The following is a 71766-nucleotide window of genomic DNA, read 5'->3' on the forward strand; positions in this document are numbered from 1 at the left end:
CAAGATCTTATTTGTAGTAAATACTCACACATTGTTTCCATTTTCTTGCTGTAAATACTTAATAAATGGCTTTCCTCCAGTTATAGCTTCAAGCATCCTACCAGTCAAGTAACAAATGGAAGTAAACGAAATGCGTATATAAATGGCGTCACTGCTAGACCTTAATAAACCGAGTAAAACTTGAAAGGGTATGATTCTTGTGAAAAGGCCAAATCCGACAAAATATGGAACTAGAGTTCGTAGACAGAAGAAAAGAACAGTCTCTTTGGAGATATACAACAAAATGCAGTTCTTAAATCCTTTTGCTCTACTCACTCTCTCATACTCTACCCTATTAAGACTCAGGTTTCTTCGCTTGTAAATAATTACTTGAATACTGAAGCTGCGCAAATGAAACTTTGCAGTCATTTTTCGATCCATCATCTTGGATGCTTATTTTCACAGAAAAGTGCCAAACTGAATGGTACGTGGATGAAAATCAGTAGCAAGACTCTGACATTATCTTATTTAAAACATTAATAACAAAAAAAAACCGTTATCCTATAAAATAAATAAAAAAATTTCACGGACACCTCGCTCACTCGAAACGTCATTAATTTTGCTTGGTATTAGCCAAATTGTCAACGTTTGAGCCATCTTCCTACTAGGTGCTGGCCTCTCAAATGGACCCTTGAATACTGCCTAGAAAACCACTAATAAACACTTTATAGTGCTTTGATTTTCTAATTTCTCTTACCACAGAAATTCTATTCTTTTGTTGATTATCGCTTGCACAGTTACACCAGCCTTCAAAATGACAGCATCCTGATCTCGGAGAACAAATATCTGTCGGAAAGTAGCATAAAAACCCGGCAAATAACAGTTAGCCTACCTTTGGTTTGAAAAAACCGGAGATCAGAAAAGCAATACACTGTGGAACCCCGTTAATGGACCCCGTTGAGCCATAATAAAATCTGGTCGTAATAACTAGATGGTCGATTTAACGGGGTGATCGTAAGGCGGGGTTCCACTGTGACATCATTTAGGACTTCCAGTTGTGTATCATGAGAAAGTGTCTGCGCTGAAAATTACTTTCTTGAGGAGGGACAGGCATTTGTTATTTATTTATCATGTTATAAAATGAAGTTACGAAACAATACATATTTACAACAACGGATCGAACATACAACTTTTAAATATACATGACAGTTCAATCTCGTTCCCAAGGCTCTCTCCTCTACTCGTCCACCGAAGCGAGGGAATGGTGAGGAGGGACAGGTGAAGGAGAACCCTGGGAGGGAACGTTGAAGAACTTACGTCCACTACAGCGTTATCTGTCGTTAATTTTTCCCCATCCGATGCGCTAACTTGTAATGTGAACTTTGACCCTTCTTTATCAGCTAATGAGGAGGTAACTCTCACGTGACCGGTATTTGGTTCCACGTGAAAAAGCTCTATGCCAACCCCACTGACAACTTGATAGGAAATGTTAGAGTTGAAATCAGAATCTACATCAGATGCCTGAAGAAACAGATGAATGAGTTATTTTATTACGAATAAAGGAAAGGGTCCGGGAGAAAGAAGAAAGTTAAAATTTTATTTTCTATAATTAATAATAAAAAAGCCAAAGAAGGGAGCAGTTGCTTGGTAAAACTTCGCGGTTTGGAAGTTTTGTTCATGGAATCAAAGGTGAATGTATGAGTTATTTGTCTTTCAGTGGTGGGAGGTTGAAACTATCATCAATGACTTTACTACGAGTATGAGACCGAGGATGTTCTGAAAATCAGCGTTAAAACTGTGAAAGGTTACCTTGACAGTCGCCACAAGCGAATAGTACGTCGTTTCTTTGTAAACACCTGGAATTAAAATTTCAGAGATAACACGAATAAATAAATAAACATAGCAGGCAATAATGCATCATGGTCACCCACGAGATAATCTGCCTCCTTAATCTGTTTCCACCAGCCGGTTTCAAGCAATAATTGAGCTGTTGTCTGATTTAATATATACTTTGCCACGGTTTCAAACCCTGGTCAGAGCAATAATCACAGACAACGCTGAGGAGATAGTGCAGCCAGGGTAATGGTAGAAAGACTTTCTTGCCTTCTCGGATAAACCGTAGGCCACGTGACTCAGAGCCCTTGCTCTTGCAAAAAATCTTTGGGATGTAAAAGAACTCACACACGCGCTGTTCGCAAAGATTAGGGGAGGTAGAAGCTAGCGGCTTGGTCTATCATTCCTGTGTGTGTGTATGTATATTTGTCTGTATTGCTTGAGCAGATCCACATCAGCTCGCCCTTTTATAACTTGCTTTATCAAACAAACGATGATGATGTTGATGATGATAATCATAAGGATGATGCCACACTATCAATTGTTATCACTGGTTTTACCGATGGATGTTTCATGCTGGTTTCTTCACTAGGAGGTGATTTGTGTTAACATCACTGTCACTACCACTGTAAAATACTGATTTTATTCTTGTTGTTTTCGTATATTAGGAATCTCCTACCTCCTATGTAGGATAAAGGTAATATCACTGGAGAGTGCTCGTTTTTATCGGTAATGCTCACAATAACAAAACCAATATCAGCACGGGGATGTTGTCCTCCATCCTGCGCCTTGATAACGAGCTAAAACACAGCAAAAAAAGAAGAAAAAAAAAACTGTTACTGGCATGGAATGTTCATAAAACAGACATCAAAGGAAAAATAGAGCCTGCATATAAATCCAATCCCTGGCTACGACTTTTTGAACCAAATCAACAAACAAAAGTATAGTTTGCTCGTGCTGGTTTGAACATAACTGAGTCGAACCTGACTGCCGGTTCATCTGCGGGTTATTTTTTTTTACCATAAGAATTGTCTTCCTGTACAATTGCAAAGAATTCTTGATGACACATTTTCTTTCTTAGATCACGCACGTCAATTTAAATTCATGTCTTGATTATTACAAAGTCGAGGCAACACTTTCCTTTGCTTTGAGTGGAAAAATACTGCTTACCATATACTCCTTTACTCCGGTGTCTCTGTCAAACTCTCCACTTGTGGTTATAACGCCTGTAGTATTATCGATGGAAAATTTGTTGGTCTCGCCCTCTACAATGTGATAAGTTATTTGCGCATTTGAGGTTGCATCGGAATCTGTAGCATTACACTGAGCGACAAACGAACCAAGTGAAGCATCCTGAAATAATAAAAGGGAGGAAACCTTAATGAAGTGTTATTTACTCCTTAGGCGCGCCAACAGTGATCAAAGAAAACATTCCCGGCAAATTTAATTTCGTAAAATCGTGAAGGACAAATAGTACCACGTGAAAGTGTGAAAAAAGAAGCTACATACTCAAAAAGGTTTATTTGAATAGTCAACCTAAGAGATCTCTACAACAAATTGAGAAGTTACGTTCAGTTTTCTCCGCTCTCTCAAGTTTGGTGGTCTTTGTTCCTGCCCGAGGTGAGGGTGGAGAGAAGCGGGCGAATTTTCCGGACAAAAGAAAACCGTGGACGAAAATTCTGCTGGTCGTCATCGTGTGATCTCATAAAAAGAGATCTAATCAGCTAAACAAATTGAAAAAACGACGAGAAGTCCAAAGACTACTGCAAAGCTGCTGATAACGTGTGTTTTTCAGCCAAGATAATGTTTAAAAAAGCTATAAATACACATTGTCATCAGGCTTGCAATAGTCTTTGGACTGTTCATTTCCCGGTAACGGAGTTCACCAAAGAGGCAACTCTACGTAAGATTGCTCTATAATTCACTCTGGTGGTAGTGGAATTAAGATGGCTCTGATTCAAAAAGTCGAAAAGTTGTATCATCCTTGGTAGACACAACGATAAATCAATTAACATACTATTCATATGGATGGATTCGATCAAGAACTTAATCAAACGTTTTAAACAGTGGAAAAAATTTATTGCAGCTTAAGAGGTTTTAGTTTATATATCTTACATTTAGCCAATTTTACATACGCCAAAAATACAAAACCAACAACGATTATCAATGTTAGTCAAATAAAAGATCTCACCTCTACAAGAGAAACACGCAAACTCCTCGGCTGAAACATCGGAGAGTTATCATTAACATCGATCACATGAACAGTGATGTTAGTGAAGGTTTGACTAGGAGGCTCCCCTAGATCTGAAGCTGATATGTTGAGTACATACTGGACAGCGGTCTCAAAATCAAGCTGTCTGGACAGTGCTAATATTCCTGACTGGTTATTGAGAACAAAGAAACCTAGTGGACAAATACAGCAGTAAAAACTGAAATGAAGAATGAAAAGGCATCGACTTCATTCTTGAGGACATTTTACTACGGCCGAGTACATAGTGACACACTGTTTCTACTTGGACAAGACCCTTCGTCAGGTCAGGTTCTGTTTAGTTGATTCAAATTGAAGTGGTCTTCATTACTTATAGAAGTCGACTTACATTATATCGCATTGTTTAGGCTTCAACGTTCATAAGTAATTTATAAGAATAGTGCAAAGGAAGGAAATGGTTAAATAATGAGGATCTATAATTTTACAAAACATGGCTGAAAAATTACTTTTCATTTTCTCGGGCTAAAAAATCATAAAAAGAATATGTAAAGAACGAACAGATCTAATGAACATTTTTGAGGCCGATTTAGAAGCTCGTTCTTAGTAAAACAATTGAACTCTAACGGCTTAAAAGTGTTCTGTCGGAGCTTAGACCGACAATATAAAGAGAGATCTTAAGAATCTATAAGTTGGAAATCTTTTAAAATAGCTCTAGCAAGTGATTACAAAACGTCTCCCTCTTAACAAAGTGGACATCTAGGGTTGTCCTCTAGGCTGTCAAACAGCACGTATTTTTGCGTAGGTAATCAAGAACACTAGCCCGGTCAGAAGTTGCACGGGGTGCTTAGAAAAAACCTATTACGCAGGCTACCTATTTCCTACCGTTCTTCAATCATTTTCTTTGACTCTTTATTTTGATAATTTCGGAGGTTTCAAGTGAGGAGACTGTACGGCGTTGGGTGGAATTCCACGATGGAACCCCATGGGACTGTCTTGGGAACACTGCGCTGATATGGCTGTGCGCATGCGTGAGGTACAGGCCAGGCTTGGTGTTCGTGTGCCCATGGCTTTAAGTTTGTCACAAAGTTTTGCAGGTACTGGCTTAAAACATTCCCATAGCGCAACAGGACTTAAATCTGACCCAGTCTTACAAACAACTTCAAAATAGCAATGTCGAGCAAACCACTTTAAGGTGGACACGGAGTGCTAGCGGGTGCCAACAATTTCCAAAATCTTACAAGTAAAGAGGGAGTTGTATTTTCTTTTACCTTGTTCATTTCCGCTTATTATCTCGTACAAAACTGTTCCATTCAGCCCAGCATCACGGTCAGTTGCTGTTAACGTAAGAATATCGGTCCCCGCTGAGGTATCTTCTCTCACGTTCACAGAAGCTTGGCCTTGGAACTCGGGCGTGTTATCGTTTGTGTCCAACACGCTGACGACAATCTAAGAAATTAACAAAAAAGCGAAGCGAATGACCAAAAGAGTAAAACGGAGAAAATCAGCCAATTCTTATCTTTAAAAAGTAGGCAAAATTACTTTTTGATTTCTTATGTAGGGATCGAAGCACTATTGAACGTCTCGAAATTTATAAACGTTTTTTTTTAAAGCGTTTTTTTTTTCTTTTTAAATGTTCTGACGCTATTAAAACGCTCAATAGATAATAAAAAAATAAGGATAATGATAATAATAAAAATAGTAATAATAATAATAATAATAATAATAATGATAATGACTGAATAGAGATGATGATGATGATGATCAGGATTATAAATGCCTCGGCGGAAACTGTAGCCTCGGCGAAAGCTCAGGCTTTCTTTAGGAAGCGGCTGCAACAAGAAGCCTGTGGTACGGATCTTCTGCAAACTGAAGCGCGAGCTAGCGCTCCATCGGCGCTCCGACTCTAGCAGTAGCCACAGCCCTGAGCAGAAAAGCGTGTCATAAAGCTCTCATTAAAGAGATGTTAATGATCTCGTTAAATGAGGAAATGTTAGTTTCCCGGCCCCAGGTAAGGATCACGCTTGAAAATATGCAGACCCTTTCCTTTGAAACATTTTGTTCAATTAAGTTGAAAAACGCGCGACCACATGGAGATCATTTTAGGAGAAGTTGAAAATGAAGTTGATGAAACATACCCTTGCAAATCCTCTGTTAATTCCATTACTAAGAAGCTCGATAATCACAATATGCTGAGCGCGCTGTTCTCTATCCAATGCCCGAGATCCAACTCTGAGTTCCTTTGATGTCTGGTTTATGCTGAACTTATTTATCTCATCACCTTGAACAATCTCGAACACTGGATCTGACACGTTAAAGTATTGCTCCACAGACTGCAATATAATAAGATAATAGTCGAGTAACTGATTGGGTCGAGGAATGAAATACACATTTTCAAAGTTCAGTTTGGTGCTCAAGAAGAAACCATACCTCTAAGTCATAGATTACAGTGTTTGCTTTGTTCTCCTGGACCGAGACTTCAAATGTTCGGTTAGGCATCGCGCCTGCATGGATTACGACCAGCGCAAATGCAGGAGAATGAGTCGTTGTTTTGGCCTACGAGACGCAAAATAAAAACAAGTTAATTCTCAACGGTGACGGATTAAGATCTTTAAGTAAGTGAGTGGGAAGCATTTATCTAGTCCCTAAATATTTTTTCCTGGCCTTAAAGATAAGAATTGAAAGTTTAACCATATTACAAGCTTTAAAAAACAAATGATGCACTCTAAAAATTGACAAACCAAGCAAGCTATGCCATGGAAAACTCGGATTTTTTCATGACAGAGATTTAGAGTGACTTTCAGACAGTAAACGTCAGCTTCAGGTTTATAGTTCCTAAAATTACGGAACGAAGGGATAAAAACTGTCAGAAAAATCGGCAAGAAATTATTTGTGTAGATATAATGAACATAAAGTCGGTTCGGTAAGGTGCTACAAATTGACGTTTGCTGTTTGTCACAAACATGATTCTAAATGTTTTCCTTTAGATGAATTAATTAATTGATTAATTAATTAATCGATTAATTTATGAAAGCTTATTATTCCAATTATTCTTACTTACAGTTACAATCAGGCGATAAGAGGTTCGCGTGAGGTTTTTATTCACTGTAATTATTCCTGTCAAATTATTGATTAAGAACGACTGTTCGGGATCACTTGCTGCAAGATAACACAGGAAAAAAGTTTCTTCAAATAAATAACCAGCGATTGTAACATAAACTGGAAAGAAGATCGTGATTTCATAAAGACCTAGGCGCTGTTCCCATCGGCGCATGGATGGTAGCTCCAATGCTAGGGGCAGGGCATAGGGGGTCTTATTACCTGGGGCCAGTTTCTCAAATGTCCCTATAATTAACAGGGCTGGGAAGTTGGTATTGTTTAGATTCAAAATCGAGGTTTCAGTAGTTTTACAATTAACATGACAAACTATCAGTTAAAAAAAATGTACTAGTTTAGCTAGGACCCGCACTTTTATTCTTCAGATTTTATTGCAAACTTGCGAACAACACAAAAACCATACGGACCAACCTGGGTAGATTTCGTAAGAGACAGGCGCCTTCTCTGTGTCTAGATCCTCAGCATGCACTTTGACTACTTCAAGCCCCTTGGGAAATAATAGATATCAAGAAAATTAAGTATAATGCCATTATATTTCCCCTGTTTCAGGAGATTCACCACCAAGTCAAGGATAACAAGTGTTTCGATACAGTTTTTGGGAGACCATACCGATGTTTTTCAATCACTTCAAAAGTGATATTATCCTTGTCCGATGGCTACAAAAATTTCACCAGTGATTGACTATGAATTAAAGTTTGTCAAAATGCAGTTTTTAGTAAAATCAATATCACCATGACAACAATAAACAAAAAATTTGAAACCGATACAAATGAATTTTATTGCATAATTTGAATGTAAAACATTGACAACATTTACATTGAAATGCACTAGCTATGGATGTATGTATGCTGGGCATTGATTTGGAAAAATTAGCATAACGTCAAAACAGTGAATATTGTAACGCGGATTTTTGGCCGGTTCGTAGGCTAGGTTTGTCTTGAAATTTCAAGGTGTTATAGTAAATCAATCTTAAAGAAAGTTTCAGATATTATTATGTTCATCATGAAGATTATGTGATGAAGTTTAAAAAGAATTCTGTCGACCGTTTTAGAGATACAGAATTTTTTTACTTCTCACGGAGGGTATTTGCTAAACACCACACTGTAAGTTCCTGGTGTCGGATTTTCAGTAGCAGGTCCCGATCGCGCAAAATCCTGATTTCATCGATTTCAAAGTTTTTTGTTTTTTGGTTATCATAGTCATACCGATTTTACTAAAACCTGCTCAGCATTTTGAAAAACTTCAATTCATAGTCAATCACTCGTGAAAAGTTTGAAGCGATCGGATAAGGACAAAATCACTTTCAAGGCGATTGAAAAACATCGGTATGGTTCCCGAAAAACGATATCCGTTCGAAACACCTTATTAAGGACACTAAGGAGGCCATAGGAAGTGTCCGTATGAAGCGGTTTGAATTTCTAGCAAATGTTAGCGTTAGGGATAAGGAAAACTGTCCGTAATAAGGGGTGAGCGGGTGTCAGTAAGGCGAGATTCGACTGTATGATCTAATTTGTCACAGACAATCATGGTACTGAGTTTTAGCCTTAAAATTCTGTTCATTTCTATCAGAAACCCACAATAAAACTTTAAAAATCATGCTTTTTTATGTCTACCTCTTTTTCTAAGTTTTCTAACCATGTTCCGTGGACTGAATTGAAATCAAGAAGTGCATAAACTTAACTTTTTTTAACAACTAAACTTTAAAGTTGCATTGATTCTGAAGCCCCTACCTCAGGCGTGTTGACGTCCGCTAAAACTTCATATAAATACTTTGAAAATCTTGCTGGCAAGTCATCTCCATCAGTAACCGTAATGGTTACTATCGTCCAGTTTTGATTGCCGTCTCCATATGTATCCTACAAATGTAATAGCAAGACCTATTGTCCAGGAGATAACAATTCTGAAGGAATAATACTTTAGTTTCAGTAATACATTAATTAATTAGCTAATTATAAACTTTATCTTTTTTAAGATTGGTCTAAAGTTCAATTTCATATTCTTCACAGTTATTCACACTATTATCATTTGTTTGAATCAAATGTCACACTTAGCTTGCGAGCACTGCAAAGTAAGAAAATAACTATACGTCATTGGCCAGAGTGTCACTGACACCTTTCTCGTCGATTAGCGATTGGTCATTAGTTACTTGCGGAAGTGCTGGTAAATTTAAGGGAAGGCCATTTTTTTGGGGGGGACCAAATTTGAGGAAGGCTAACATTTTTAATGATTTAGTTTATTAGTTTTAGTCACTCCCTGATCTTGCGAAAAGTGTGCGCGCCGGTCAGTTTTTTTTTTTTTTTTACAGTATTCTGTATTTTTGCATTTATTTTCCCATACAGATAAATTACTTGATTACAATTACAAAAAAGATACAAAAACGTAGAAATTAATGCTGAGGAGGCCTAAAGGAAACTATAAAGTTTATGTTGATTAGGCCTCCTCAATTTCAATTTTTCAAAAATGAAATAAAAATTACGGTTACGGACGCAGTTATTATCAAAAGAAAACTACAAATGTTGAATATTAAACACTTTTTCCAACATTTTATTCAAAATGTAATAATTATTATTACAAATAAATGCCTAAGTGCTTTTTTAAAGGAGAAAGGAAAGGAGTTGACGATGTGGGTGTTTAAGGTGTTATAATATTTAAAAGGTCCTTGATAAAAGATGAAAGGGGGGAAATTGTTTGATTCGAGTACGACAGAAAGGTAATCGAATTATCCATAAGAGTTTCGCGTATTATACGAATGGCCATGTTTAGTATATTAGAATGTTTCAGTTCAACTTACCGTTGCTGTTACGTTCAGATAGTAAATTTTATTTGAGCTTTCAAAATCTAGCTGCTTTTTTAAAGATATCTGTCCGTTTGTAGGGTCGATTTCAAACGCCTCGCCCTGTAAGATAGAAACGTAATGTAAGACTTTCAGAATAAACATCAGGAGAACGACGCACTGATTAAATAGCATGCAACAAACTCTGCGATGAGTAGAGACGTTGCGAAAATAAGACGCCCAGTCTCCGCCCGTTTTTGGCATCAGTTTTTCACGATCCCTGCACATTACTTTCTGGAACCTGGAACAGGCTGTAATTAGAGAGATCAATGTAAAAGGACTGTGCGGATGTTCAGAAAAAGAAATTTTCAAAAAAAGAACTGATTGCTATTAGAGGCAACTCTGTTCATATTACCAAGTTGCCTGCGAGTGGAAGCCGGGGAAACATTTCAAATGACTTGCTCCCCAAAAACAATTCACATCGCGCTGTAGAACTGATGCTCTCTAAGAGCTACAACCCATCCCGGTTTAATTAGCAACCTGCCTGAAACTGAAACTTTAACAGTAAACTGCAGCCTATTTTTTAATATTTTCCAGGAAATCCATGATAGTCGGCAGTTAAGCTAGTATTTCCCTCTCCCTGCTTCCTACCGAATACCACAGGCTGCTCCCTACTTTAGGATTTATTTGTCTCTTAACTTACCGTATTTCCTCCAGCAATCCCATAAGACACGACACCAAAGTGATTATCCGTGTCTCTGTCACTGGCTGACACGGTTAACACTACTTCTCCAAGTTTTGTAATCTGAAATTTAGCAAAAGAAATAATACCTTTCAGCGTGTTTCACCTACGCTTTTGCCCGCCTCTCAGATGACAGGGGTATCGCGAAAACAAGCCAAGCGAAATAAGACGCGCATGATCTGGGCAGCGGGAGTTGGCGGGAGTTAAAGAAGGAGACCGCCTCCTCTCTCTCCATCCTCCCTTCAATTTTCTTGCCGTAGGAATATTTAGGAGTAAGGATAGAAGTCACTGAGTATGGACATACAAATCAACAACAACAGCAGCAAAGTAGCAGAAACACTAGAGGCAGGGCAGACACAGATTATATGTATTTACATAATATTATCTACATCGTTCTATTCATACACATATAAGATAACTGATGGTTGGAAGAGAAAAAAGTAAAAAAAAAAAAGCCAGTAGTTTCCGATCAAGAAATCGGAGCTTAACAATAACGTCTGCACAGTAGCTGAATTAACACCCGCATACAAATAGTTACAAATAGATGAGAGAAAAAGTAGAACCCATGAAATATTTAAACTTCGTAAGGAATTCCAGAGTAGCTTCGGTTGTGATCTGGGTAGGTGTGACCTAGTTGTCCTTAGATAAGCTGCAACTATTGTAAGATTAAGCGCAAATTAGAGTTTCGTCGCTCATTTTGCGATTCAAACACTCGCACAAAAAAATCGACTTAATATAGAAGGAAGCAACATTCCTAAAATGATTAAATCTGAAAAAAATAGTAACCTCGCGTCTGCTTACCTCGGAAACATTGACGTCATAAGGTGAGTTTTCAAACTGAGGATAATTGTCATTAACGTCTAAAACAGTGACAAAAATTTGCTTTGTACCCTGTGGAAAACACGACAATAGTCCAAATTATAAGTGTCGTCTTTGTTATTTGCATTCAAAACTGAAATTGAAAACAAATTTTTATTGGGCAAGTAACACGCTGATATCCTTTACGGCAAAGATAAACAATAAATGACCTTCAGTTAAACATCTCTATTAAGAAAAGATTTAGATGATATTTACAAATTTGGTGGGGTCTGCTTTTATGGGCCAACAATCTGAGTTTTCGTAAGCACTGTATTACTGTGTTCATTCCTAATGAACTGAAACCCATGCATGAAATAAAATACTTTAGAATCTGCTTTGGTGGTGAGGCACGTTAAACCGTTAGCCTTGTCTCCTTCACTCTCCTTTCATCACAGGCATCCCAAGCTCACGTTACGAGTGTGGAACAGACCTTGTCAAGGTTTTGGAAGCCATCTTGACGAGCAGGAAACCGCGCGAGAAATTACAGTGTTTATATAAGAATCTAATGTCGAATAATTCCTGTAAAACGGCTGTTCTAAAATAAATATATACACCTTATTCGATGGTTTAGCATATAACACGTGCAGATATTTTGCGAGTTGCGTGTTATTTTTCCGAGCCCCGCAGGGGCGAGGAAAAATACCAGCAATGAGCAAAATGTCCCCTCGTATTATATGCTAAACCATGGAATAAGAGGTTTATTATTCCACTACAAAAAAAATTATCTGGCAATTAGCTTCTATTTTTTGGTAAGAGTATTCAGAGACATCCTGATTCTGTCTGTGAGAATGACGTTAACAATTAGCAAAATGTTCGCGCGTATTATATGCCAAACCATTGAATGAGAGGTTAATTATTTTACTGCAAAAGAAAATGGTATTTTGGCTTCTATTTTCTAATGAGAGTATCCAAAACATCCTGATTCTGTCAGCCACAGTTGCTCCTTTTGCATCCGCCGGTATTCGCCCTGTTGTAAACCGGTTAAACCAGGACACTACGGTGTATTACAGCCTCGTATTTTACTTGTTCTCTTGACCTTATATGGTAAAATGACATAATAGTGGAATAATAATAACCTGTAAACTAATGCTTCACTGATAATTAACGATTCTACTGAAAAAATTTGAGGGCGTTACATGCAGCTGCATGAGATAGAACTACTTTTTAAAATTTTCTATACATTTGCCTGAAAAAATTTTTCTTCCAGTCGACTAACATTTCCCGAGAAAAATTGAAGCCAAATATATGGAAAATCTAACGCAAGCGTCCTGAGAAATTTAAGCACAGTTACAGCCCCAAAAATTTGTTCGTAGAATCCTCTCTCGATCCATAAGGACGGGTAGGAGGGAACTCTGAGAAGAGTGGAAGAAGTTAACCCGGTGGGGTGGTGCTGGGTGGATTACAGTAGCTTAGTAAGCCCTCAAATGGACCAATAGCGGCTGCCAATGGCGCCTTTTCATGCTGTTGTCGGAGCCTACTGCTAACAAATAATGATTTAGATATATAATGAAAAGAGGACCCGTCTGTTGTCCGTTTCTGAGCCGCGACATATTTCATTCATTCATTTCATGTATAAAGTGCAGGAGTAAGACGTTTTATTTAGTAATAGTTTTTACTGTGAAGTGTGAGAGAAAATAACTATCCCAACTTATAAATTCGCCTATTCACCTCCCATGTTGTGGTCTAAAATGACCAAAAATGACGACAAGAAATCCCCGCTTTTAAAAATAACTTGGCAACAACGCTTTTACCTGAACGGGGTCCCCGCTTTTACGAGCTCTTGCGTTAAATTTCAAAAGGCCTCCAGATTCCTGCCAGAGAAAAATACATTTTTTTTCAAGAAAAAAAGAACTAAGAAAAAAGTATAAGGCAGTTCACTCTTGGAGAACCGATTAGATACAGCTAGTTAGTAATCTAGAATTTCACGGATTTTGGGTATGTATACTGTGTATACTTTGGTGAATAATTGGGCAATAGTTCCATAGCTTGAGTAAGTGAAAAAGTTCTGCAGCAGTAGCTGAGGCTGGTATAAGACAATAAATTATTTAACGAAGGTGAATGGGGTTTCCGTTGCAGTTATGCAAAGAGAGCAAACGTAGTTATGAAACAGGATTGAAAGCGTGTTGACAACAATATAAGACTTTTGTTAAAAATCTACTGCAATGCGAAATAATGATAGTGCCTAGGCTTTTAAGGAGTTTAAGAAACATTCGCTTCTGTGAGATTTAGTCGCAACATCGCTAATACCCAAAAAAAAGTTTTATGTTTTTTTATATGTTATGGATGTACCTCTCTATCCAGAGCTTTTGCGACTGTAATAACACCAGTTGTGTTGTTTATATGAAACCAGTTCACATCGTTTTGGTTTGGAGATGCTCCCGGCTCGAGAAAATAATGCACACCGACGTGAGGTCCTGAAACTTGTACCGTTGTCACAATAGTACCTTAAAAAAACGAATGAAAGATAACTGAGATAGATTCTAGATGAATCACAAACCTAAAGGAGGACTTTAGGTTTATAAGTTGAAACAAAAAACACATATTAATTGTAAAAGAAAACGATTTCTGTTTAGCCAGTGACCCATGGCCAGGAGACTCGGAAAAAAAGAGTTTCCGCTTCACCCAAAAGAAACCGAACCTGAAACCAACTAGTGCAAAATGGTGACAATATTACTTGCTTTATATTTATGTTAATTTAAAGACCCAGTACCTAGCCAGTAAGATCGGTAAAAGGTCGGATGCACATAGTTACAGCATGCACAAGGCATGATTACAATCTCCCTTTTGTAAAACTGCTACCGCTCAGCGTTCCTTCTGTCCTTTTTTAATCGTTCAATAGATATTTGGAACTCCCTTTGCTTAAACTCTAGAAACGGTGAATTGTAATGAATGATTTTAGCTTAGTTTTTTTTATGAATTAAGCTAATTATTATTCCTTTGGGAGATATATAGAGGATATTACACGGTGGCGAGGAGATATGAATTTTATGTTCGAGTGGCAAGAACAATATCTCACGAGTGAGCAAAGCGAACGAGTGAGATATTGTTCTTGCCACGAGAACATAAAATTCATATCTTCGAGCCAACGTGTAATGTTCTTTTTATTATATGGAGAAACCAATTCAACAAAAGCAAAAGGCGGGAATCGTGACGTCATTGAACGATACGACACTCACAAAGGTGACATACGGAAAATACGCCACTCGGGTCCCGGATGAAGTGGCGTATGGAATCTACGAGTGGTTTAGTTCCCAGTAAAACACTCTCCTTCATATAATAAAATGAAGTATTGTTGTTGTTACCCAATTACCCTGGCTCATTTCCATGCAAACGCAATTGAGGCAAACGGTGAGATGCCCATGTGGTATAGGAGATAATATTAGGGATCTTTATATTAAGATCCGACGACGGCGACGGCAACGAGAACGGTAAAAAGGGTAATAGGTTTCAAACCAACAACTCCGTACGTGCAGCACACTTTTTTTCTACATTTCTTTGCCGTAACAGAAGGACTACGACGTGAAAATGCCTAACTTTACGTTTCATGGAGAAAGTAAACAAGCCACGACAAAATTTTCTTTCTCTTTCTGAACTTGGATATGGTTCTTAGGAATTCAACTACAGGAGAGTTCGCCTACAATTGACAAAGTAAGCTCGTTGGAATAAACGCGATGAAGGTTCGAAGAACGCGAATTCACTTTTTAAACGACGTTTTCGCTGCTGTCTTCGTCCTCGGATCTTTAGGTCCATAATAATGTGTGAGTGATTTATCAAGAAAATCCACCACTTTTGTTAGGTTCCCTGTGTGCGTGTGTTTCATAATCTCGATACACAAGTATCACCTGTCATACTTTTGGACCCACTGCCTTAAAAAAAACACGATAATTATAACAGTGGCAATTTAAAACTACTTTAGGTACTGTGTACTGCGCCCCAAAACGGTAATATACCCGGCCCTCATTTCTTTATATTGAAGTCTCCTGCAAGAAACCCAAGGTTTCTGCAGTGGTTTCAGTGCTCGAACTTAACGGTCGTCCACTCGTCCAAAACGAGTAAAAATTGCCCAAAACGAGTAGGTTTTTTTGCCACTAGTCCTGTGGACGAGTAAAGTTACAGTACCCCGATAAATAATTGCTTTTGTATCTTGCTGAAAGGGGCTAAAAGTGTCAAAGCAGATAAAGAATTTCTGAAAGCGAATGCTTCGAAAACGTCGAGCAAAAATCGCTAGGCGTTTCTGGCCTGGCAGGTAAGAGTCTGGGTTCTACGCTGAGATTAAATGGATTGTGGGATTCAATATGGCGGCTTCCCGCGTTTGCCAAATGATCGATGTTGATTGAATCTCTATTTTCTTTCAAAACACAACTTCTTGAAATGTCCAAACGAAAAAAAGTTCAATGCTCACTGAGTTCTTTCTTCGGAGGAAAGCAAAATCAAGAAAGCAACACAACACCAGCACCGCCTGCTGCAACTCCGATAAAGAAAACACGTTGATGGTGGTTGAGATTTGTCTGGCAATGGCAGTGTCCTCATCTTGCTGTGAAAGGGGATTCTCTTGTATGGGGCGACTCAAATCAGAGTATCGAAACTCACTTGATGTTGAAACTGTTGACATGCTCATGAACATCTGCCTCAATGGTTCAAGTCCCGAGGACTTTACAGCTGAAAGGGCAATTTTGCATTGGAACCAGGCATCACAAAGAATGCGAAGGCCTTGCTTAAAGGATTGATGACCTAACTTAAGCCTAAGACAGCAATGAAGTTGATAAAACTGCTGCTATTCTATTTATGTTGCAACTATGGCCTGTAACTGGGAAGAATTATAATTGTAATACACTTATCATTGTTGCTATGTATCACTAAAAAGATACATGTAAATTGTTGTGTTTATTTGATCATAGTGTGGCATTTACATGTTTTTACCTACACACACAAATTAAATACGTGCAAAAAAAAATGTAAAGGGTGACCAGTAACTTTGCTCCTGGGACCAGTAAATTCTTAGCCTACTGGTCCAGTGGAAGACCAGAGCTAAAAGTTAAGTTCGAGCACTGGGTTTTTCAAGCCTTAGTTTACATAACTTTAACATTAGCTTGATTAGTCACCAAAGAGTACTGGGGCCCACTCTTCTACTGGGGTACGAGCTGGGTGTACCCATCTGCGCAGGCGATAACTTGAAAAAAAAAATAGTGTGTTGGCACTGGTGAAGAACGGCTAACGCTCGGAACGTAACTTATCGTAGCAAACTGACGTAATCGACTCACTGATGAAACAGTTTATTTTGTGTGCAAACGCAGGTCTTAGCAATAGTAATTCTTACCAGGGGGGCTAGTTTCGTTCAGCGTCGGGGTTAACGGTATAAACTCGTCATTAAAGGAAACTCCTGTGAAGAAAGAACACGAGACAGTTACGTTTGTGATTTATAAAAAATACAGCCAAAAAGTCTCGATCCTTTTTATTATTTTCTCATTACTTTTTTCACTTATATCAAGCTGTCTTTCAGCTACTTTATGTACGATTTTATGGATATATTCGAACTCAGCTTCTGTGGAAAAGTGCCACCAAAACTAATTTAAGTCCACATATCTGTCGGTTTTCATAGGCCGCAGGTAATTTCAGTTTAACAATACTGCTCTTCGTTAATAAGCAATTAATGAGTGAGGCTGAGTAGGATATGAAGAATTAAGCAGATGGAGGAGGGTGTTATCTACAGAGGCCGAAGGCCAAGGTAGATAACACCCCCCGAGATGGCTTAATTCTTCATATCCTACGAAAGCCGGATTCATTAATTGCTTTATTATTCATTCAAAATCATTCCTAGTTTAAAAACATAGCTAAAACAAGCTTACCTGCATCGATGTTAAGTTTATCTTCGATAGTGTACGTTTAGGTTTTTCCAGCTCAGCAAATATTCTCCAAATAGCAGATGCCGAGTTGTCTTCTTGCTGTTTTTGCTGTGTTTTTAGGCATTAGATCGCCTAGTTCCAGCTGTAGTTCTTGCTCTTGAAACGAGTGAAGTGTCCGCCATTTTAGTTTTTACAACGAAAACAACTCAACCTCGTCCCCAGGTCTTCTCGGTTAACGGTGCAATAACCTGTAGAAGGCTGCATTTTTGACGTCATTTCCTCGTTAAACACAAAATTCTTCCAAATTTGGTCATCAGTAAATGGTTATGGTGAATTATGCGGGTGCTTTTAACCAATCAGAATTGGGGAAATATTTTGAATGAATAATAATCCAGGATCAGATAATGCGACGCAGACAAAACGGAGTCTGTCATGATGAAAGCGGATTCTTGGTGCCTGCGAACCGTTACTGTTCCGATCCAGGCCTCAGGGTTCCGATTTCGACATAGCACTAGAAAAGATGAGGGTAATCTTTCGAAGCAGTAAGTGTGTATCTCATTGCTGCTAAGTGTTATGACGACCATGTCTTAAAATTCGTGATAAAAAAAAACCATTGAACAGGTTTAACCTTGTTGAAAGTTATTAAACAGTATTTTACTGTTGTTTAGAAGACTATACCGGCCCAAAGTCGGTACTAAGACATACAATTTGAAAGAAAATTTAGATTTACAACTGAAATTCGCTTGGAGCACATACAATGCGAATAAGTCCAAATTGGTATTATAACTGGACTCTGTTTGTAATTTACAAAATGAATCCACCGTACGCTGCAAATGCAGGTGTAGTATTTACAGTCTTTCTTTCTTCTTCCTTTGAAAAACTCCGTTTATGCAATTCATCAGAAGAACTCAGTCTCAGGATTAATTCCATTGATTTCTCTAAGCTCAAGAACAGTGTTTTAAAAGGACGAATAGAATTGAACTTCCAAGTCCTAACATCTTATAAGCTCAACTGATATATGAGTAATAGCGGTTAAGCTCTTCCATCAATTATTTAGTGTGCGGAAGTTAATGGTGGGAATTTAGTACAGCTCATTCGTCATAAGGTATGCAGCAACTTGACCAACCAATGCGAGAAAATATAAATTGAATAATCCTCTAACAATTGTTCTTTAGTTTCTGACATTTTGTACATTATCATTCATCTTATTAAGTGATATTTAATCAATCGGTAGGGGAAAAAACCTAGCAACAGTGCTAGATCTTCCGGCCTTTAATGCCTCTCTTTAATATCTCTAGGTGAAGAGAGCATATTCAAGACCTTCATTCAAGTACTTCGGTTTAACCACGCTGAATGGAAATAAAAAACATCACAATATATTATGGAAATATAATTGAACAACAATAAAAAGTACTATCGATTTTCACTTCTCAAAAAAACCTTGGTTACTGTTAATGTTTCTCCAGAGTACACAAACTCAGTATGTACTCGTGAAATACGCAACTCAATTAACACAATACAGTGAAACCAGTTTTAGTTAAGGATCGATATACGGTTTGCCGTCACAGTGAATCGATGAGGATAATTTCGTAATATAGCATAAACAGAGAATTTGAGTAAAACTGTTGCAATACTGACATATTGCTTACTGAAACATTTATACAACTCTGGAAAGTCAGTGCAGGCGTACTCAATGTACAAAAGTTTTTAAAACACGAGTCGTAAAGATAAATGCATGAGCTTTTTGTTTTATGCTGAGTTGGTTTATTAACTTACCTTTGACAAAGCTTGCCATACAGGCTAATGAAAGCAAAAGTAGATTCCACTTCATGGCACTGACCCATGCAATGGCATCAAAGATGGCGCTTGAAGCGAGAATAATCCTGATAAGTAAATTAATCGATCGTCGTTTTACAAGCCAAGACGAACGTCTTAATCTTCATCGACCGCAGCAGGAGAAAAACATCTTTTTCTACGGATGAATTTTACATGATGGTTGAATTATTTAAACTTGATGATCACTGCTGAATGCTAATTTTGACTTGTTGCCGAGTGAGTGCTGTAATCTAGAAGCAGACGTAACGGCGGCTATACATAGTCTATATACGTGATCATCGACCCAAAATGAAATGAATAGCCGACAGGTTTAGGCTTGTGTTTTCGCACACTACATCGAAGATTATGCAAATCGTTGGTGGTTCTGCATGATCGCGAGAGCAAAACTCGTTTGCGTTGCAAATATATCGTTAATGGCTCTCCAGGGCGACACTAGCCAAATTGACATCAGAACCACACAAAAGCCTGGTTTGACTTCCGTTTGTTTGCTCAGTCACATTCTATAGCAAATTCTATATTGCTAGGTCAATTCACCATGACCTTAAGGATCGATTTTTTACTGTCTTTTGACTGGGAAAGACCATAACGAGGCAGAGTTAAAAACAATAATTAGAAAATTAGGGGCCAAATATAAGTTTAAACTTTAGTCCTTTAGTATCTTCTGGATGTCTGTGGCTACGTTTTTTTTTTTTGCTTCGGCGGGCAACCACGAGAGCCGAACGGGGCAGGTAACGTAAAGCCAACATGAGGGGGGGCGTTGGGATTTTTGGCCAACTTTTAGGTCCTTTTTTCGGTTTTTACACTGAAAAACTTCGCTTTTTCGGTTTTGTCGTCCGTTGCAGTTTCCGGTTTTCCGTTTTTTTCGCAAAAATAAAGGAGGCAAGATTCCTCTGTGGGTCTCTGTGCAGTCAGATGTTAGGCTATTTTATGTTTCTCAATTTTATAGTCAACCCAAGTCAAACTGCAATGTTGTCTGTGTCGGTAGACTGTCGACCGACAGTACACCGAGACGAACGACAGATTTTGGGGGAAACTGTTCTTCAATTTTACCGTTTGGTCTCTATGTTCCACAAATCACTAATAAGTTTGAGATCTAGACTAAGGTTTTGAAAATTGAGCTGTAAACTCTTCAGTTATGATGGCTTTGTATTCGGTTTTCGGTTTTGATCGAAATCTATCGCGGTTTTTCGGTTTTTTATGGACGCCAACGCCAAACATGTACTGGATCACTATCATGAAACAACCTGCGCTCAAGTCTCGAGCCATTAATACTATTTTTAAAGGGGATACAGATTCCTTTTGACTGCCACTGGTGGCCCAATGTGGTATGTACATAAATAAGGCAAACCGGAGTCCGACTCTGCATTCTATAACGATTAATCAGCTTTCCTATTCATTTAACTGAAACCTTCCATTTTCAGTTAGTTTCGTCCACTGGCTAGGGTTGTTTTCGCGCTGACATGGTTATTTTGAGATAGTTTGTGATGTTCTTGTTTTGTTTGCTTGTTTGTTTTGTACATCCACCCATCTCCGCTGATCTTTAAGTCTTGCACCGGCTAGTAATGTTGTTTTTTTTGCTATAGAATTCAATTGAAAAAAGCAAAGTCCAGAGAGTCAGTACATATCTATCTAATTTTTTATTTCCTTATTTTCTATTTCTTCATTTAAAAATAAACAACTTTGCTGTAACAAAATGCTGTTTATGAAGGAGAGGATGAAGAGGAAAAAAGTGTGGAGAGACACCACATGAGTTGAGGCCGATTACGACAATAGCTACGACAACAGGAGTTTATACGCTAGTCTTTGGAATCAAGGGTAATACTTCTAAACTTGAAATCTTGAAAAAATTTAAACAGTATTGATTAAAAATAAAGTTGGTCATTGAGTTTAACCCATGTTAACCCGATCCGGTGGTAAGAGAATTGTTTTAATTTGTGGAATGTCTTTCAGAAAGAAAAAACGCAAAAGCCATTTTATTACTACGAGAGATAGGAAACGTAGGATACTACATTCCTGTAGTGTACTGTTCAGGTAATGGCAGAATTTGTCCGTCCACATGAAAATTACTGAGCCTTCGGGGAACTGCTTCTTTCGGTATATAGTAGAATATTATTTAGTTGTCCATAACGTCACTCTCATTACCGCTTTGCAAGTACAGTAAAACAAAAACTACCGTTTAATTCTTTCCAGCGACTCCGCTTTTGTTTCTCTACTGAGGTAATTTTTTTTATTAGCACTGATACAAACCTGACATATTTATCTCCATTGCAGTCAAATTAATTTTGCCCCATTACCGGGGTCCGGTGCTTGACATGAGTCACCACTGACTATTCGTACGTCTCTTAATAAATTAATAAAGCATTCAACTACATCTACGTGATCTCAGTATCTTACAGGAAAGTCATTAATTTTGACTATATAATAAAAACTTCAACTTTTCCGCGTTTCAAGTGAAGTGACTTATATTCCAAGACTTTTAAAAGATACAAGATAGAATCAAACTAGTGTGCTCAATTTAATTATTATAAGTAAATTTAAGAAAATACGAGAAAAAAAATTAATACTCTTTTGAATATATATAATCGTTGTTGCCGGCATTTTATTTGCATGTCGGTGTTAGGCCAAGTGGAAAGGTCGTGAGAAGACCAAGAATCGAACAGCTAGAAATAGACCAACATAAGCGAGTTGCTAAGCAATGACAAGGAAATCATTTCTAGGTTTTCTAGGGGTAAAATGTTTGAAGGAGGACATAAGACACAGTCAACGAGAATAAAATGAGTCAGGGCGAGAAGCGAACAATTTCATTAATTTTATTAAACTTAATCGTCACTACACTAGCGAAGAGAAATTCTAGACATTCAGGTCACAGTAGATTGAACATGGCACATGTCTTAGTGTACTCTACTCAGCCTGGTCCAGTTTATTGAAAGGTTGCACTGCGCGGCCCCCCTTCGTCTCTCTTTAGGGATGAATTATATAAGCTCTGATAAAAATTGCCTCCCGTACCGCCTTGCCTTGGACAAAGGTCACCAATTTTATTTTACACTATTTGATTTTTTGGACTCATTAAATTGTAAGATGATTTTTATTGACGACTACAATCAAAAGTATTCACTCTACGTGTATGAAATTTGCCATGACGTGAAAAACCAATTTTGGCTCGTGAATCGAAACTCACTATGATCGATGAATGTTGCAAAAATAGTTTCAAAAAAAGAGCTCTTTGATGCCACATGACAGCCACCAAAAAGGGAGTGTATTATGCAAAAGATGAAAGAACCAGTTTTGTTTTCAACTTTGTCACCTTGCGATAGCAGCTACCAACAACAGCTTTACTGAAATGGAGGAAAAACAGAGAGTCGTAGAGATGAATTATATTGATCACGCTCTCTTAAGGGAATTTCTTTATTGGCTTTTATTTCTTAGACTCAGAAGCCGCAAGGGGAGCAAGGAGAAGCAAGGGAATCTGACACTCATACACGACCTTCTATGTCCTCTTTTAAAAGTTCTAGACTAGAAATACAAAACAATTCTTTCTCTCGGCTCGGAGTAAGGAATAAGCGGATACCAAGCTATATAACGGATCTTCCAAACAAAGCTTTCAAAAAGAGTTCTCCGCAAATTGCTATTTGATATCTTAGAAAAGGAGGATGACTATATTCAAATCCACATGATTATTAAAAAAGTAGGTACATAGATACACTTGCTCAAGGTTTTCATGTCTGCTTTTCTTTTTCTGTGTTATCATTTAAGAGTCAGGGACTCCTTGTCTTAATGTATTGTACGTCACTGTAAGCGCTGAGTTAATTAGATCACTTATTAACTTCTATGTTTTATTTATGTTTAGTTGCAATCTGCAAGGCTTTCTAATAGTTTAAGGTTTTTGTTTTTATCCAACTTTTGTATTTTTGTACAAAGAATAAAGTTGTTGCTGTTGTTCTTGTTGTTCTTTTTTGTTGTGGGAAATTATGTTCTCCACTCCTTTTTCAGTCTTGTTGATGTACGTGATAACCAAAAATATACGGAATACCAATCTACATTCATTTTTTTCCTGCATATCCACTTTAGTCAAGAGATATATGGGCAAGGAAATGTAAAAGGAATCACAGATTAAAACTGATATGTTTTTTCAGGGCGTACACTGATAAGATGCAGAGAGGGAGTGTACAGGTTCCTACTCAGTTATATCTAGATTGTCTGCGATATAACTTTTAGATTTCTAGTACCCCCGCCATGGATTGATTGCATGCTACAATCTAGTGAAGAGTGAATTAAGACAATAATCATATTTAAAATAGCCGCCTATTTGTAAAATAGTTATTTTTCAAGGTTCTCATTGGCTTCTCCATCCGCTGCCAAGTTGGATTATTGTTTTGACTAAGGTGCTGAGATCACGATTAACCGTGGGTTAGGATAAACACTGAGCTTTTAGCTGCCTTCCGACGGGAAAAAAAAAAGATGGTAATAATGCATTGTCCCTTGGAGATCCTATTGACGCAAGAAAGCGACACGTATAAATCAAAGCACAAAAGCTTTCTAAAAACATCTTCAGCCATTTCTCAAGGCCTTTAGGGCTTGTCTGACACGCCGAACTACATATTTTTAGGGCCAAGGACATGGTTTTGCATCAATACTTTGATTCCGCCCTCGGAATTATTTTTCAAATTTCAATTTTTCAAATTGTAAATTGTTGCTCAGGAGAAAAGGAAAACGAAACTTCGTTCTATGTCTCGTCTTATTTGGAAAAATTTTGAAATCAGGATCGAGCGTAGTCTATCATTAGTCTAATTCGGAAGCGATGTCTTATTTCACTCCGTGCACGGAAAGGCATTGACTTAATGTTTGACTCGAAGCAAATACTATACATTAAAAAGCGGGCTGGATTTCTCCACAGAAACTAAAAAAGTCTACTAATAATCGAGAGAATGTTTTTTACTGGTTTGGCATGTTTGTACTGACCATTAAGAGTTTCCTTGCATTTTTGTGGAATGAAATAGGGGCTTCGGCAACATGATGGTTATGTATCAGGGTTTCACGACACATTGAAACAGCTGAAAAATTTGCTTCAGATATCACTTTTATTGCAATAGCAGTTACAGCATTTCATCGTCACCTATACTATTTTCAAATTGACCAGAAAGGTTCAACGACAGTAGAATTGCTCTGACGAAGTACTCAAGATCGAAAAAGGACAGACAATTCAGTTTACTCACAACAAAGTAAAATTATTCTCACTTACTGATAAAGAGAATTTGATCTGATAATAAAAATGTGTAGCTTAGGAACTGAAAACGTTGAATTAGACCCAGCCGTGTGTAAAATACTAGCAATATGCGCAACAGAATCACTGTTGCCGCTTTAATGTTCAAATTGTCTACCGTCCCTAAAAGTATAAAATAAACAATCTTAGTTAACTAAACTAACTACTGTTGGACTTGTTAATTTAGTGTTCTTTGACAGAGTTTCTTCCAGCCAAGTTATTGGTTGATATGTGCACGAATTCAGTGTACCCTCTTCTCCATTGAATAAATCGTCTAAGCCGCCTTGTAGATACCGAGTAACGATTCTGTTTGCCATAGTGCAAGATATATCGTGACGCTCACTATATTTTACTCTGTCCTCGTCATTCTCGCCAAATTAGGAGTTTAACTGCTTATTTGTTATTCTCCTCTACCATTTGCCTTGATACTTTTTGTGCCAACTCAATTGCATCTGCACCTTGCTTCTCGGCTTCTTTTCCGAACACTTTTTCGGCGGAATTCCTTTCAGAGCCTGGGGATTTCCTAGCTGAGCTGGAGCTTCCCCTCTTGTTGAGAAGAAAAGAACCCCATTTGCGGCGGGATTTGTCGATCGAAGTACTTTTTCTAAAGGTACTTAAGCTCAGTCCTTGTGTTGTGTCGGCACAGCAGCTCCTGGTCTTGGCGCAGCGCAAAAGTCGAGAAAATTCTCCACGAAACTCCGTGTTCACAATCGAATAGATAATAGGATTCACTGATGAATTCATGTTTAACAATAGTATAATTATGCGATGAAGGATCGGCATATATTTTAAACGGCTGAAGGTTTCCTCTGGATTTTTTAAGAATAGTGACAATAAAGTAATAAAGCTGACTGGTGCCATACAGACTGCAAAAAAAATCACCACTGGAGCCAAGAGTCTCAGCGCCCGTCGATTCTGCCCAATCCTGGAGATGACCTCTGCACTGCCTTTAGCTCTTAAACTAGCCCGCTTGTAACTGTCATGTCGACGAATGTTGTCTCTTAGTTTGGTTCTGATACGATAGTAGGTCAAGGAGATAAAAACAAGAGGGCATACGTAAAACGCCAATATGACTGTACCTTCGTACATCTTTCTGGACAACTGATTTGGCCAGCTTTCTTGGCAAATCCATATCCGTATTTTTGGAAAGCGTACCAGCTCCATAACAAAAAACTTGGGCATTACAAGGATAATAAAAGACAAAAGCCATATTAAAAACAGCACACGTTTGGCTGTTTGTAAGTTCATTTGTTGCTTCATACAGTATACTAGCATTCTATAACGATGAAACGCGATGGCGGTGATGCTGCCGATACCAACGCCATAAAATATGTCAGTGAATGGAAGGAAAGTTTTGCAAACGAACTCGCCAAATGGCCACGAAAGAGAAAACTCTTTACTCAGGTGGTGTGGGTAGACAATCAACAAGATGCCCAAATCAGCTATTGCGAGATTCAATATGAAGCGGTTGCCTACAATCTGCAAACTTCGTTTCCGCGAAGTGATGATGCAAACGAAGGCGTTTCCGACGCTGCCAACGAGAACGACGAGAATTTGCAATGAAAGAATAACAATTGTCATGGCACCAAAGCGATCTACTTGCAGAGTTGGATTTCGCGACGAATTGGTGAAGTTCTTGAGAAGAAAAGGCCCAGTGGAATTTGTTTCTACAACCGTTCCGTTCATGATCGAGCTGTCTTTGATATGAGGTATATTTACCGAATACTTATCTTTGGTCACAGCAGCATTGCTGGGTTCTTCCTCCCCCCAACGACTTTCATTAAGTACCAAACTCGACCCGATGGTGCATAAGCTTTCAACGAAATCATCTTCATGACAAGAAAATTTATTGCAAGACTTACAGGAAATATGATTTACATTCAGTGCGCTCAGTATCCTGTTTTTGTAATGCTTATATTTCTTCATTTAGAGAGATAAAGATATACCAAAAACATTTCAACCCTGGATCAATCGATAACTAAATCAAGACTTAATAAATAAAACAACTTCATTCAGACTATTGAAAACCGAAACGGTTGCTTTCTTTCCTCGTGTTCCTGTTCATTATTTCTTCTTTGAAAAAGCGAAAACCATCTGTCAAAAACTGCTATTTTGGGCATCAAGACCCAGAGCAGGTGGAATGAAGATAATCGAGTTTTTAGATTAATGTTGCCTGCACAGCAAGTCGAAAATAAAATTTTTGCATTTCATTTCAAGGCATTTCCCGAGCTTATGAATAATGAAGACAGGAAATAAAAGATTTAAAGGGGGGCCATAAAAACGCTGAAGAATTTAACGTGAAAAATGTGGTTTGATAAAAAATTCATTTATGTTTACTTATAGCTTCCTGTCTGTAGTATTCATTTTACAAATTCGGACAAATTTGCTAAAAAGAGCATTTCTTATTATTAAAAAAAAGCAATTGCATTTAAAAACCTAACTTTTTTAAGACGGAAGTAATTGTATACGTTAAATGGTACCAAAATGTCAACAACAACGTCCATATATTCACAGTAATGAGCGCACCTTTAAGTTTTAATAATTAGTCAAAAGATCAACTTTCTCGTTTAGCTTTGGGCAAAACAGGAGATAAATCGATTCTTATTCACACGAATTGCAACTAAATTTAAATTTAAGCAAAAATCTCATTGAATCTATCTCTATCGTTTTTAAAAATTTGATCAACTCAGTAAAGCTTTAGAGAAACAGGTCTCAGTATCAAATGCTGCACTAGGTTGTCCTATTTCCACTTGTCAGTAAGAAATAAAGGATTTATTAATCGTCCAATGAGGTCCCTTTCTATATATTCAAATCTTTTATTTAGCTGAATATAGCTATAGGAACTTATGGTTTGCAGGGACAAGATAGAAAAACGTCTATTATAAACATATGCGCCAAGACTATAACACCCACTTTTGATGATTTAATACGGAAAATAGTAAAACACTACATAAATAAATTCAGAAACAGAAACAGTCGAGCAATTTTAATAAACTTATACATATTCAGCTCTAAAAAAGTAAATATTAATATATCCATGAATTTAAAGAAATTGATCGCCAAAATTACTTTCCATGTGTATTCGAACGCTTTTACCGCAGCTTGAGGCACAACTTACCGAGCCGGTTATTATAATTATTTTATTTTTTTGTCCCAATGCTTGAAATACATCGCCCATAGTAAGTGAAATATTACATATAACTGGACCATTTTATTTACACTCGGGATATGTTTCGATTTTCTGTAAGCCGTCGGAAGATAATTTCTCTATAATTTAAAATCGGTATCTCGTTTTCACACAATACATTGTGTTGATTATAAGACAAAAAGTCACAATCGCATTACCTTGATTTCAAAGGCCGGCGCTATAAATTACAAGCGATAAATGCAAATATTAATCCCGTACTAGCCTGAATTTTTTTTTCAGGCTTTCTCTTTCGCAACTGCATAAGTTCCGTATATAACTGCGATGATCCTCCTTCAAATAATTCTTCACTCCGCATATATTTTCATATATTGATTATTTCATCATCATCCTTTCCAATTTAACGACCTGTTCCCAGTTGGCTTTTTAGCTTAAATAATTGGTAGAGCGCTGCAAACTGTTTTGCATTTGAAATTATGAATATATGAAAATCATATATGTGAACTGCGGAGTGAAGAATTATTTGAAGGAAGATCATCGCACTTATTTTCCCAACTTATGCAGTTGCGAAAAGGATAGCCTGAAAAAAAAATTCGGGTTTGTACGGGATTCGAACCCTTGACCTCTGTGATACCGGTGCAATATTTGACTTGGCTAGTCTGATAACGATCGAGCTCCACTTCAATGCTTTACCCTGTTTTACTGCGATTGAAAACCCGCTACTTTTGAATCATTCGTCGAGGGGGAACTTTCATGTGAATGGCAGGATGTTTTACTGGAAAACTCAAATTAGGAAACCAATGTGGGTGTTGCTAAAACTATATTTAATAAGCTGTCCGCTTTTTAAAAGAAGAAAAGTCTAAAAAGAGCTCTATAGATTTTAATTGAGTCCAAGACGGCTTATCGATGCCAAGAGTGATCATTCCAGATCATCAACACGGTTGTGGGCGTTTTTATCTGTTTTCCTTTTATAATTATCTCTTCGCACAAAGCTCTGGCGACATCTGTATGAAAAAAATATATGCCTGCCCCCGCTCCTGAACGGCATATTCAGGATACTAAAATCTGAAATTACACCCCAAAAAGCGAGGAGAATTTCCACTCTTTTCACACAGGAGTCTAATCCCTTTGGATCATTTGTTTCTGTCTTTCTTCCGGACTGAAACTGAATATTGGATCAAACATTCTTTCAATTGGTAATATCGACTGAAATGTTTGATTCTTTGTTTTCAGAGAGAAAAGTCTGTTTTGCTGGTAAGCCAGCAAAAGTCTGCTAGAGAGTTTGGAGAGGAGAAAGGGCGTGACATTTTCAGTGATTGAGGTAAGTTCTCTTGATGTGAATTTTCGATCCCTGATGATCAAGATGTATTTTAGCCTTCTGCAAGGCGAAATCAAGAGTGGATCGAAAGAAAAGCAGTTTGTAAAAAGGAAACTCTTGATCGGAGCTAAAAGACTGAAAATCAAAAACGTTTAACAACGGTGCCACTTTCCTTCAAATGATCTTCCACTGAACCTTGAAAAATAGAAAAAATCTATGAAAAAAAAAACAACTACTATAAAAGAAATATCACATACACTTATTTCTAATTTCATACACTTATTTCTTATTTCTATATTGTTTTTTTTTTTCAATAGAAAGAAACGATTTAAAATACTTATGAATTTCCTATTTTCTTGTCTAGTTAATGAACAGTCACAGGAACTCTATACAAAGTCTTCAACAAAATATTCCGTTCTTGTGAAGGAAATAGCAAATAATAATGTCTATGCGGAATCTCTTTAATATGAAACGTAAATTGTAAAACACCTTGTTATCACTAATTAAAAACCCGCCCAGGCAAATTGTGTTTATTAGGGAAAGTGTAAAGCCCCCGCAATGTACACATCGTTATAGCGTCCATAAGTGGCACTCCTAATGTTAATTGTAGAGGTAGTTTTAGGTAGTTTTAAAACTGGAGGTGGTTACAAGCTAGTGTTTTGCATGCGCAACTGAAATTTTTGCCAGGTTTTTGAGGATCGTATATAAAAGTTTACGAAGTTGACTGTACCTGCGAGTTATATCATAACGCTGCCGGCGAAGAAAGTAGGGTGTTCAGAGCGTGTTCGTGCGGAGTCTTCGCAGGCCCTCTCGGTCAGTGCAGTTTCCTTACATATCTGCGATGATCACCGGACCGGGAAACTCACAAACTCGTTAGGACGTGACCCGAAAGGCATAGGCTGCGAGGAATAGACGTCTCTAAACTGTGTAGCCGGGGCGGTGAGCATGCCGAATGTAGGCTTAATTGTGTCCACAAGTTATGAAAAACTTTCTGAATCCGCCGCCGCTGTTGTGGCTGTTTATTAATTAATGAATGCTCAAAGGCGAATCCACTCTTTTCCCTGTGGTTTTAATCTTAAACTCAGTGCGTTTGTTGAATGAATTACAGTTTGAATGGTCATTTCAAATGGCTGGGCCACGCTGCACCTTCCAGCAGCAACTAGATAAGTAACCCACTAAAAGGTTCGGTTTCCTATTAGACTAAAAAGCAAATTCAAGAGGTAGATCCACCTCGTTTGTATAGTTTTATTGTGATCTTGTTGCGCAATTATTCGGCACCAAAACCGTTGGCTTCAATCTGCTTAGCTCTAACTTCTGACATTGTTCAGCTGCGTTTCGAGAAATAAATTGAAAGTAAAACTCACTCAAAACAATTTCCTGATAACAGACAACACCCTGGGTCGATTCCTCAATAGAATAGCTCGCCTCATGTAATGAAATCAAAATAGAATTGGATTCTGAATTCCACATCGTGGATTCCCGATTCCAGGTACTGAATTTCAGTCTTTTACAGTGGAATTTGGATTCTGGATTCTAATCGTTAGTGGGACTCCGGATTCCTTGGACTGTATTCAAAATTCCAAAGCCCAGGATTCCTGATTCCACTGGCAAAATATTCCCGGATTCCCTTACATGAGGCGAAATATAGCTCATTACTTCTTAGACGATATATCTGATATATGGTGCCCTCAGTTTTGCCGAGTTTCGTAAAGATTCTCGTTATGAAATTAAAGTTAGTGGTTACCTTCACACCGACAATTTTGTTCAAATTTTACAATTTGTGGTCAATTAAAGTTCTGAACAAATTATTTCATCTGAAAAAAAAAAGCACTGACAAAGACTGAATATTAAGAGGAAATGAAGTTTAGCGTTTTGACCCAAGAAGTAAGAGCATGCCTCCTGGATCCTCCTCGACGTGAATACGGCCTGGTCCGGAGATAGATGCTCTCTGTTGCTTCCCCAAAGGCTTGTTTCAGCAGGACAGTGAAGAAAATGCCAGATAATTGTGCGGGGACGCAGCGCTGCTTCACTTCACTGTGGATGTTCAAAGGGTCTGATCAGTTGAGCGTTAAAGAGCACAGTGCCCTTCATGTCCTCGATCGTGAAAGGATGATGCTGAGGAGCCTAGGTGGACATCCAGTCTTGGGCAGAATCTTGAATAGGCCGTCTCTGCCCATGCTTACCAGTTCGAAAGCCTTTGTGGGGTTTATGAAGGCTACGAAGAGTTGTTGCCGTTGTTCCCTACATATTTTATGCAGCTGTCAGAGGGAGAACACCATATCAATGGTTGACCTGTTGGTACGGAAACCACATTGCGATTCTGGGTAGACTAGTACTCTTTCCGCTAAAACCTATATGGTAGCTTCCCTACATGGTAACTTCGATCCTTAAGTGACGCTAAGAATAGATTCAGAGATGCGCTTGAGCTCAGCGGTCAGGTTCATAAGACCTCCGCGAACTATTGAATTTTTAGATTTTCTCGACCGTAACGCAATGACTGGAGAGAAGTCTAAACAGCTAAGACAGTTTCTGTCTGTTTTGCAAAACTGTTACTTTGTAAATCTTTTTTTTTCGAACTCTTCTTTCGAAATCGGTAATATTTAGAACTTGTGAGACTGACCTGCCTCGATTAGTTTACCCTACATGCAGGTAACTCGGGTTGATGGTAAACAGTTCTATGTATATAATATATAAACTTGAAACTTGGAGGGAGATGCCACGGTAGTTATTGCAGTCACTCCTATCGCCTTTGTTCTTGTACAGTGCGACGATGTTTGCATCCCTCATGTCTTGTGGTACTTCACCTTCTCTGCAACAGAGTCAGGATTTCATGCAGCTCAGAGATGATGTTTCCTTTTCAGCACTTCAGGACTTCGGCAGGGATGCTGTCATTTCCAGGTGCTTTGCTAGATGCAAGGGAGTCGAGAGCAGGGTTTGGATCATTGTCAAGCTCCTCCAACACAGGAAGGCACTTGATGGCACTTGATGGCGTTCAGTGCTCCCTCTTTTTCTGAGTAGTGCTGCACGTAGAAACTAAGCCGCTGAAGCAGGCCACCGTCAGAGGCTAAAAGTACACATGCCGTATGGGAGCAAGCACTGCATAGGTAGTGGGCGTTTATCTGCGCAACAACCCCCCGGTTACGACAGCCATTGAAGACAAGGATTCTCAATAGGGATCTTTTATCCGGTCCGTCACCCCGAACCAAATTTCCGCTCAATCCCGGCTCGTTAACCCGACGGTTATTTTCAGCATCCCACCGCATTCCGTGCAGCAATTTAGTCCCGAAGCTTGGCCCCAATTTTGCTTCAAAATCTCCCATCCCGGCCCTCAAATAAGGCAAATCCCAAAAAACCTATTACAGACCCCCTATTGTGGTTCAAAAGCAGTAACCACTTTATAAGACAGACATGGACCAGTGCATATCACTGTGCCGTGTCCTGCAAAGAGGAGAAGGACGTTCAGATCAAGTACATTTGCTTGTAATTATACGACGCAATGAATTAAAACAACAATTTTCAGCAACCAGTAAATCAGCCCGTTCCAGGCGTTCAGAGTGGGGACGGCGCAACAGAAAGTGAACCGGAAAAAAACATCGCTGGGCTGCTTCCTGTCAGGATTCCCCCTTTCATGTTTTTCCTCTGTTCTTTATCTCTCGTCACTTTCTAACCTGCTCTCCACTATCTGAACGGCCTGGAACGGAACTACCGTATTTATTCGAATAACCGCCCAACTTCGAATTAGCGCCCACCTCGAATAAGCGCCCATCCTAAAGGCAGAAAAAGTTAATAAGCGACCAACCTCGAATAAACGCCCATCCTAAAGGCAGAAAAAGTTAATAAGCGACCAACCTCGAATAAGCGCCCTACCACACCCCCCTCCCACTCAACTCAAATAAGCCACCACGCCCACCCCACTCTCAAAAAATTGAATAAGTACTAAATTTAATAAGAGACTTCCCCGAAGATGAAGTTTTCTTCAAAGTATTTTACAGGAACCTTGCTTTGTTACATCTTCGCGTTTTGTTATTACCATTTATTGTTTTGTTGCAAAATAAACATACTACACTCGCTGAAAATGTTGAAAATTTGATAAGCGCCCGGCCTCGAATAAGCGCCCACCTCGAATTAGCGCCCACTCTCAAGATCTCTCAAGGTCCAAAAATTTAATAAGCGCCCAGGGCGGTTAATCGAGTAAATTCATTAATCAAGGTCTCTTGACACAATGAAGTGGCCGGTGGTTTAACTTTAGCCTACAGGCAAGCTCTCACGAGGTCTGTTACAAGCAAGTTTAACTGCTTCAGCTGAATGTTAAAGATTTACCCCTCACAGCTATCGTCCTGGAACTATTGAGCTGTCGCTCGTGTCACTCCGATTTACAATTACAGACCTATATCAGTCCCCCCTGTCATTTCGAACACTCTTGAGAAACATGTCTGCAAACACTTCATTGTTTTTCTCACTAATCACGATCTACTGTACAAATGCTAATCGGGTTTTAGAGCGAAACTATCCTTATCAAAATTACAGATGAGTTGCTTGAAGCAGTGGATAAAGGCCAACCTCGTCCCCAGGGCTTTTCCCTTAAAAAATGGATGGGGCGGGAAAAGGCCCTGTCATCGGCTGGTCACGTGTATAGCCTAAATATTCCTGAGAAGCTAATTTATATGCAACCCGTCCCACCCATTTTTTAAGGGAAAAGCCCTGGGGACGAGGTTGGATAAAGGCCTCTTTACAGATTGTGTTATGCTTGATCTATCCGAATTTTGCTTCAGCTTTGCATTCTGCAGGCAAATTGCAAGCTGCGATTTTAACTACTTATTCAGTTTTTATGCGGCTGTTTGGCGACCGCCATACTGTCGGCGCTATGTGTTTTACAAATTTAGTTAATGTGCAGAATTAACAAACTTAACGGGTCTCTTCTATTCCACTCCTACTCGATAGACTGTCCTCAGCAGTAACTAAACGAGAAACTGCTTCGAGCAGTTGAAACCCCTAACCCTTTCATTTACCAATTAATCAAACTTGGTTTGCATTCCTTACCATCTACTTCATCAGTTATCCGACAAAAATTGCAGGCTTCCTGTAACGGCCTGAAACAAGTAAAAAGAAGGAGAAATTTTTAAATTATTTTTTAACAAGGACTTGAATTTTATGACCATTTCAACGAAACCTCTTCATACTTTTGGATCTTAGGATTTATTTTCGATGTTTAAAAACTTTTCGTTTATCTCAGCTGTATTTTTTTTTTTTGCGTTAAAATGTTTCTTTATACTACATGAGAATATTATAAGAGGGGTAACCAAGATTTTAAGGCTGCCATGAGAAAATCTCTCTGTCTCAATCGTAGAAGGAATAACTTTTGATTTGTTTAGGCTTTTTTTCAGGCGATACTCTGAACAAGACTAAAAAATCTGGCGAAATATCAGCGGTAAGCAAGACTTATATAAAAGACTTGATAAAAAAGAAAGTTGTCGACAGTAGAGAAGAACTAGAAGGTCTTTTGTTATTTTTTCTGGTTCCTGCCTCAGCTTTCCTTCGTATCAGCTAAACACTGAAAAACAAAATCCCTTCTTTCCTGGTCACAGGAGAGCAGAAACAGGAAAAATAAGATGCACAGCTCAACCCGCGTCGGAAAAACGCCCTCGAGTGTGAAATGTTTAGTTCGACCTTTTGGATTCCGACACCTGGGGTTATGTTCACAGCAAAGGACTATCATCATAACACGCAGCTGTTCTTGTCATGTATACCATTTGTACAGAGAGCCGCCCCTTCCTTCAAATACTGCGACACAAGCTTTTGTGGTTGTTTTGACATTGGATCGCGGGAGTATTTTGGGCCGTTAATAACTGTTCTGACTTCACACAACACACTAGAATTAATGCTAGTTATCCGCGGTAATTCATTTCCGAGTGAGCAACACCTTGCCAGTTTGAAATAAAAGAAAATGCAAACCCGCAAGTAAAAACCTACTTTTTGAGACCGTTAGGCTAACCTGTTCAGCTTAAAATTGAAAAACAGGTTTACTATTCAGGAGATAATGAGCTAGTACATGTTTGCCATGTTTTGAAGGAGGATTTCAAAATTCGAGATCCCCTGTGATCAGGTCTTCAACTCTGGTTATTACAGTCATCTTTTCCTAAATTCTTATTTCGCATATGCTGAATTGCTCTGCTTTATACCACAGTTTTTCTTCTTCATTGTCAATGAAAGTAACCCGAGTGAAGTTTTTCTTAAATTTCATTTCGAGGGAGCACTCTCCATCGCACATTTGGGGTCAAAGAGCGTTTCCTTTGAGAGGTAAGATGTAAGCATGCGCATAGTAAGTCATGCCAAGAGCCATAATGGCTCTTGGTCAAAATGGCTCTTGGTCAAGCACTTAGAAAACCCGGATCTCTTAAGCCACGCCTTCGTTAATCGTGGCATGTAGTGTAATCATTTTTTTGTCCGGAGGAAAGCTCAACAAGCAGGCAGAAAAAAAGAATGTTTTATGCTTGCACGTAAACAAAAATCTGAAAGCGGATAAGATAAGACTCCAGTTTACGAATGAGAGGCCTCTGCTTGAAGCGAAGGACTGCAGCTAGCCTGTGCCAGGCTCTCAAATAGTACAGTGGGCACATAAATAAGTAAAATAAGACGCGCACGACTTGGGAAAGGGGGCGGTGGCGGCGGGAAAAATGGGAGAGAGATACTTGCAATACTGAGTATACATAAAATATATTAATTTTCTCTCTCATCAAGTTCTTCCTCTGTAGCACTTCTCAAACTGGCAGAATAGCTCGATCGAATTGTCAAGCCAAGAAATGAGTTGTAATTCTCGAGCTTTCTAGATGTCTCGTCTTTAGCAATTTCCTTTTCTCACTGTCGAGTCGTACTACGAGTAGGTCGGTGCCCCGGCACCTTCGATGCGGCATGCAGGCACCAGAGAAAGTGGCCGCAAAACTTTTGGCCCGTATGCCCATTGTTATTTCCTTTCGTTTACTAAGCTGACCAAACTAAAGAACTAAAAGTCATCAAAAGTAGACTAAAAGAAATCTTATTTTAGGCAATAACAGCTTATGAAGAAACAAATCCGCTAAAACAAACAAAACTGTAAATGATTAAAAGCCTAATCGTAGGTTATTGCGGAACTACTAATTTGTACATGTGTACTTAGTGTCTTATTAGGTTGAATGAGGAAAACAAGGATGGAAAGCGCTTCTAATAGGTCCGCCTTATGTCAGGTTAGTTTGCCTGATTTCTTCAACAATGTGTACAAGGAGCACCTGGGCAAGTCGCGGAGCCCGGGGAAAATCGCAGCCGGGTATCATATTCTCAGGTCAGGTAGCTGGTTAGAAAAACAAAGCGAAGAGTTAAAATTAGGGTTTGATTATTATTATCCAATATCTTAGTTATAAAAATCGAGACTTATTGAGCCTACAGCAATTATCGAAAGCCCAGGCAATACTGACCACTTCTCTGACTCGACTGATGAGTTATTAAAGCTGTACTCGTTTTCTGTGATTCGTCTGCAAGACGGCGTCTTGTTTTTGTTTCGGCTCAAATCGGCTAAGCTAAATCCGGTACCTAGGGAGCTTATGGTTATTATTGTATCAAAAATACAGACGGGTTCTCTGGTCTCTATGGACTAAGGAAGTACTCTGAGATGGCCTAGCCTGCGTAGAAAGCGTTTCCGATCAGCGCAGGCCAACTCTGAGACTTCTGTGTATTTTATTCAAAAACCGATCTATATCCCTGAAAATCGAGGAACAAAAAGCGAAGACTGACCGTACAGCTGGGAGAATATGTAAACGTTTTTTTTTGTTTCTTTCAATATTTCCTTTAGACTCCGCGGCCCGACTTCTTCAGTGCCAGTCTAATTGACCACTATGAAAAAGCACTTACAATTACCAAGCAACAAAAACTGAAAAGAGTATCACGATTAGACAGCTCGACAGGTTTGTTTTGCTATGTAGGTTTTCGCCAACATTCAAAAGGTTCCAGTAAACTTGACATAAAGAAGGATAAATAAAGGAAACAGAAGCGAAATCGCTGAAACCATCATAACATGCTTTGTAAAGAATAAAATATCCGATAGTCCATTCCTCGTTTGTGGTTTCCAGGTGACTTCTCTTCCATATTTCCTCTACAGTTGTGGAGGAAATAGCACTAACATTCCAAATTGACATAACACTTGGCTGTCTCCCTTCATGGACGACTCTAACAAAGGTGACGCTCTTTTTCTTCCTCTCACTATACTGCGAAAAATTATATGAACCAAAAACAACCCTGAACTCCATTTACTGAAAGAGCGTTTTCTTTTAGCAACGTATTGTTTTGCAGTGAGAAGTCGCTAATCTGATCTGTGATTGGCTCTTTTCAAAGGAATGATTAGTATGGTATTGTTCTCAGCAAGGTCTATTTCCTTTTACAAAGTAAATACATAACTAGCCGTCTAATAGCTGTCAAATTCCTTGAAAATATCAGACCCCCAAGAGCAGACGACTTTGTGACTCAAACAGGCGGCACCGCTTAACACTGTTTTTGCGTTGCAAATTTTGGACTCAAATTTATCGCAACTACTGTCAAACAAGGCCGCTATTTCGAGAAGCTCTGCATAGGATTTCGCAGTAGGGGGTACACAAGAATACGTCACATTTTGTGTTGTACCCATTATATTTTCAATCAAACTCGAATGGATGGCTGAGTTTCATAGCCGCAGATGATCAACATGGCGACACGAACTGGCACAAGTGTATTTCACCTTTGCTGCTTCATCTTTCTTTGCTTTCTGGCCCAGGGTAAGCAGTCTTAAGTGATTAATTTTTGATTTGTGCTTTCATGAAAGGTGTGAATCTTCGGAGCATGAACAAATATGAACCCGCTCTATTTCAAGGCGGCATGAAGTCGCATTCGTCTGTAAACGCCTCGGGAAACCTTATTGAGAGTCGCTGCGATTTTTTTTTTCGCTTGGAAATCTAATCTGGTATCGAAAGCTATCGCATGTAGCTTCTTGTTGAATCGTTTGGGTGCGAAAATTGGATTGTAATCGGCATAACGCATAAAAGTTCAGCTGAACGAGTGTTGTTAATCGACGCGGACACGCATCATACATTCTAGTTTGCCCCACGCAACGTATTTAGTCGATATGTTTCACGACATAGCTTTTAAAAGGTGATATCAAAATAATTGGCAAAATTCGAAGCGTTTATAACGTTTTATACCGGTCTGCAGATCATACGAGCCACAAAGTTATTTCTGCAAGCGCGTCAAAACACGGCAGCTCCGGCCCTCGTGTTGTGGGGTGATGTTTTTCGCGTAGCAAGTTCACATGCATTAGTAGTTTTGGTTCATCTGAAAATGCACTTTGCACTAAATTTTTGTGGAGGTTCTTTAATGATCTTGTGGTACAGCTAATAATATCGCGTTTTCGTGAAATCGGGTGTTCTCTTTAAAAGCTTCACACAATAATGACGGTGTTTATTTCTTGCTCTATCCGTCAAATCGGATCTACAATTTCATGCAAATTGAGACTCTGTTGCACTATATTACTTTCATCGCTCATTTTTTTTAAGCGCATTTTTGTGGAAGCTCCCAGACATTGTGGCTGTAGTCCCTCGATCTCTGGAAGCTGCCGGACGCCAGGAAGATGAATAAAATTTTGACTTTTGGTGACCATATTATATCGCATCCACAATATCGTTATCGTTAAATTCATCCTACTCACGTTCTCGTGTACAGCAAATTGATCCATCTTTCCTGGCTTTATATCTTTCTTCCTCAAACAGTAGCTTGTTAGTTCTTTTACAAATTAAATCTCGCCTATAAAAGTGCTTTTGTTTTGAACTAAAACTTATAGTTTTACGCGCGGCCAGTTTGTAACACGGTATTAAACGAACACTGGATCAAAATCACTTAACGTAAAACTCCTTTAACTACTTCGAGTAGTTCTTTTGTCCGACAATAAGAAATTGAAATTTTTAGTCTGTGAATAGAGTACTTTTTCAAAACGTATGAGCAAATACAAACACGTCTTTGTCTTCTGTGAGTTAAAATCGTATGTTATGTAAACGTTGGAACTTGACGTAATTGCTAAGAGTCGAAATTTCAGTTTTTTGCTATAAAAAGTCGTTTTTATAGAACAATTTATTTTCCTTTTTTTAAGTATTCAAAAAACAACGATTAAATAACCGTTTCATTCCACTTTAATTTTGGTTTTGAAATGATTCGGAACTAAATATCATTTGTCATTTGGTACCTACACTTGTCATCGCTGATCATCTTCGCGAAAAAGGAACTTCCTCATGAACTGCGAGTAAACTGTGCAAAGGAAGCATGCACTGTTTAGTTGGTTCGTATTTGCTTTTTCACAATTTTAAGTGCATTATGGATTAATCGTTAGTTTTCTAAGCAAATATGAATTGTTGTAAAGTGTCTATAGTTTGCAAAAGGACGACAAAGTTGTTACGAGTTTTCATTTGGTTGAAAGAAAAAACTCTTAGATTCTTTTCTTATAACCCTAATTACTGTTTTCTCGTAGATTTGGGCGAAGTTTTCAATTATAAAGTAGTATTTGTGTTATTGTGTCTGTACATTTAACTACACATGTCTGCATTTCTATTTTCTTTTATGTTCATTGATCTTTTGTAGAATTACAGTACAGCTTGATCTCTAATTAATAGCTTTCGCTTCTCAAAGTGCAACGTAAGTTATTATTAAAGAAGTGAATCATATATCTTTTAATAAGTATTATAATTATTATACACGCCAAAAGGGAAATCTGGAAATTCTGCCTTATGGTTTCCCTAGCACATACATGTACAATATTTATTTTTTAGTAACCATGGTGTTTCAAAAATTATTTCGATGTAAGTTTCATTTATATCTGTCTTATCTCACTTTGGAGACCTTCAATTGTAGCTAACAGGACTCTCCAACATATTTTAAAGTCAAATAATTGTAAAGCCAGGTGTTTCATTTATTTATTACTCCCTAAAAACTGATAACCATATAGATTATTTTTACCAGTTAGAAAATACCATTATTAGTGTAACCTTGAAAATAATCATATCGAACTCTTAACTTCATGTTAGAGTAGCTAATGTACCAGTATATTTCCTCCAGTAATCAACCATATTTGCTATTGAATTTTTTTGCATTGTTTCTGCTTTACTTTATCAAAATAACGCGGTGGTGCATTGTTTAAATCAATTATATTGCCCTCATTCCCAATTAGCGTGTTATATACCATGTGCCCTCTACACCTTATTGTTTTGGTGTACAATAGTATAAGCTCTTCTGTGCAGACTAATTCAAAAGTGAATTAAAATTATACAGATTAAATGTGGGGCAGCTGGTGGCAAAATAATGTCTGTCTTTTTTTCCAGTTCCATTTTGGTGCCTTTGAAAATGATAGTTTACATGTTTGAAACTATATACTAGGTCATTCTTCAAACTCATGAAGTTTTTCAATATCATTGGCAATACCTTTGAGGTAAAAATGCACTTAGTTTTATCAAGATCAAATACTGACCTTTGTTATTGCAAAATGAAAATTGTTATCTGTCTTGCTTTGCCTCCCTGAGTTTTTAGACTACCCTCTTGTAATCTTAAGTATAATGTCCTTGTGCTAATTGTACCTCAAAGAAACACATACACTGTAACAGTAAAAAATATATAATTCTTTTAAGGATAACCTTTAATTTAAAATTTGAACAGCCACTCACAACAAAACTGATTGATATTTTTGATGTGAAATATTATGTTGTTAATTTTGACTTATCAAGACTGTTCATAAATTCATGATGTTCAGTGTTTTTATGTGCAATAATACTGCTGCAATACTATACAATATGGAATCATTGTACATCCAATATGCAAGCCTCCCATGATGGTAGCCTTACAACCTCTCAGAGATGAGATCTCTGAATGATTTTACAGTAGTTAATTTGTAGTATGTTCAGGATGTGAAATCGATGGAAGGACATTTGGCAGTAAGTTAAGAAGATTTAGGAAAAAAAGTCTGGGTTTTTGGAGACAGATCACTGTTGTTCAATGCAGAAGTTACATGTAGAGATGTTATTGTAGTATAAGATTTCATTCAGAGTTTTAAAAAATGTTCTTTCATACAAAACTAAGATATTGATGTGCCCTTATCAGGTTTATGTGGAATTTAGTTTTGTTACTTGAAACACATAACTGGTGTGTAATTTTGTGGACAGAGTTCAAGCAACTTTGAAATTAAATGACTTGGGGATATAATTTAGACATTCATTTGTACAGCTGCTCTTTTTTCTTAGTGAAACAAAGTATCAGTAGGCTTATTTATGAAATCGTTCTGTTTAGAAACTTGTATACTTTGGGTCCATGTGTTGGGGCAAGACAAACATAAATACACCTGTAAAACAGTTTTGTGATGCCTTTTAAGTTAGAACATGCTTGTTAGGAGTTGTGCATAAAAAATGTCCAGGGTGGTTGATGTCATGGTGAGTGGCTATTTTGCTATATTGTTACTTAGTAAATATTCTGCTTTACAATGCACTGTATCTTGATCATTCAACCAAGAGTACTTACAGTAAATTGGATAAATAAGTTTTGCTGGTAGTGTATCAATAAAAATCTTTATGGTCATATGGCCTTTTCTGCTCCATAGTTAGGGAAGTCATGATAAGACAAAGATGCCTTTAAAGAGCTTGCCCTTTTAAACTTCCTAACTTCACCATACTTTTCCTAAAGCTGTTTACAGCAATGTACTCTCAATATAAGGCCTTGAAACAAATGATTTCTGTAGATCAGTGCAAAGAGAAAATTGCAGATTTAGTTGTTTTTTTCATAGAGAATGAACTCTATGTCCAGGTGGTACTTGATGATCAATCTTTATGGGTTAGGTTAAGCTATTGGAAGTCTAAGAATGCATTAATTGACAAAATTAATATATTGCTTGTTTGACTTGAGTTAAAAATAATAGTGTTGAAGAATTATAATGTTGCAGTAGTTATTTATCAGTAAGGGTATGTCTTATGGCATAATTTGTGTTAAACTCTGATCACAGTCATAGCCATTTTGCCAAATTCCTTTTTTCTTGTTTTTATTTTCCACAACTTAATGTTAGTCCATTTGTTAATACAATTATACAAGAGTTTGCATTTAATTAGTTTACCAGTGATTCTTATGCTTTGTGGGGGAACCATTGATATTAGTATAGTGTAGTGTAATATGCACTGTACCTTGACACGTATACATATATATTGGACTATCGTTGTGTGGTTGTTGGTATGTTCATGCACTAATAATAGTTTTAAAAATACTAATAATAATGATAATAGATAATAATATTAATAATAATGATAAACATGCTTACAATAATATAGCAATAAAATATTGCAATTCTTATTCACTCGTGTACATGTACTTATTTATCATCGAGATAGTAAATTTAAATACCAAGGTCTCTTTTTATTACACATACAGGTTAGTATGTAAGTGTTCTTTGTGTAATAGCTTGGGGGGTAGTTATGTTATGCTGACTAGGTTGATATTGGAACTGGTTTACTTTAAGTGTTTAATTACTAGTTACTGCTTCATAAGGGATAACAACTTGACTAGTGCTTTATGAAGTAGCATCATCAGTGCAATTTAAACAGGTGGTATGGGTTGGATGATAAGTGCCAGTTCAGTAGATTCTATATTAGTAATGTTATATTATGTAGCTATGTTGTAGGTAAAATCTGTTCTCACACTAAGCCAGTGTTCAGTCAAGCTTTTTTTCCAACCTTAGTCATTCATTTGAGACCAAGGAAATTCACAACTTAACCTTAGTTCACAACTTACAACTAACTGTCAGATATAGACAGTTTAAGTTACAGCTTGTTTTGCCTTTGCTTCTAGTTTTTAGCCAGTCACAAAGAATGGTAGCCCAAAACCATAGCAGTGAATACAAAATCCCTCAGGCAAGATTTTAGTTTGGTGCTCATTGGTTGCCTCTTGGACAATCCAATCTGCTGAGTCATTAGTCCCTAAAGAGAAATAAATATGACAGCTTTTTTCCGTGGAAGGGTTCATGATACCTAAAAGTTAGTTGAACACAAAACAAATGCGGGAAAAAATGTACTCCGAACTCAATGTTTGGCTTGATTGAGCCTGTGCAGTAATCAGCAGTTTATGCATGTAAACGTAGTCCAGGATGCACTACTGTGAGATGTGCTCCACATTACTGCCATGTTTTTCCCATAGCCTGTTGATTCTCTGTTTACTTGTAAAATAGAAAATGTACGAGCCTCCTCTACTGCATCAATTTGGAATCCGTGACAACAGATGAAACTACAGCAGATTAGAGGTGCAAGAATTAGAAAGCTAAAAAAAGTGTGTGTTATCAGACATTTTAAGATTCATGGGGGATTTCTTTGAATGGGTGTAAGAAAGAACGGGGTGAGCAGGAGGGAGTCTCCTTCCCACGCCCTGTTCTTTTTGCATAACACTTTCAAGCGAGGACTTCGCAATCACGGCTGCAATTTGTTCTGAAAGAAAACGCTATGATTTGTAGTTATGGCAGATGGTTTTCAAAAGATAAATCCACATTTTGAAGCCAAACAGGTAGCAACAGTTTTCGCCTTGATGGGATAAAAAACATAAAACAAGTGAGGCACATTTTATTGTGAACAGGAATGCTCTTAAAAGCCTGAAGTCTCGCTTGTTTGGAGATTAGATAAGAAATCAGATGCTCTAAAAACGTCCACTCGACCATGCTTGGAGACAAGATAAGAAATGAGGAGGCAATTAATTCTTAAGGGGCCTGTGTCTGATGGGCGTGTAAGCCATAAGGACTATGTGCGGAAGGAGGAAAAAAAATGCTAGCTAGCTTGGTTACACAGTAACCATTGACTGCCTTTAGTGTATATAATAGTCAGAAACTTCGCATGCCTTCCCTTTTAAAACTGGAAAAATATTGTAATGTTTCAGTTGGGTACAGAATTTGCAACGATTTGCAAACCATTACTTATTATTTAGTTATTTGCCTCAATAAAAACTATGAGATTGCTCAAACATGATTTTTTGATGAAGTTAAATTTTAGCAATGAAAGAAACACCACACTGTGGACGCCCTTCTTCTGCTTCTCTTGTGACGTTTCCTTGTCATGCCTTGTGTTCTATTGTTATCCGTCGAAATCAAGAGAATGCTTAGCTCCTAAAAATGCAATCATCATATTATACTGTAATTTCAAGGAATCTTCCACAGTCAAAGGCAATATGAAGCAAAGAGGCTAGACCTTGGGAATCTATGACACTAAGGAAACGTCAACAAAGACATCAGTATTTAAAATAAAAACACATCTCTCAAACTAGTAGAAAAATAATACACTAATTCCAGTTTGTAGACTAGTAGATTCTATTGGAAATGAAGCCCTGTAAGCAGAGTGCATGACCGTTAGGTACAAAGCTACCGGTAATGCATCTGTGACACAGGTGATGAATAGTTTAAGGTTAACTTAGTCGTTGATTTCTCATTCTGTAAAGTGCAACGTGACCTCACGTCTTAACATCGATTAACAACTGCGAAAATCTGTCATTACATACCACAAGGTGAATCTGCCATAAAACATCGATTCATGGGAATTTTAAATTCACTTGCTTTTGAACTCTTTGCCTTTGCAACAGCGTGGCTTCCTACAGGAAACAGGATTTCTTGGGTTTTAGTTTTTCACGCCCTTTTTAATTGACAGTCCAGTTATCTAAATCATTTCAATCACTGCCGAAAATAAACCCAATGCTCATCACAAGACTCATTTGCATACAATGAATGTTTACACAGCCTCACCATTGTTTTGCTCATCTAAGATTCTTCTGTTTTTCAAGTTCCAAAGTAATCAACACTTTGAAGCAATAGAATTCGTGGACCAACTTTTTCAGGAAAATCTCTACATCTTTCGCATCAATCTTCCCTGCATGGCTTTCATCATGCCGAGATACTTATCCCCCAGTTTTCACGGTCCCTGCTGGGAATGCCTGGGACCGAATTTGGGGCCCACAGACAAAAAAAAGAAACATTCGCATTTTCTTAATCTTGCCACTATTTAAAGCAAACAAGACTAAAAACTAATAGCACAGGGCGCAGAGGAGTTATTTGGGATGGCAAGCGAAGTGAAAATTTTACAGCCTATCGCACTAGTCGCCTCTGTTTAATGTAGAATCGACTATGAACTTGACCTATAAAACCGTCATGCGATTGTGTTACAAACTTGGTAAAAGATTACCTAATGCTCGGTAGGAATGAACCTCAGTGTTTTACTTTCTTGGATTGAACTGGACTAAGAGGTTGACTTGGACAGGCAAGTCTTGTGGTTGCCCCAGGGGCAACTGGACTTAACAGTAACTTTCCAACCCTGTTGGTGGCAGAGATTAACCAGCCGTCAGGGTTGTGTTCTATGGAGGGGCTAGCTTGCCATGGTGAAAGCCCCTGGATAACCTTCCAAAATTAATTGATGTAGTTGATTAGCTGTACCCTCTCGTGGTGAGGATAAATTTTTATTCACATTGCATTTCCTTTTTTTAGAAACTGGTAGCATTAGATGCAAGTGTACCACACATTCTTGCCCTGGAGACCACATCAATGAAACATGCACAACAGATGGGCAGTGTTATAAAAAGATTGAAGTGGACAATGATGATGATGGTGTTGAGTTTATCACTTATGGCTGTTTGCCATCAGAGGAGAAGGCACTTATGCAGTGTAACACCCCAGATCATGTGCATGCCAAACTACTTTCTGTGAAATGCTGCAAAAATGAAGACTTGTGTAATGAAGATTTACGCCCTGTTTTGCCTTCAACTGCACCTCCTACTACTGGTAAGAACTTTGTTTGAGTCTACAAAAAATTCTCAGTCTGCTTTTGTATAAATACAAAATAGCTTGCAAGCCATCTTGTTAAACCAGTCTTTTTTTTTTCTAGAATGAAGGCTGAACCTTTGTACACTTTTCTATAAATTATCTTATGCATTCGTTAGCTTACACCAAGTACATTACTTCTGCTCAACTGTTGATATTATGGCATGTAACTCATTTGCCATGGAGCAGGAATCTGTGAATAAAGAGCTCATCCCTGAGATGGCTGATATTAATAGTTTTATTATTTATGTGAACGAAAACTGTGACATTTTGCTGCCATCTTAGAGGGACAGGGTAGCCTGTATGAAAATACACAGAAATGGAAGATTAGACTCCTCTCCCCTCCCCTTCCCTCCTCTCCCCACGCCTCCCCTCTCCAGAACACTCGAACTTACCTTATCTATTAATGTTATCACAAGGCATAAGTTTAATGTACTAATTTGAAGAATAGAATTCAATGCTTGAACTTGAACTGAGGGGAAAGTGCCACCAATATTCTAATCTCTTAAGATGCTTTATTTCTATAAAACCACTTGTACTTCTGCAGCACTATCAATATCACATGTATATTGTGCACAGATATCAAGTATGCATGGGTGATATATAGATTTGTCACAAATTGATTTAGTAAGAATGACAGAATGAGTTATTGTAGGTGTAAATAATCTGACCCTGCATTGTAAACTAGCTTTCTAGAATAGATGTTTCCCAGAATAGATGTACAGTAGTCGGTAATTATGGTTTTGATTTTCCGTGTTCACATAGATATGAAACAATAAAAACTGTGATGACTGCATCTCTTAGTTATTTTAGTACTTAAGAACCAAGAATGCAGCAATGGCTCCCAAACTGAATTTTGTTTACAAGTACAATATCACCCTTTGTGCTTCTGTCTCTTGTTTACAACAGCTCCATCAAACTCCTATTTTTACTGTTGTTAATATTTTGCTCTGAGTTGGGCTGTATAACGTTCAAGAAAATAATGGTATTTTATTCTAGTAGTTCTGTATCTGAACACAGATGTGTAAACGGCAAGTAAATATTAAAAAGTCAGCCAGTTCGAGGCAAACTGAACTTGGAAAAATGTGACATATGACAAACGGAAAATGACAAGTCTTTTTAAGAATAAAGTTGTAGTTGAAGTATTCAAACCCAAACTCGCAATCAATATCAAAGGTGTTGACCCAATGAGTCATGAAAAATCAAAGATATACAGTTCACAAAATCACTATGGATGAATTTTCTTTTAAATGTACTTGTATAAAATATAGCCATACCAACAAAAAAATTACTTAAGGCTTTCTTCAGTAAAAGCCGTTAAAATTAGAGGTCAGCTATGTTTCAATCATGTATTTAAAGTGAGAAATTATGAGGTGATGAACGAGATAGACAAGCAGTTACCTCATATTCTTGCTCAGTACAGACTTCTCAAGACAAGTTATGTAGGCTACTGTCCATGATTATATGTTTGTAATCACCTTCAAGCTCTGTAATAAGTAATGATAACAGGACTGAGTGGAGTCCAATTCGGTCTGTAATCATACGAGTGATGAACAAAATCGGACAACCGCGCAGCGGGAGTCCGATTTGTTTTATCACGAGTACTGTCTTATTAAATTGTCCAATTAAGGCTGAAATCAGGGCAGTTGATAGCCAATCAGATTTGAGAATTTTGTTATAGTTATGATTAAAGACGGAAACTGTACTTTCTAATGTGTACTGCAAAATGCATTTTGTAAGTGCTGTTCAGTGATATGGGAGTGGTATAGTGTAAGATTCATTACTAATGCATCAGTAGCCATAATTATAGAGATACAGTGTTTAGGAATGGTTGCAAGTCTTCTGATTTATAGTCAGAGACTATGTCGTAGCAAATTTTATTTCCTCTGCCTCTATTGGGCAAAGACCTGCTTTATGGGGATGAGTACTAACTGGAAAACATAGGCCCCCTGAGGGAGGGGTTCCTTCCCTCCCAGCTATACCCATAAATCTAGGTTTCATTTTGATGATTAGTGGAATACAATAAAAGTTTTGTTTTTCAAGTAATAATTACTTAATTACTTATTATGAGTAACTACATGCATGTCTGTTTGACTTAGCTTCATTTCTTTGCTTGTGTTTAGTTGAGCCTCTTCGTGAGGAATCTGAAGGTGATGCCATCCAAACATACAAAATTCTTTTTATCAGTGCTGGTGTTTGCGGCGTGATATTTATAATATTTCTCTCATTCTTTTGTTATCGGTGAGTATTTTGTCCTATTTTGTTTCATTTTCTTCCTTAAAACTGGCAATGACAGGATTCTCTGTCATTTCTTTCTATTTATTCATTGAATTTTGTAACGGTAAATCAACACAGTGGGAGGGGATGAAAAATGACCTCTATCCTCAAGAACCAGGAAAGTGAAAGAACTGTGAGATGGAGCCAACAGTTTTTCATCCTTATCCCTGAAGGCTGGAATGTCTAAGGATTTTGTAGATGTCAGAAGAAAGGCAGCACATTCTCATTAGTTATTTTAAAACCCCTAGTATTGATCTGATGGTGGGTTTGAATGCGCTATCTCTCTCTCAGCAGACCGGTGCTTTTATATGTACTAACTACGCAGTGATCACCTTGCACTGTAGCAAAAAGTAATGCATTAAGATTGGTTATATCTTGACTGAGTTGATGGTGTCAGTTTACCACTTTAAAGCAGAAGTGTTTGGTCAGAGTTGAACATTAGGACTTTCTCAATTCATGCCCACTCACTGTTTTTATCAACTTCTGTTCGCTTGCTAACCTGCCGTCATTTTTCTTCAGTTGTTTCTCACAAGCGCCACAGTCATATGATTCTTTTCTACATTAGTCATTTACCTAGAGTTAAGTATTGAAAAACTGTTTTGGTCTTTTTTCGGTGACTTAAGGAAACGTTTTTGTAGGTTAAAGGCATCACAGACACCACATCCCTTTGACTTTGAGAAGTACGGCAGTCCATATATGACGAAAGGAGAAACCCTCCAAGACATGCTGGACCAAAGCTCTGGAAGTGGTTCAGGATTGCCTCTTCTGGTTAGTTAAATATCTGTAGTTATGTCTGTTCAGTAAATTTTCATTTTGTAAAATACTGAGACAAATTGTACTATGAAAAAAACTTCATAATTTTCATAGTTGAATCTGTTTGAGAAAGGTTAATGTAGCCTGCTAGATGGTTTCATACATACTTACATACATAACAGTCTACAATGTACATGTCATAGTAATAGTACAGTGGACATCCCTTAACACGGTCACCAACAATAAAAGAACAGGCTCAGCTTAAAAGGTCAATGAAATTTAACAGGTCACTGGTATTTTAATTTTATAAATTTCAAAACAAGTGGTAGTATTAACAGGGTGAAATTATAAACGATTCTACTGTTAATGGGATTTTAAAACGTGGCTGTTGGCCGTATAAACTGGTAACCACATTGACGAGGGTTTCTGATAAGAAAATGCATGCTCGTTTTGCTGGACTGTGAAAAGGTGGCTGTTGTAATGAGGTGACCGTTTTACCAAGGTGGCAGTAAGGTGGGGTTCCACTGTAGAAGAAGAAGATATCATGTGTGGCACACACAGCATTGAATACCAGTAAGTGACTGTGTTCCAAGAAAAATTGAAGGCAGCCCAGTTCTCTCTAGGGTGCCCAGCACATGATTTCTGTTAGAAAACTAAGCTTTTCTAGTCACCCTGAAGCAACTATTAGGGTCCAGAGGCCGCTGAGTGCTGCTGCTGCTAGAGCACAGCAGCCTTGCTCTTCTAATGAGATGTTAGGGACTAATGAGGCACTACTAGGTTATTAATTTTACTAGATTATCTGTGACATTTATTTTAAAAAAAAGCAAAAGCTAAAACAAAAGCAAAGAAATGTATCAATGGAAATAACAGACATTGGTTATCATGCCACAAGCATGCTTCCAGGCTATAACTCACAGTCATGTAACATGGTGTTAAAAGTGTGAAATGTTTCTTTTTAGGTTCAGAGAACCATTGCTAAGCAAGTGACTCTTATAAGGAGTGTTGGTAAAGGACGGTATGGTGAGGTGTGGCAGGCAAGATGGAGAGGAGAGGATGTAGCAGTCAAAATATTCCTTTCTCATTGTGAATCTTCATGGCAGAGGGAAACGGAGATTTACCAGACAGTTCTTTTGCGACATGAAAGTGTTCTGGGTTTCATAGCCTCAGATATAATTGGAAGCAATCAAGTGACGCAAATGTACCTCATAACAGATTACCATCCATATGGTTCTTTGTATGACTTCTTACGATGTCACGGGCTTAACAAGAAGACTATGGTCAAGCTTGCATTATCGGCTTCTGCAGGATTGACTCATCTTCATACAGAAATCCAGGGAACCAAAGGAAAACCTCCAATAGCACATCGGGACATTAAGAGCAAGAACATTCTTGTCAAAGAGAACTTGACATGTTGCATAGCAGACTTTGGACTTGCTGTAAAATACTCTTCCGATACTGAAGAAATTGACATCAAACCTGACACAAGAGTGGGAACTAGAAGATACATGGCTCCGGAGGTGTTAGACAATGCTTTGGATTGTAGAAATTTTGCTGCATTTAAGATGGCAGACATTTACTCCTTTGGGCTGGTTCTATGGGAGATTGCTAGAAGGTGTTTCTCAGATGGTAAGTTTTATCTCCTTGCATACATGTACACCATAAACTTTTTCCACCTTGGTTCAATATAGTAACCATTGATTATAAAAAAAGTTGATTATGGTCACTCTGAGTTGAGACAGTAGTGACCTTAAGATTTGACCATGAATATGTGATCATGTACTCTACAAGTAGAACTTTGGAATAATTTCAAACCAGTTACACTATGTCCTCAGAACCTCGTTTCTGTCCTTGATTGCATTGATATGACATCTGATTTTGTAAAGCACACAAATTTTGTCTGAAAGCATTTACTAATACTCAGTCCCAATACTTATTGTTCAGTCTTAGGGTCTTTAGTATGCAATATTACAGTTGTTTCTCTGATGGTGATGATACCATTGGCTGTTTGTCCATTAAATCTTCTTTGATGTAACCGCTTCTTAGACTTCTTAAACTAATTGTTTCATTGTTCCAGAAACTGGAATGTGTGAAGAATACCAAGTACCTTACTTTGATATGCTTCCGGGTGATCCCTCTTTTGATGAAGTGAGGAAAGTTGTGTTAACTGAAAAGAGGCGGCCATCAATACCTAATAGATGGCACAGAGATGAGGTAAAAACAACATTTTATGCAGTTTAGTGAAAACAGGCTGTTATTAGTTTATTATTAACTGCCCAAATGTACTCTTCGGTCAGATTGCTCATACTACAAACCTTTAAAATGATATTAAAATTTGGTTTGACAGGAATTATGAAGTTTCTTTCAACATGGATGGTAACATTATATATTTATTAATACCATCAACACATTTTAACGTGTCCTTGGCAAGAGTTTATTTGAAATTCATAGACAACTTATTTTTAGTATCAAAGGAGTACTTGTTATTTACTAAATGCTTGTTCAACCCAAAACTAAGTTCTTAAAAAGCTTGTTTAGTTAAACACTTTGAGATTGTTTTGTTTGCAAAAGTTACCTTCTGAGTCTTGTCAACTTAGAATAATGATTACTCAGGGCTCTATCAGGGACCTGTTTGTGTGATAAGTATTGGAGTATCATAAATTACAACTTTGATTAATCAACAGACTCTTCAAACAATGGCCAAGCTGATGACAGAGTGTTGGGCGCAACATCCAGCTGCTCGTTTGACAGCTTTAAGAGTGCAAAAGACAATGAACAAACTCAAGAAGTCGATGGATTTTATTGACCAACGATATGAGCTAGATGATGACAGCCCTCGTACCAGTGTTACAACAGCTTAGTAAGATAGTGCTAACCGATGAGTAATGACTTCATGCTGTTCACAGTCAGGACATCACATGGTTCTCCATCAAGATATCCAACTTTTGCACGACAACTTGTTAATCCGATGTATCAAGAACATGCTGTGGTGCATACACCTTCCCAGTTTCAGCATCAGACAAGTCATCCTTGTCTCTCTCATGACATTCCTTCAGTGTCATACTGTTACATAAAGGCATGCTAAGAACAAACAAAATATTGACATTAGTTGTTGTTATTGTTGCACTGTGATTATGATGTACAAATTTCAACAGCAGTGGATTCAATATGTTTTGAAGTAGGTTTTAGTTTAAGACAAATTCTGAAAGATTATTACTTTAAAAGGCAAAAACCATGGTAAAGTAGAGCGGGGGGGGGGGGGGGGGGGGGGACAGGACAAAATACCCAGCAGTGTACCAGTGGGTGCTGTGGGCTATTGAAAGTCCCAATTACAGTGATCATTTTGAAGAAAATGAAGGCTTTTCAATGGTTAGATACTAATTGATTAATGATGAAACTAAGCCTTACTTGGAATGCATTGTGTGTATATTGAGTTCCTTAACCTCAAACAAGCAACTCTCAGCAGCTAATTAAGAAATTTGCAGTTTAGCTTCTCCTTGAAATACCTCAAAACAGAGATTGTTTTGTTTTCCTTCATCTTAGATGCATTAAATACCATAAAAGTTAAGGAAAATGAAGAATAATTGTCAGTGTACAATCTTAGAGCCTGCAATGAAGTGTATTTTAGGACTTGAACAGAATAATGCCTGGTGTTTCATGTAATATATCAAGCATGAGACGCATTGTTTCATCACCAGAAGAAACACTGAGAAGAGAGTTGAAAATACGATGCACTGTGGAGTATTTTTGACAAACTTCGAGGTGTTTCATCTGGTGATGGAACACTGTGTTGAACGCTTGATATTACTTCTCAAACAAAATAATTTTAAAAGGGGAAATTAAGGATGCAAAAATGAGCAGTTTTTCATCTGATTTCCAAACACTCATTAAACATCAATTTCCTTTGTATTTTCTTTATGAATTATCATTTTGATTAAACAGCAAATGGCAAAGAGATGATAGGAAGAAACACAGCCCAACAGTAATATGATGATTAGGAAAGGTGCAGGGTGCAAACAGAGCATGCTGTAGCTAGCATATACTAGCCTAAGAGTCATTAAAATTTCTTGACCTGCAAGAATTGAATTCCCCCTGCCTCGCCAAAAAGAAAAAATTGGCCTTCCTATCAGTAGGTTAAGAATAGAATTCACTAGCCTGTAAGCAAAATTCAATACACAGCCCCGGGCTATTACACTTGACTTTCTTTGTGTGCTGAAGGTGGGATTCGGTTGAAAGGACTCATCACGCCTTCTCTCTTCATCTTTTGTTTTGGAAGTCAACATGGTGCTTATGGTTACCTAGACTGATTTCTATTGCTCATGCACCTAAATAACACCCTACATTGCAGGTTATTATTTACATGTTTAAGAAAAGAAAAAAAAATTGAGTTAAAAAACTTAAAAAAAGATTTTTCCCCTGTTGATTGAAGGGGGAAGATTACTTTGCTTTTTGAAATTATTTATTTTTAGTAGCATTTTTGATGGAAGTGGTTTCATTGCATATGACTGTAAATATAACGAGGTAATTTTAACAATTATTTTTTCACTATTGGGTGCCTTGTTGGTTTGAGAAAAGGGATGTACAACTTCGGTCTCACTTTGTGATCTATTTTTAACGTTAAATGAAATACAAAGAGCAAAATATGTTATATTCTATTTTTCTTGTGAGTTTGACCTGACTCTCCAGCTTCTAGGGCTGATCACCTGAGTTGCTCATTGTGACTTGAGTTAGTGGTGAAAATTGAAGTTACAGTAATGTCACATTAATTTTTAAGTTGGTCAAAATTCATTTCAGTTTCCTCATTGTTCCCTTGTTTTAACCAAGCCTCACTCTTAGATCCAACAAGTTAGTGTTAAATAATCGAGTACTTTCTTTCATTTGACCCTCAAAGCTCAAAATAACATTAATATGTAGATTCTCTGCACTTTTCTTAGTGTAAAATAGTTAAAGAAGAGAATAAAGAGAATTTGCCTATACGCCAAAACATTTTATATATTGTTTTCTGATTTTGTTGGTGTTTACGTTATAAAGAGATGCTGGTTAGTTTGACTTCACCTATCCTGTAGTCATGGTGACCGCTGGGGCGCAAGGGACCTATCAACTCTTTCCCTCCATGTGATTTTGTTTCACATTCTCTTTAGGCGTCGCAAAACTTCAACCCTGTCCACTCAGAGATGTTATTCTCCCAACGCTTCTTTTGTCGACCCTTTCTTCTACCTTGTAAAATTGTCTTGGTAAGCCCTGCTGATCTTGATTCATACCCATACCTTGATGTCATCATAGGGCCCGATGGCTTGGTGATGTGGTCTCTGTATGAGATGCCAAGCAGTTTCCTAATTCATCTCATCTCATCTCAGGATGTCCGATATCAACGTCCAACTTTCGCAGGCATACAACTGTACTGAGATAACCAGAGAGCGCATAAGGCTGATCTTTGAACTTAAAGGGATGTGCTTATCGTTCCAGATGGTCTTCAGTCTCGCTATTGCTGCTGTTGTCTGTGTAATTCTGGACAGTACTTCAGACTTGGAACCCTGATCTGTGACGACTGCGCCCAGATACTTGAAGCTGTCAACCACGTCCAATTTTTCACCGTTGATTTATGTCAATGCTGATGTCATTTGCAGCAATTGCACAGCTGCTTCGACCTCTATCCGCAAGATTGGGTGGTTATCAGTGTTGGTTGCCGGTGGGACAATCATCTTTTCAGGGTCACCTTCGACTGTGTGGCTGTACAGTTCTGCGCAGTATTCTGTCCACCTCTTTAGAATTTCTTTGGTTTCGGTAAGGCAAATTCCCGGCTTTGTCCCGTATGGTGTTGGTTTGTCCTCGTTTTATCCTAGTTAGAGTTTTTACTGGCTGATTTGTTTTCCTGCTATTGTTCTTCCTGATGTTATCTTCAATATCTTGACACTGTGCGTCAATCCGATACTCTTGATTTTTTATGCTCTTCTTAATTTCCTGGTTAACTGCTCTGTACTTTTCTGCCCTTCTGCTGTCTCGTGTCTTCCCTTCTTCAGTGCTCTTCGTTCAATATGTCAGTTAATCCTTGTGGGGCCCTGCATTTTTATCTTCTTTAAACGTAGCCGAAAAGACATCATCACTAAATCATGGACGCTTCCTATGTCAGCTCCTGGGAAGGTTCTTGTCTTAGCGGTGTTTATGCTGGTCATGAAGCGCCTCCTAACCATGATATAATCAATCTGGTTATGGTTTCCTCCATTTGGGCTGTGCCATGTCTATCTTCTGGATGCTTCGTGTTTGCCAAGTGTATTCGCCAGCAAATTTGGGGAGGGTGTGGTTGCCGAACATTAACCATTACGCCTGGGATGCTGCAGCAGTATGTAACGAAATTATTCACGTTCTCATCATGAGCGTAGCTCCACCACTATATATACAAACCATACTGGCTTTAGTTTCACTTTGTTTCACTTTGAGATTTAAAGTGTTAGATACATATTAACCACCGTTTGGGCTATGCGAAAAGTGGAGGTGGTGACAGTTGTTGTAGGAGCTTTGTGAGCAATCCCAGGGCACGTTTTGTGAACAGACTTTAGAACGGGAAAAGAGAATTCCGATAAGCTGCGTGGCACTTTAAAAAGACAGTAAGAGAACGTTCAACAAACAGTAATTATGAACAAAAGCGCCGTGTTGTAGTTTCTTTCCAAAAAAAATAAGAAGGAAAGAAAGAAACTCCAGCAGCCGTCGGGACTTTTGTTCCATTGAACATTTTTTATAGTTACTTTATTAGGAACCGCAAGTAAGAATACTTCGGAGAGATCTTGAGATTTGAGAGGTGGCCAGACACTTGCTGGCTGGTGGAATTTCTTGAGCTGTCATTAATAACTGCATTGTCCCCCCTCAATCAACAAATCTTTTCTCATGCCCCCCCCTCCCACAAAAGGTAGATTTTTTTGGTGGCCCCCCCCCTCCACAAAAAAAAACATATTTAATAAAAATAGAACTTACTTAAGCCAGCTATGCATGCCGTACAGTAAACGTAACCATCTTTTTGACGATGTCAAGATATTATAATTTTATTAACACTACAGTTGCAAAATCCAAAAGGAAAGAGGGCGCAATACTACATGAAGATTTTCATAGAGGCTTATTGCGAAAGGCGACAGAATGCCGAAAGTGACGAGTCGTTTAAGAAAAGGTTCACTACCTAGACCTAGGCCGTCCCTGAGGAAATACCGTAAAATTCCGAAAATAAGCCCCTCCATGAGCCCTGCAAACCGGTAACGCAAAAAACCCTCCTTTAAATCGTAATCGCCCCTCCAAATATAAGCCCCCCCCCCCTCCCTTCCCGGGGGCTTTTACTTGGAAAATTGCCCTCAAATACAAAGTAAAACAAAACAAAAACGGTATATTTACTCCCAACTAGAAAGGCTAGCTCAATCGATTTTGACACGCAAATTTCCCTTCGTAGATAAGCCCCTCCAAAAAAAAGCCCCTCAAAAAGGGCCTTTAATTTGTAAGCCCAGGGGCTTATTTTCGGAATTTTACGGTATTGGAAGAAAAATCCCATAGCTTTACAGTAAGCCTTGTTTTACAGTTTGCATCGCACTCAGCCAGCTCCTGACTAAGCTAGGGCTTGTTTCAAAGACAAATATCGGGCTGAAAATTAAAAAAAGAAAAGAAAAAACCAAAAGACCAAAGTCGCTTTTGTCATCGACATTTTTATTGTTGTCACTTTTCGCCGTTTTCGGGTAAAATCACGAGGAATGAGTTGCACATTGTGATTGGTTAAAAGCAATCGGAATGCTTCCGACTCACTTTCGATTTTGCCTGCCAATAATGAGAACGAGGCTGTCAAAGACCTCTTTGGAAAGGAAAGGAGATTTTGTCGCCGGAGAAAAAAAGCGTCTTCTTATTTTTGGTATAATCCACAGTCAGTATGCAGGAAGAAGATAGAAAAGCCTTGCGAAGTAACAGAGAGGCATTGTTGAGAGATCTAGAAGCGAAACGAGTCGCATCGCTGCTTTACTCAAGGGAAATCTTTAGCGAAGAAGATAAGGACAGTGTGAATGCTAAGTCGACTCCCGCCGAACAGCGAGAAGAAGTTCTGGACATTTTACCTCGGAAAGGACCTAAAGCCTTCAGTGTGTTCTGTAATGTTTTGCATGAAGTCACTCCGCATCTAGAAGCACTACTGCGACCTATTCAAGAAGACGGTAAGGCTGATATGTTGTTTTAAGTGAGAATATTGGTGAAGTCTAACTGTCCTATACTTTCAGGCAGATTTTTTGATGGAATGAATGACTACAGCTCCATCTCAAATGCATATATAAGCTTACGTGGTCATTTTCTACAAATTTTTCCAGACCTTCTGCAAATGGCGCGATTTTTATTTTTGTATTTGAACTCTCGCGCTGTTTGAACTCGGTTTAATTGGCAGTTGATATTATATGCGTGTCTATATATTGCTATTTCGATTCAATAAGACTTCACGTTAAACTTAAATCCTATTAGCGTGCTATCAAAATATTAGCTGAAAAAGTAAAGGTGTTAGTTATTTGTGCTGACTCAGATCTGGCGTCATCTCCGTTTGAAGATAACTTCCAGAATAAAGAGTTTTCTTGGAAGGAAAGGATGTCTGGAATATTATAATTACCTTTGTCTCAGTTTATGAATCTTGAGAGTATTCCTTTTCCTTGTTAGTCGAAGCCATTATCACGTACGATGCGTGATGTCATTGAAGGTGCAATGTTTTGTAAACATGTGATGAGACAAAGGTAGTTTACTTGCTCAACTCTGTGAGCAGAAATAGTTTTGTTTTCCTTGTTCTGTATGAAAATGCACGTGTTGTAAGATTTTCATGTAATTTCTTTGGTTTTCCAGTCAAACCCAGTTAATATGGACACTGAAGAGGCCATAAAAAGCGTTTGTATTAATAAAGTGTTCGGTTAAATTGTGGAGAAAATGTACAGTCTTTCTTTCCCCAGGGACAAAGCAAACTGTCCGTAATAATGAGATATCCGTATAAACCGGGAGTCCATAATACGGGGTTTGACTGTTTTTTTTAGCGTAGAAATGCCACTTATCTGGAAGGTGTTGGAGCATCCAATAATAGATTTCGTGTCTGATAAGATATTCCTCAACCTTATCACTTTTTGAATTAAATATATTTTGTGTGAAGTGGAATTAAAGTGTCCTTGACCTAATATATTTTTATGCAGTTCCTTAGGTCAGATGTGAGAAAAATTAAAAATATCTTTCTTTATTCTTTGTGGTGTACACAATCTAACAAAAAGTCTTCTGTAATACACATAAATACCTTAGCGTGGAAGTAGACTTCAAAACTCCTGTTGTCAGAGGTGGATATTGATATATTCTAGGATACCTTTGAAATCTTTGTAAAGTAAAGGAAGTTTAAATCATGTTACCTAAACTATGCTTCAGCTCTACAAAACAAACCTCTTTTTCCTTACTGCCTCATGTCTTATTATGGCACTGTTTTTCTCAACAAATAAAGAAAGCCTTGAGAGCAAAGTTTAAAAGACCATATAACAATAATATTTTTCATGTTTAATAGATTTTTTTTAGATTCAAAATTCCTTTTCCAAGGCTAAGGTGCTGCATCCAAGAAAAGACATACCCAATGCGTTAGTGGCACAAACAGGAAACTTTGTATTTGGGTCCAGTGAGGTGCCTAAATGAACAACATCCTTTACTGGAACCCAATATGAAGCTTTGTGTTCTTGAAACTGATACCAATTTTGACTTAATCTGTTTATTTAGACATTTTTAATGTTGTGACATAATACAACATTGTGGCAAAAGTTTATGATGATGAAGGTTGAAGGCAATTTGAACTTTTTCTCCTGCACTAGGCATTTTTACTCATGTGTGTGTTCTCAATAGAACAGGACCTAAGAGTTGCCTGTTGTACTTTGTGTAGTGAGTTACGCATGTATATGAGCCTCTAGATAAAAACTGAATTTGTCAATGATCTTTTTTTTTACCAGATGAAGGTATTGATGGACCAGGCAGTACTGCACCTATTCCTGCATCTGGAGTCCCTTCAGGTATATAATATTTAGCTAGAAAATCAGAAAAGTGTTCAGATAAAAATCTTGCTTGTAAGGGCAAAAGAATTAACCTTTTATTCATTTGGTTATTTTACAAGAGATTAATGAAAGAGCATTGAATTAAATTGGTTAACTATATACAGTGTATAACAATGTCAGCTAGAATCACCATTTGCAATTTGCAATTTGTATAACTGCATGACGTACTCAGTACGTCAAAAATGAGAGAGTATCAGTCAAATCCCTGGCACTGGAGATGTAATTAACCTGGCCACCCAGGCCCAAACGAAGTTAGTAGACTGGTAACTACTAGTGCCTAGTCTTAGATTTAGCAAAATGGGTTTATAGATCAGACATAAACACTTTTGTGCGCCGTCCACCATATTGCTTTCAAGAAGCACATAGTTGGAAGAGCAAAGTAAAATTTGTGTTCAATTTTGAATATGGGGAGATATGAAACTGCTCAAGATGTGTGAGATGAAGTATGGAATGATTCCGGAGAGGAAAATGTTTCCAATAGTGACATCGATTTTAGTGATTTTGAGGAGAACTCTGGAGCAAATGAGGATGATGAAAGTGTCGACTCTCATGATTCAGAGGCTGAAGATTCCTTTGACAGTGAAAGATTTTTTGTTGTAGTTGCAGAAAATGTATACTTGTTGTATGTTACTTCTTAATGCCTGGGCGTTATTGGTACTTAAAACGGGTAGTGTCTAATTTTAAAAAAAGTTCGTTTTGTATTGGCACAGGACTTCTCAATGGGGTTGGCAGGGAAGGGGTTCAGAAACCGTTATCATACCACTAACCTAGGGTGGGATGAAAAGGGGCAGAAGTGCCTCCAAAGACAGCTAATGTGTAGGCAATATGAACAAACTAGTATGATTTTAACAGGAGAGCAGTAAATGTATTTTGCTCAAAGTTGAGGCAGCTCACAGGGTTGTCAAAAGTAGCCGACTGCTTGGTTAGTAACAGCCAGCTACTCTGCTTGGCATTTCTTTATGGATGGCGTTTTTTAAATAAAATATCTCTGGACTGGCTGCTTACTTTGACAACTCAGCCGTCTACTTCAAAACTTTCTGACGACCCTGAGCTTACCATGTGAGAAGATTATGAAAGATATCAGGTTGTAAAATTTTATAAGTCACCCCCCAAAGACAAACCCCAACATGATCCTCCCCTGGCATGCAAATACCAACATCCTTGAGGACTGTCAAGTACTTGCTTGGTCAAGAGTGCAATATGTTTTCCATTGTTGGTGACTTTGACAGCAAATTGGTGAAAAATGATTTCTTTACTTAAATGAGATTTTTGGGAATGGCTGGCCTCCAAGTTTAATATCCTTGTTGAAACGATAGTTATGTACAGCTGAAGAAAATACTGTGTACAAGATCTGCCATTTTGCTTGCTTCAGTCCCACACTACTGGTCACCAGTTTAGCCCCATTTGATTAAATGCCTTGCTAAGATAATATGAATTGCTTGAACTTCTATCCATCCATAACAGAATTTAAATGTTGGGAAAAATGTTCACTGCAGAGCAGTGTCGTTTCCAAGTATAATGTAGGCATATCTTTTTGTATAATTTTAGTAATCACACTGTACAGTGTAGGGCTTAGGTAATTTCTTTGTTTTGTACTGCACAACACCTACTGCACACAACATTGCAATATAGAAGATGGTGGTAATTGTCATTGGTCACCTGAAGAGAGGTGAAAAGGCCTCTTTTGTAGTCTAAATGGTTTTAATAGAGGTTGGGATAACTCTTTGTGGCTGAAAAGGTGCTGGTCTTGAAACTCACCTCAGTTGTTTTGCCCAAAATGATCATTTGAAGCCAAAATTGCTACCTTGTTGTCTTTTTGCCATAAAGCAAGAATGGTGACCCCCTATTTTATTGGTGTTTTTAGTGGTTGTGGCTAGCTGTACACGAAAAGTATATTTTAAGGAGAGGAAAATCTGGATAGTAGAAGTTGCATTAATTACATTTGTAGATATGAATCACATGAAACTCCCTATTAATTTGGAGCCACAGAGGAGTAGGAGGTTATGTTAAAACTGTTCATTTTTCTTACATTTTTTTGCAAGATCGGCTAATATGAAGTCACTTTACTGAAAGCTAATAGTCTAGACAAACAAATGAGCTTAAGAATTTAGGAACATTCACAGTTTTTGCAAAATAACAGAAATCTTAGACAGTTGTTCAAGTTTCAAACATTTTGCACACAGCTACATGTAGGAAAAACCCAAAGAATTAGAGACACACAAAGTGAAAACAAGCACCCATCTTTTCCTCACTTCTTTTGCATTATTTTATTCTCTTGTCTATGTACTAGGCTTCTTTTCAGTGCAAAAAGTTTCCTTAAAATGCCCAAAGATCATGAAATTATTTGATATGAAGTATGGGTGTGTTCTGGAACAAGATTTTTATTGGAATTGTTTAGTCAATTTTACATGGTTTTTGTGTTTTCTCTGGCCTGTTTGACTGAATCATAACCATGAATGCAGAAGGGGTCAAAGTTATCTATGACTATGATGTTACAAGTGCTAAAAGAATGAGGAACCGTATGAATGATTTAGCAAGGTCTGACTCATTTTTGGACTGGCTTCTCAGACCACTCTGATAGTGGGGAAAAAAGCAACAGACATGCGCATTTTTTTTGTACATTTCCATCTGGACTGCATTTTTGGAAAACCTGTCAGTTGGTCTTGTCAGACTTTAATCAAGCTGACTTCATTCAAGGAGACCTTACCAGTTTTGGAATGTGATGGTATTCTGTGTTACTCATGCTTATTTGTTTCTTCATATTAGGTAAGTCCTTTTTTTCTTGTTAAATGCAATTTTGTGTTTTATTGTTATTGTTATTATTTAATATTAACAGTTTGTTTCTATCTGTAATATTAATAAACAATCAATTCTTTAGTTTTTGAGACATAACGTTACAGAGTTGAAAACAACACAGTCAAACCTGTGTACAATGGTCACCCTTAGGAAATGGCAAGGTGACCGTTATATACAGGGTGGCCGCTATACAAAGGGCAACTTTGCAGAAAATATAAGACAACTGAAAATTTTGGGAAGTTGTCTGGTGACCATAATATACAGGGTGACCACTAACTACAGCGCCATTATATGTGTATACAGTTTTGACTGTACTTTTGTCACTGTCTTAATATGATAAGTGCTTACCTGCTTGTTATGATGAATTAGGCCCTGTCCACACGAATCCAGACATTTTAGAAGCTGCATATTTTTTCACCCAAAATTGTGTGGATTAAACCATTCTGGAGAGCGGTGTCAAAATATGTGGTTTTAGTGAGCAGATTCAATGGTTTTGTGTGGATGGAAGGCCAGTTCGTGTAAAAAAAATGCAGTCTCAAAGATATCTGAATTCGTGTTGATGAGGTCTTAATGAATGTGGGGAAGAAGAAGACAAAGAAGATGCAAAACCGCTTATACTGTAACTTCTTTTGTCTGTGCACCCCTAGGTACAGAGTAACACTCTGGACAGTAACGTGGATTTGTTTAGTAACTGCATTGGAGCTTGCCACAACCTGCAGACTCCTCCTGAGGGCCTTGTTGTTTATTTATTTATTTATTTATTTATTACAAATTCACTCCACTACATTACAAGCAAATAATGAAATGAAATAAGCTAACACTACTATAAGAAAAAAAAAAAGTTGTGGAGAAGGAGACAACTAAAAGCGCCAACGTGCCATACTAGGGATGCCCCCACTAATTAAAATATAAGAAAAATATATACAAAGAGAAATAAAAAATGTTCTAGTTATCCTTAATAAAGCTTAAAACATTTCTTTGAAAAGTTGCAATACTGTTTGATTCTCTTATATGATTGGTTAAACCATTCCATTCATCTACAACATGGTTAAAAAAACTATATTTAAAACCATCAGTTCTACTAAAATTTGGAACAAGGTACTTTTTGTCATTTTTCCTCAAGTTATTACCTGTATTTCTGTCCTTACAAAATATGAGCTTATTTGAAATGTCAATATCATAATGTCCATTAATTACACTAAAAAAAATGTAACCTCTCTAGTGAACCTCCTATTAGATAATGACAACAATTTTAGCTTAGATAGTCTAGTGTCATAATCATCATCAGACCTAGTGATCCATCTGGTAGCTCTTTGCCGAACAGCCTCCAATTTATCAATGTTACGTTTAGTACATGAGGGTTCCAAGTTTCTCATGAATATTCTAATAAAGGTCTCACAAGACTACAAGAAAGTGTGTTCATGGTATCAATATCCTTTAAGTCCCTACCATTCCTCTTAACCAACCCTAAAACCCTATTAGCCTTAGCAGTTATTTTATCTACGTGTTGGTTCCATGAAAAATTATTAGCAGTAAATAATCCCAAATCTTTATACACATTAACACTTTCCAAAGGTTGACCTTCAATATTATACTCCCCAAGTAAGGGTGACTTTTTCCTGGTTATTCGCATGATCTTACATTTCTTGGTATTAATTCTCATGTTATTCATTTTACACCAATCTGAAATTTTATCTATGTCACTTTGAAAAGTAGACAGATCTTTTTGAGTACTAATAACCCTATACATTTTACTGTCATCAGCATACAGAGCAATTGAACTGTCCTTACTAATTACCCCCGGTAAATCATTGATGTAGACTATGAAGAATAATGGTCCCAACAAAGAACCTTGTGAGACACCAGAGGTTACGGTTAACCAGTCAGAAGCCTCTCCTTTCACTATAACACGCTGTTGACGCTGTTTGAAAGGCAATGAATGCTAATCTGGGATTAAAAATTCACCAAGCTTTGGTTTCTCTATTTTGAAATTGTTTATCATGATTATAAAGTTGGTCAAAATTGAAAGTGTAGTGTACTGGGATAAAGTTCCTAAGAATGTATGTACACAAGGTAGTAAAGTTATTTATCTCTGAATAAATAGATCATTCTTCTGTCTGTTTCAAGGTTGTTAATGTGTTTAATTTGTGCCTTTGTACAGTATTAGAGGTAACAGAGTGCATTTCAGATTCATTGTGGGCATTTAATCACCTTTCAAACAATCAGTCATCACAGGAGGAAATTTAGCTAACAATGCAGGAACTAATCGTACTTATCCTGAGAAGACAAGTCATCCAAATTAAAACAACATTTTCCTGTTGCCAGTGTAGTGTAAAATGTGAGAAGCAATGCAGTGTTTCTGCAGTAAATTAAAGCATAAGTATTAAAGTTATCTGTTTGTACATCAAGTTAACCTCTTGTGGTTTTAATCATAAAAGGGATTCATGAATGCAATGAAGTTGTTATCTTGGAGCTTGATAGAGTACATTATTTCCTGTTGAAACAGTAATAAAAACTAAGCAAATCTATACTGCAACCCTGTTGCATAAAATTTGTTGCAAACACACATGGCTGCTTAATTTGATTAGACTGAAAAATAGAATAAATCATTCGTTAAAAAATAGTTCAGAGCACCTTTACATCACAAAGACTCATGTTGAGTGGTATTTTGAATTGCAGAAGAATTTGATGAAGTTGACAGTCCACCTGGACCTGGGAGCCATGAGCTTGATCATTCATCAGGCGAGCATGATGATATCTTGAGGTACAAGATGAGTCGCTCACCCAGAGGAATAGCTGTCATCATAAATAACAAGAAGTTCCTTGAATCATCAGGGCAACATATGGCTCAGCGTGGAGGCACAGATATTGATCGTGATGCTCTGAACAAGCTTTTCAAGAAACTTCAGTTTAAGGTGGAAGTGCACAACAATCAGACCAAAGCTGAGATTTTGCGGATTGTAAGAGAGAAAGCAACTTCTGACCATTCACTTTATGATGCTTTTATTTTTGCTATCCTGACACATGGAGAGGAGGGTTTGGTGTATGGTATAGATGGTACTTTAAGGATAAGAGAAATTACCTCCAAGTTCAAGAATAACAAAACCCTGGCTGGCAAACCAAAGATCTTCTTTTTCCAAGCTTGTCAAGGTGAGGAGAAAGATGCTATTCACTGACCTTACTTTATTTCAAGTATAAAATTCTTCCTTTCCCCTTTCAATTTGTTCTCTCTGTAATGAGTCCCCTCTCCTTTAATTTAACTATATTTTTGTGGTGACAAATAGACAAACAGAATTCAGTTGTGAGTATCATTTAATAGGATATCATACACAGTACTCAAACACACAAATAGTTGTTCTTTTTTAATGACTATTAATAGATAATGTTACTCTCAGATTGTCAGATTGTCAGTCAACTGATTTTGTCAAGCTTACATTATTGTACCTGGACATTTTTACAGAGATTTAAAATAATTCTGGCAATGGGTAGTCCAAACTGTGGTTGTTGGTCATACTTATGGGGTACACAGTCATATAGCTGGGTTCCACCATATGAGGCTTGAAACCTCCTTATACTCAGCTTAGAGGATGATAATCATTTTTTATTCTCACACAAATAAAAGTCATTTTCCTAAGTGAGAGTTTTTGGAACTCGGAAATAGCCTATGAAATATACTCAGCATATATTTTGAAATTGTAGGTCAGGAATTCATGGATGGAATGGATGTCTTTGATGCCCCCCTGGAGCCTGATCCACAAGTTTCTGTACCTGTAGAGGCTGACTTCATCTTCGCTTACTCCACTGTGCCTGGCTATTACTCTTGGAGAAATAATACTGAAGGATCTTGGTTCATTCAGTCAGTAGTTGAGGTGTTTAATAAGCATTGCTATCATATGGATATCCTGCAAATGCTCACTAAAGTGAGTGCATTGGTATCCAATTACAAGTCACGAAACAATTTTGCATCTAACAAGAGGCAGGTGTCTTCTACAGTATCAATGCTGAGAAAAGACTTGTATTTCTTCCCTGAAAAGGTTACTGAGTCAAGCAATAATGCTGATGACACCTCAGAATGTAGAGTGACTTAAACTTTTTACTCCCAAGAGCACCAAATGTAAAATTTCCTTAAAAATCCCAAAATTTGTGAATCATTGAAGAACATCTTAAAGGAAAAAATACTGCTCGAGGTCAGAGCTGTCACTTAGATTTCAAGATACTGGGTACATGTATATGCCATTATTCGACTCAGAATTTAACAGCTAGAAATTTTTTGGGCTGGTTTATTTTATGTATGTTTCCTATGAAAGTAGCCAGGATGGTGCTGATAGAAGCCAGGGAGCATCCCCTGCCCCAGACATTTAGTGACAGCCCTGTCAATGAAAGGTGGAAAAACATGTCAGGTCTGTTTGTTGTCTCTTGGATTGAAAGGATTCAATTACAGTACCCAGGAGGTTTTGTGTTTTTTCTGCCAAATTAAACAAAACTAAGCAAAATGGCACATTAGACCTTAGTGTATAACAATCTTTTTCACCCTCAGCCAGTAATAGTAAAACATAGGGAAAAATCCCTTTATGTAATAAAACCTCATTATAGCAAACATTTATTACCCTTCATTATATCAAGAGTCCACTGATATTAGGTTAGTGGAAGCAAACAATAAATTCCAGCAAGAGTCATTTCAGCCAATCAGCAGGCAGTGGAAAACAATTAGGTGCTGAAAGTTCAAAGTTCAGATTTCAGTACCTCAAGATTAAAAAGAATATCACGTTATTTTATGTTTTCCCTTATAGATGTATTATCAAAGTTAGTCAAAAATATTACTACAAAATTCATTCATGGCCAAACAGTAGACCAGTTTAGGGATTGTGTGAAATTAGGTTGTGCCCTGGGTTATGCCTTTGGGAAAGTACTAATTGATTGGCTGAAGTACAGTCATTTCAGTCTAAAATCCTCAGGTCTTTTTTTATTCTCATTGGCTTAAATAAATTTTTCTGGAACTTATTGTTTAATCCCTTAAGATCACATTGTAACTGCTGTTATTGCATTGTGGGTGTGTGTCACCTGTACAATGAAAATTGGTGCTAAGTTTACTTTGCCAAGGAAATAATATTACACTGTTCTTGAATTTTGTATATAAGAGCAAAGTTGTGCTTACTTCACGCAAAGTATTAATAATATTTTGGCTACATTGTAGAATCTTGTGGTAATGTTTAACCTATTGAGGCTACTTTTTTACACTTTCAGCTATTAGGAAAAACCATTACTACAGTTCATTAAGTGTTTCATTAAAAGTTTTTGTGATTAATTTTGTGCACTTCATCTCACTTCATGTGAAGGAAATTTTTTTGTTACTTAATAGTTTTGGAATTAGAAAAATCTTGCAGTGTTATATTCAAGAATTCTTTATTTGAGAAATTCATTTCATAAAAGTAGCATTCTTCATGAATATCATCGTTTTTTTATCATTTTATATTTTTTTATTTTGTCGTTTTATCATTTTTAACGTACGTGTACTTTGAAACTCAGAAAACCTTGAATACCGTGAAACATTTCTGGGATACTATTGTGTTGCAAAGAAAAAGCCAATTAGGCCTGAGAAAGCAAAACTGTAAGCCACAGTGGTAATTAGTTTATGGTTTTGTGGCTGTGTGCGTGTTCTTTTCTTTGTTGTGATTGGTCACAACACAATAGAAATTCTCGAAATATTTCAGGTGTTTTGTTTTGCTAATTTTGATGAAAAAAATAATTAATGTTGAAAATACCTTAATGTGCAATTATTTATTTATGGGTATAAGAGAGTAAGGCGAGGAAACATAATGGAGTTAATTAGAGGACTTAGTTATGAAACAGTCTGATAAAATATTAATAATGTAGGATAGGCTTCTCAAATACCATAAAATGATTTTGAGACGGATCAGAATGGCAGATCCAGGGGAAGTTGGTGGGGGATCTTAGTCCTCTAGGCCCAGAGTGTTTCAATTCTATGAAAGAAAGTACTTTTGAGCAGAAATTTGATACCACCAAGGGTCACCTACTACTTTCCTCTTACTTGTGGTTGCTTTGTACTACACCTGTCAAGAATGAAATTGCTACAAAATATTGTGTGTTGGCAAAGAAGAGAAAAAATAGTTCAGACACCCCCCTCTCCCCTTCCCCCCTGGAAAAAATTCTGTGTGGATCCCGATTTACAGTAACAGGTTTCTGTTTACAGGAAACCTGCATGTCAAAGACCAATAACATTTAATGATTTTTAAAAGACATTGTTTAATGAGCAAGGAGTCGACCTCTGCCATATTGAGTAATATGAGTCAAGCCATTTTAGAGTGTTTAAACAGTTTATTTTTGAATTTGTAATATTTGTAATGTCTCTATTTATTAAAATGATAATATTTGAAAATAATGTTCAATTGTCTTTTTTGGTAGATTAATACTTATCACAGTTGAACCTCTCCATAACGGCTACCTTGAGGACCGAAGAAAGTTGCCGTTGTACGATTGGTTTGAACAAGAGTCAGTGTATGGACTGTCTGCCAAAAAAGTGGCCGTTATTGGATGCTCGACTCTAATAAATTTTGTCCTGGGCACGAAACTTAGGACAGAAAAATTAAGGACGTAAATTATGTTAACCGGGGACAAGTTTTCTGTTATTGTTTTCTGTTACCGTGCCTTGTAGCCTTTGCTTTTTGTTCCGGAAAACGAAGCAGAATGGTAACTAACCGCGTAAGCAGATATTTGAGAAGACTTAAGAAAAAGTATTATTCCATTTATGGGGCCTTCCTTCATTTGTTTTTTATTTTGAAAGTTTAAAGCATTTGAAGCGAGGAAACAATTGAAGCTCGTGAGTTTCCCTTCCCCTTTAACTGGCCTCAACGTAGGCTAGCTTTGTCACTGTCACTGAAACTGACTGAAAAATAATAATAAAGAAAAATAACATCGCCGGAAAGACATTATTCTCGTATTCTTAATAGACTTTAAATTCACCATCACATTTGTCTCGTTGGGTATGTGCCATCTATAGACATTCCAGCCCTAGAGGCATGCGAGAATTTTTTTCATATAAACCTATTTTAATGGCAGTTAATAGCTCCACGAGTTTCCCGTAGCTCAGTTGGTAGAGCATCGGGACTAGTAACCAGAGGGTCATAGGTTCGACTCCTGTCAAGAGATCTCAGAATTTTTCAGGTCCCTGGCGTAGCCTTTGTAGAGTGGAAAGGCGTCATTCTCTCGTTTTTTGTTTATATGTTTATATTTATGTTTTTTTCACAGAAAATAATGATCAAGCTGATGCCAAACTGTTCAACTTTGGTGGAGGGGGTTCAGCTGCCAAGTCTTCAGCGAATACCATTGACAACGACACAATTTACAAAATGAACAAGTCGACCAGAGGAATTGCTGTCATTATCAACAACAAAGACTTCCTTAGATCTTCGGGAATGGACCGCTACCCACGTAATGGCACCGATGTTGACCGCGATGCCTTGGCAAAGTTGTTCAGGGCTCTGAAGTTTGATGTTAGAATTTACAACAACCAGACCAGGGCTGAGATCAGAAGAATCACAAAAGAAATGGCAATAACTAATCACAGCCCTTATGATGCATTCATTTTCTCCATCTTGACACATGGTGAAGAAGGTGTGATTTACGGCACCGATGGTACCATGGCCATCAAGGATCTTACTGCAATCTTTAAAGATTGCGCTACTTTGGTTGGCAAGCCAAAGATGTTTTTCTTCCAAGCGTGCCAGGGTAAGAAACATATGATATGATTTCCTTGTTTGGTGGGTTAGAGCTGCAGTTGAGACAAAATTGTCGTCTTAACGGTGTATTTTCAATTGATATTATGTTATAATATGGTTGCCACAGGTCAGGAAATGGTCAGGGAAAAAAATTTCTTCACGGTCAGGGAAAAGTCAGTAAAATTTCACTTCGAGTCAGGGAAAAGTTAAATGTTTGAAAGAACAAGGGAAAAGTGAAATTTTAAGGGTACATTTTTATTCTTTTCCCTCTACTTTTGCTGTTTTCTGACATTTAAAATTCTTTTGTACATTTTACAGACATGAATCGTGTTGTATTGGTAGAATATTGGTCATGAAATTGAAGAATGGCTGTGAGGGGAGGGCATCAGGTCTAATATGTGAAATTGTTAATTCAGTTGGTCAGGGAAATTTTATATTTGTCAGGGAGAAGTTAGGGAATTTCCGAAACCTCTTTGTGGCTGTGGCAATCATGTATAATGTTACTAATTCTTTCTGAATAAGGGCAGAGACAAATTTTGACTATCAATCTATCTCACGCATAGCGCTTGAATGCTGATTTTCCCAAATTAACGATTTTCATGAAAAAAGTTTTTTTGTATGCCAGATTGAGTACTTTGCTTGTTCTTGCCAGGCAAGAGTTCGACTGGTCATATTGAAGAAGAACAATTTTGAAGAAAATAACAAATATAATCATTATAGTTCTCAATATTTGTCAGCCAAGTGTATTATACTTGAGAAATATGATTACGTACGATTCTTCACCAAGTAGAAATTTTGGTAGTGCTACAGTCTTCTTTCGTCCCCGCAGTAGGGTTAACAAAAACTGTTTTCCTTACCATTTCAAGGGCACGAGTACATGGATGGGATGGATGTAACAGATGCCCCTCAACAGGGAAGCAAAGTGTCTGTGCCAGCGGAAGCCGACTTTGTCTATGCGTATTCCACAGTTCCAGGCTACTACTCCTGGAGAAATTCCGTGAATGGCTCATGGTTCATACAGTCACTGACAAAGGTATTTGAGGAGAATGCTGAACGCATGGATATCTTAAGAATGCTGACCAGAGTCAACGCTATGGTGTCAACGTACAAGTCGCGAACCGGTGAATATTACTCTGACAGCAAGCGACAGGTGTCTAGTGTTGTGTCAATGCTGCGTAAGGAACTGTATTTCTTTCCAGAGAATGTAACTGATCAGAGTTAAGAATCAAAGGCAGGCAGTGTGTGACTCTAGGTTAAAAAAGTTGTGTTATTGTGAAAATTTTTAGCCGTACTGAATGAGAATATCGAATATTATGTCGTTTTGAAACGCTTGTATCGCTCAGTCCATTTTGGAGTTCCAAAACTACTCGCTATGAAAACGAGGGCAAGTGCAAAACCTTTCATATGAAAACGAGTTTGATTTTAATGAGAATAGAAAAAGAATGTTAAGGCGACTCGCAAGTGCTCTAGTTTTTTCTCGTTTTCTTTTTAGGCTCAGACAACACTGAAAAGCAGGAAAAAAAAAAAGCTTTTATCTGACTCGATACTCAGAATGTTTTTTCCTAACCCTTCTTTGATCTTAGGCCCTTTAATAAGCTCTTCATTGGGTAGAAGAGTGGGAAGAAGTTTTCTATTTACCACCAGTATTTCGATGTTCATATAACAGCATTTCCGTGTACAAGAGTCTTGTATAAAGTTATCCATCTGCCTTTTGTATAGCCTGGGTAGCAAGCATTTTTTGGCGCGAACTCGCGCAGCAACGCTTGTTACGCAGCCCGGGTTACGCAGGTGAGCGTTTTATAGTTCTTATACTCTGCTTTTCTTTGTTCTATGTGTGGGGAACTGGGAACTAGGGGTTTTCATAGTCGGATTATTTTCAGTACAATAGACCTTATTCACGATATGCGATCTTCGAACGCGCTTAAGGACTGATGGGATAAAAGTAATGTCACGTGGTTTCTCAGGGTGCAAACAAATGATATATTCTGCCAATACAAGAAATCGCAGTCGAGTTTGGTTATTCTAGACAACCGAAAATGAAGAGATTACTATCTAAAGACGATAACAGAAAATTATGGGTGGAGGTGGTCTCTGCCACTTTTATCAGGGGCACCCAACGAGAATAGATGTCCCTACAGCAGTAATGACGTATAACTTGTCGGAACTTGAACTGTACATTGGCAAGTCTAAAATCGTCGTCTCGTTTTGAGAGAATATACAAACTCAACCGCGATTGCTCGTATTGGCAAATTTTATCAGTTGTTTGCCCACTTGAATACCACGTGACACTGCTTTTATCCCAACATTCCTAACGCGCGGGCAAAGATGGCGGTGGGTATCGTGAATAAGGTCTTTTCAAGGTTGTC

General features: G+C 37.7%; 4 protein-coding genes across 7 annotated transcripts in view; 2 read left to right on the forward strand and 2 right to left on the reverse strand.

Annotated features, from left to right (window-relative positions):
• Positions 1-19638, reverse strand: part of LOC140929109 (protocadherin Fat 1-like) — a 24638-nt gene extending 5000 nt beyond the window's left edge. For both annotated transcript variants that reach the window (XM_073378969.1, XM_073378968.1), the window contains exons 1-20: positions 19128-19638; positions 16826-16888; positions 13798-13952; positions 13260-13319; positions 11452-11541; positions 10612-10713; positions 9927-10031; positions 8866-8991; positions 7547-7622; positions 7080-7177; positions 6449-6574; positions 6157-6351; positions 5290-5467; positions 4004-4215; positions 2983-3165; positions 2492-2612; positions 1789-1835; positions 1297-1500; positions 737-825; positions 29-97 (exon numbers count right to left, since the gene is read on the reverse strand). In XM_073378969.1, the coding sequence (XP_073235070.1) occupies positions 29-97; positions 737-825; positions 1297-1500; positions 1789-1835; positions 2492-2612; positions 2983-3165; positions 4004-4215; positions 5290-5467; positions 6157-6351; positions 6449-6574; positions 7080-7177; positions 7547-7622; positions 8866-8991; positions 9927-10031; positions 10612-10713; positions 11452-11541; positions 13260-13319; positions 13798-13952; positions 16826-16888; positions 19128-19182 (2354 nt within the window). In that variant the 5' untranslated portion in view covers positions 19183-19638. The remainder of the gene's footprint in view (positions 1-28; positions 98-736; positions 826-1296; positions 1501-1788; positions 1836-2491; positions 2613-2982; positions 3166-4003; positions 4216-5289; positions 5468-6156; positions 6352-6448; positions 6575-7079; positions 7178-7546; positions 7623-8865; positions 8992-9926; positions 10032-10611; positions 10714-11451; positions 11542-13259; positions 13320-13797; positions 13953-16825; positions 16889-19127) is intronic.
• Positions 19639-24501: 4863 nt separating this feature from the next.
• Positions 24502-26232, reverse strand: LOC140929113 (neuropeptide F receptor-like). The gene has a single exon (XM_073378977.1). It carries the CDS (start codon positions 26131-26133, stop codon positions 24841-24843), a length of 1293 nt encoding a protein of 430 aa, XP_073235078.1. The 5' UTR covers positions 26134-26232; the 3' UTR covers positions 24502-24840.
• Positions 26233-37358: 11126 nt separating this feature from the next.
• Positions 37359-52049, forward strand: LOC140929110 (bone morphogenetic protein receptor type-1B-like). 2 transcript variants are annotated; one of them, XM_073378971.1, is made up of 7 exons: positions 37359-37687; positions 45436-45729; positions 47892-48009; positions 48669-48813; positions 49758-50424; positions 50873-51009; positions 51480-52049. In XM_073378971.1, the coding sequence occupies exons 1-7, from the start codon at positions 37609-37611 to the stop codon at positions 51654-51656; spliced, it is 1617 nt and encodes a 538-aa protein (XP_073235072.1). In that variant the 5' UTR covers positions 37359-37608; the 3' UTR covers positions 51657-52049. The 2 variants fall into 2 exon arrangements, with proteins under 2 accessions (XP_073235072.1, XP_073235073.1); XM_073378972.1 differs by having other exon boundaries at positions 48684-48813.
• A 4552-nt stretch (positions 52050-56601) lies between these two features.
• Positions 56602-71766, forward strand: part of LOC140929111 (caspase-3-like) — a 16701-nt gene continuing 1536 nt past the window's right edge. Inside the window, exons 1-4 of one of the 2 annotated variants that reach the window (XM_073378973.1) lie at positions 56602-56972; positions 58767-58826; positions 64344-64814; positions 65364-65835. In XM_073378973.1, the coding sequence (XP_073235074.1) occupies positions 56696-56972; positions 58767-58826; positions 64344-64814; positions 65364-65752 (1197 nt within the window). In that variant the 5' untranslated portion in view covers positions 56602-56695 and the 3' untranslated portion in view covers positions 65753-65835. Of the gene's footprint in view, positions 56973-58766; positions 58827-64343; positions 64815-65363; positions 65836-68930; positions 69411-70266 lie in introns of those variants that run through there. The other variant, XM_073378974.1, reaches the window with a different exon arrangement.

This window comes from Porites lutea, chromosome 2 (assembly GCF_958299795.1).
Source record: "Porites lutea chromosome 2, jaPorLute2.1, whole genome shotgun sequence".
Lineage (NCBI taxonomy): Eukaryota > Metazoa > Cnidaria > Anthozoa > Scleractinia > Poritidae > Porites > Porites lutea.

Excerpts from the sequence above, each read along its gene's own strand:
- LOC140929110 (XM_073378971.1), top strand. The coding sequence starts at position 37,609 with ATGATCAACATGGCGACACGAACTGGCACAAGTGTATTTCACCTTTGC. Across the intron at positions 37,688-45,435 it reads TCTTTGCTTTCTGGCCCAGG|AAACTGGTAGCATTAGATGC; the intron begins GTAAGCAGTCTT and ends TCCTTTTTTTAG. Across the intron at positions 50,425-50,872 it reads TAGAAGGTGTTTCTCAGATG|AAACTGGAATGTGTGAAGAA; the intron begins GTAAGTTTTATC and ends TCATTGTTCCAG.
- LOC140929113 (XM_073378977.1), bottom strand. The coding sequence starts at position 26,133 with ATGAACGGAACGGTTGTAGAAACAAATTCCACTGGGCCTTTTCTTCTC.